The sequence below is a fragment of the Galendromus occidentalis genome, unplaced genomic scaffold (genome assembly GCF_000255335.2).
Source record: "Galendromus occidentalis unplaced genomic scaffold, Mocc_1.1 scf7180000077157, whole genome shotgun sequence".
Lineage (NCBI taxonomy): Eukaryota > Metazoa > Arthropoda > Arachnida > Mesostigmata > Phytoseiidae > Galendromus > Galendromus occidentalis.
In genome coordinates, this window is record NW_003805145.1 from 40241 (window position 1) to 100611 (window position 60371).

At 51.5% G+C, this 60371-nt stretch overlaps 9 protein-coding genes across 11 annotated transcripts; 4 read left to right on the plus strand and 5 right to left on the minus strand.

Moving 5' to 3' along the window:
- The first annotated feature begins 585 nt into the window (after window positions 1-585).
- LOC100906112 (CREB-regulated transcription coactivator) lies at window positions 586-14025 on the plus strand. Its single transcript, XM_029110907.1, has 8 exons — window positions 586-736; window positions 8673-8947; window positions 9214-9364; window positions 9541-9953; window positions 11428-11631; window positions 12462-12521; window positions 13049-13283; window positions 13631-14025. The coding sequence occupies exons 1-8, from the start codon at window positions 586-588 to the stop codon at window positions 13942-13944; spliced, it is 1803 nt and encodes a 600-aa protein (XP_028966740.1). The 3' UTR covers window positions 13945-14025.
- Window positions 14026-17636: 3611 nt separating this feature from the next.
- mRpL39 (mitochondrial ribosomal protein L39) lies at window positions 17637-19957 on the minus strand. The gene is made up of 6 exons (XM_003741313.1): window positions 19814-19957; window positions 19102-19296; window positions 18751-18930; window positions 18118-18578; window positions 17976-18023; window positions 17637-17870 (listed from the first exon to the last, which is right to left on the minus strand). The coding sequence occupies exons 1-6, from the start codon at window positions 19869-19871 to the stop codon at window positions 17736-17738; spliced, it is 1077 nt and encodes a 358-aa protein (XP_003741361.1). The 5' UTR covers window positions 19872-19957; the 3' UTR covers window positions 17637-17735.
- Window positions 19958-20197: 240 nt separating this feature from the next.
- Fkbp12 (peptidyl-prolyl cis-trans isomerase Fkbp12) lies at window positions 20198-21782 on the plus strand. 3 transcript variants are annotated; one of them, XM_018638729.1, is made up of 2 exons: window positions 20198-20267; window positions 21223-21782. In XM_018638729.1, the coding sequence occupies exon 2, from the start codon at window positions 21231-21233 to the stop codon at window positions 21555-21557; it is 327 nt and encodes a 108-aa protein (XP_018494245.1). In that variant the 5' UTR covers window positions 20198-20267; window positions 21223-21230; the 3' UTR covers window positions 21558-21782. The 3 variants fall into 3 exon arrangements, with proteins under 3 accessions (XP_018494245.1, XP_018494246.1, XP_018494244.1); XM_018638730.1 differs by having other exon boundaries at window positions 20215-20271; XM_018638728.1 differs by lacking the exon at window positions 20198-20267 and adding an exon at window positions 20497-21043.
- Window positions 21783-23375: 1593 nt separating this feature from the next.
- Window positions 23376-24438, minus strand: LOC100903071 (uncharacterized). The gene is made up of 3 exons (XM_003741314.1): window positions 24237-24438; window positions 23810-23909; window positions 23376-23707 (listed from the first exon to the last, which is right to left on the minus strand). The coding sequence occupies exons 1-3, from the start codon at window positions 24352-24354 to the stop codon at window positions 23593-23595; spliced, it is 333 nt and encodes a 110-aa protein (XP_003741362.1). The 5' UTR covers window positions 24355-24438; the 3' UTR covers window positions 23376-23592.
- Window positions 24439-26647: 2209 nt separating this feature from the next.
- Window positions 26648-27085, plus strand: LOC108863958 (uncharacterized). The gene has a single exon (XM_018638723.1). It carries the CDS (start codon window positions 26648-26650, stop codon window positions 27083-27085), a length of 438 nt encoding a protein of 145 aa, XP_018494239.1.
- Window positions 27086-28277: 1192 nt separating this feature from the next.
- LOC100903216 (methylthioribose-1-phosphate isomerase) lies at window positions 28278-30323 on the plus strand. Its single transcript, XM_003741315.2, has 8 exons — window positions 28278-28376; window positions 28502-28655; window positions 28760-28936; window positions 29042-29206; window positions 29285-29449; window positions 29577-29720; window positions 29919-30108; window positions 30218-30323. The coding sequence occupies exons 2-8, from the start codon at window positions 28509-28511 to the stop codon at window positions 30295-30297; spliced, it is 1068 nt and encodes a 355-aa protein (XP_003741363.1). The 5' UTR covers window positions 28278-28376; window positions 28502-28508; the 3' UTR covers window positions 30298-30323.
- A 737-nt stretch (window positions 30324-31060) lies between these two features.
- LOC100906403 (WD repeat-containing protein 86) lies at window positions 31061-34206 on the minus strand. Its single transcript, XM_029110905.1, has 9 exons — window positions 34013-34206; window positions 33775-33981; window positions 33201-33437; window positions 32976-33105; window positions 32688-32864; window positions 31933-32097; window positions 31646-31781; window positions 31370-31473; window positions 31061-31246 (listed from the first exon to the last, which is right to left on the minus strand). The coding sequence occupies exons 1-9, from the start codon at window positions 34204-34206 to the stop codon at window positions 31061-31063; spliced, it is 1536 nt and encodes a 511-aa protein (XP_028966738.1).
- Window positions 34207-37678: 3472 nt separating this feature from the next.
- LOC108863959 (acid-sensing ion channel 4-A) lies at window positions 37679-41349 on the minus strand. The gene is made up of 13 exons (XM_018638724.1): window positions 41234-41349; window positions 40998-41125; window positions 40639-40880; window positions 40378-40535; window positions 40156-40292; window positions 39873-40006; window positions 39688-39789; window positions 39477-39591; window positions 38790-38878; window positions 38396-38572; window positions 38193-38333; window positions 37931-38101; window positions 37679-37831 (listed from the first exon to the last, which is right to left on the minus strand). The coding sequence occupies exons 1-13, from the start codon at window positions 41347-41349 to the stop codon at window positions 37679-37681; spliced, it is 1863 nt and encodes a 620-aa protein (XP_018494240.1).
- Window positions 41350-44307: 2958 nt separating this feature from the next.
- LOC100903360 (homeobox protein abdominal-B) lies at window positions 44308-60076 on the minus strand. The gene is made up of 6 exons (XM_003741316.1): window positions 59917-60076; window positions 45608-45774; window positions 45344-45484; window positions 45097-45254; window positions 44778-44992; window positions 44308-44641 (listed from the first exon to the last, which is right to left on the minus strand). Exons 1-6 carry the CDS (start codon window positions 59920-59922, stop codon window positions 44396-44398), a joined length of 933 nt encoding a protein of 310 aa, XP_003741364.1. The 5' UTR covers window positions 59923-60076; the 3' UTR covers window positions 44308-44395.
- Window positions 60077-60371: the final 295 nt, after the last annotated feature.

The window sequence follows — 60371 nt, forward strand, 5'->3', positions numbered from 1 at the left end:
GTCGAGAGAGAAGAATACTCCGCGCGCCGCGCGCAGACGACGGCCCACACCAAATAAAGAACGGTCTGCCCGCCCGCCGATGCAGCGGGCCAACCGGCAGTCGGCCATCTTGCTTCGCATTAAAACGACGTAGAGGCAAAACTCCGCAGTCAATTTCAAATAGTCGCGGGCTCGCCGTTCGGAAATTTTATTTTCTCTCCGGACACATTCACAGAGCCACTCACGACCGATCACCGTGCCGGAAGATCTCGCTCAGAGACTTCGAGCCCTCGTCGAGAAGCGTGACCGAATCGGGATATTTTCCAACGAAAAAAATATCTCCACTGCGGTGAGATTGTGGCGAGTCCTCAGTGTGTGTCTAGTAGTAGCAGCAGCAGCAGTAGCAATGTCCGTGTGGTGAGCGCCGTAGTGAACTTGGTGAGCGGAATGCATTGAGCCGTGTGGTGGCGTTTCGAGTATGTGTCGTCGTAATCAGAGTCTCGCATTGAGCGTTTCTCAGCACTCGGATCGAGTTCCGTAGGACGCAAATCTGAAGGAGCAGCAGCTGCATAGGCAGCAGCAGCAGGAAGACAGTGGAGAGCGAAGATGGCGGCCAACCCGAGAAAATTCAGCGAAAAAATCGCTCTTCACACTCAGAAGCAGCTCGAGGAAACGGCCGCCTTTGAGCAGATCATGCGTGAAGTATGCGCTACGAGGGTAAGTCGAATATCGATAGCAGAAGGCGCGTCAGATCCAGGCTCGGATCAGCTGGTCGTCGTGTGCCGCCGCCACCGCTGCGACCACCGAGCAATAATACTACGAACAGCACTACACCAGCACGAGAAGCACCGTACATGAGACAGCAGTCGAAGCGGATAGAATCTAGCTCTAGATCTCGCGACAGTGACGGCCGTCGACAACAAGGGCGACGACAACCACGCGGGGCAAATGAGGAGCTAAAGTCCTCCTTTTGGGCGGACACGGACCACCTGTCCACCGAATCGATCGATCCTTTTGTCATATGGCTCGCTCGCTAGTTCGCTCGCTCGCTAACCGGCCTTCCTCCTTTTCTGCCAGCCTACCTGTCTTGCTTCCGCCCGTCCTGTGGCGGCCACTGGGGCGACTTGTTGTTGGCCAGCCCACTCGATGTTGGCCTGCGTGCGTGCCTGTTCGAGTGCCTTACTGCCAAGCAACTAAGAATCTCTACGCCTGCCAAGCTACTACGATCTCTGGGCCTCTTTGACCGCTTTCTAGTTAGGGAGTGAGTGAGTCTGGTGTCCCGACGATTGTGAGCAACCTGTTCATCTGTCGGAGTCTTTTTTCTTGTCTTTCATCACTCGGACAGAGCCGATCTCCGTGTCCGGACGTCCTTCGAGCGGCCCCTGATGCATTAGGTTTTCTCGGGGCAAAATTATTCTTCCGCCAACAGAAGCGCAGCGATCCCACCGCGGCGACGGAGCGTTCCGCGCCACGTTCTGACGGCACCTGTGAGCTTCGGTGTTCTTGGCTTGGATCGGACCAGGGAAAACAACATACACAATGAGCACCCGAGCCTTCTGGTGAAGTGTTGGCGCGGCGAACCGACTGACTGCGACTGACTGACTGACAGTTGCGGAAAATTGTGAAATAACGGTGCCATGACGCTTCTGGTCGCTCCAGGCTCTGATCCGCGGAATTCCGAGGACCGTCTCCGATCCCTACGCTAATTCGCCCGATCGTCGTCGAATCCGTCGTCCTGTCACTTAGGGAGATTAGTCGCATCAACATCCTCTCTGGGAATCTTATCTGTCCCTGTATAATCGAAGCTTTTACTGATGCGTCGTGCTCGTGTTTATGCCAATCGAAGATTCCAATCGAGTGAAAACGAGAGCGTGTGTGTTTCGTTGACCACAGGAGGTGGAGCGGACCTTTTTGATGGCCCCGAAGCAACAGACGGGTTTGCTTCCGAAGTAGAGTCAGTGGCACTAAGTGTTGACGCCAACACTTGCTTGCCTCCTTCCTTGCCCGTCTGTCTGTCCGCCTGTCTGCCGCCCAGCCAGCCAGCCAGTCAGTCAGCCATCCTGACGGACTGCTTGATTTCCGCACGGTGACCTTGAGAATCTTGTTTGACTTCCTCTCTGCCACCGAAATGGCCCGTCTTTCTGAATTGCTAGGCGCACCGAAAATGTTGTTCATCGACGGACATCATCGTGAGCAGCAAGCCACAAATCCATGATCTGACCGAGCGAGCGACGACGGTGGAATCTTAGCGTTCCCTGACTTATTCTGGTCCTTGTCGTCTTTGTCGTCCAAAGATATGTATTGAGACGTTCGAATCGATATGCTCTTGGTTGGCTCTAGGACTGAATGGAGCGTCTCGCTAGATAAATGGATAGATTGATAGATAAACAGATACCTACCGTGCTGCTCTAATTTTTATGCATTTATCTGACTTCCCGCCGTATTTCCCTAAGTCGTTCGTCCGCTCACTCCCTGCTTCGGTCGGTCGGTCGCTCGCTCGCTGGTTCGTTCGCGCCTTTGCGCCGTCTCGCTCGCCTGTCTGACCCCTAACGCGCGCTTCTGGCGGATACGGAAAATAAATTATTCTTCAACTAGATGGGCGGGTGTCGGACCATCCGCGCTGCTCAAAGAATAGGTGACAGGGAACCATCTTGGAGAGCGGCTCGAATGTCTCTCCCTGCACGGTCCGCGCCACGCCACATTCTCCTCGGTGGCTATGTTTAGGTAATTGGATGCGAGTGAGAGAGCTGAGATTGAGAACCCGTGGAAAATTTAATGAACTCAATAACGATCGCTATCGGAACGATAAAATACTCGAGCAATCCAAAGAGCGAGAAGTCGCTGGTCCGGAAGCTTCCGGGCAGTAGTCACGACCGTGCGGCGTAGAGTTTTTCGGCGGCGGCTCCTCGGAGTTCGTCCGAAGCCAACGCATACCGGAGGATTTATACCGTTCGGCTATGGGAGCTCTTCACTCACTCACGACGCCGCGATCGAAATCCCTCAGTTGACTCCTGAGTTATATGTTTATGTAATATTTTCTGTCGGTGCGTTCACTCATCGGAACTGGACAATGATTCCATCTCTCCGAAGACGATTCGAGAAATGCAATGGTCGTGCGGCGAAATTATCGTAGAGGAGGAGAAAACTGGTGACTGCGCCAACAACGGTGGCGCGCCACCGACTGACCGACTCCCGCTGTCGCGCTTCGACGTAACAAACTGTCAACAGGCTCAAACGGACATTGACTTCGAGTCACTCTCATTGAGCAGAAATCTACGCCGACTCCGAAGATCGTCAGGAAACATGGCGAATGTCTGGCAGAAAACGCAACGAGCAGAAGGAAACTTCGGAGTCAGACGGAGCGAGCGGTAAGGCCGGCGTGGACCTGTGGCGTTGTAAACACGGCCATTTCCGAGCCGCCACGATCATTTACGGAAGCAATAGGTTTCCCAAATGCCACCGATTTCTCCGCGCCGGCTCACTGTTTCCAGTACATAATTGACGAGAGCGTTTCCCTCACCGATGTCTGGCGACGGAGACCATCCCGCTCACCGTAATCACTGGCCTTGCGGTTCTTTTTACGGATATGGTTTTTCTTTCCCGGAGATAAAGGCGTCGTGAAGCTTTCTCCTGCTGACTGAGATAAGGACTGCTCCCAGGGAAGTGGAAAATTCCGAAAACCCGGTGCTCAAACAGCGGTGGCGATCGAGAGAGTTTTTCGGAGGATCGATACCTGGGAGTTGGGAACTATCGATCCGCTTCGATTGGTTTATGACGGGGGGACCTTGGAGCCGACACTCCGAGCTCCCGGAGAATCACCATCTGCCACGTGCCACCATCCTTTCCTTTTATTCACGTGCAGCCCTTCCCCTGGAAACTGTTGAGTTTCTCTCCTTACGGGCGCTACCGATGTAGTTTGCTCGCCATATTCCACGTAGTGCTCGTCCGAACGGAGCGGAGGGCTTCTCCGAAGACTCCGTGTGAACAGCGCCACCTGCATTGCGCTTTTCCCCAGTATGCATGAGCCATCGCTCTCTGTTCGGAGGGCTCCGGCTTGAATTCCGCTGGTGGGACCGACATTCACGGACTGCGAACCGGAGATGGGATTGATCTGCTCACTCAGTATCCAATCGAATGAGCGCACGGAATACTGAATCTTCGATGAGCGGACATCGTAATCGAGTCAGAGGATCCGAAACTTTTTGAGAGAAGGGCAGGCCGGCATTGATAACCTGCAACCTTGTATCCGAGACGGGAGCTTGTTTCATTGCGTCGGTCCAGCTCGGAAGGTCTCTCGCATGTAAAGCTCTTGCGAGTGCTGCTTGCCTCAATCGAGAGCAATGCAGTCACATTTCATTGCGTAACTTTGATTCGAAGCGATCACGAAAACCTCTGCGCCGGCTCCAACCCGCGAAGTGGAAAACATGGCCAATGCGCAGGAGAATGCTTTCTCTCCTGAATCACGACGAAGTTCGTGCGTGCAAAACGTACGGTACAGCAACTCTGAGGGGCTTGCGTCGGAGTTCGCGGAAAATACTATTATGTGATGGAGCTTCCTGGGAGCACATCTGAATTACAATCCACGTAGCGCTTTATATAATCAACATGGTCCCCAACTTGCCTCGTAGCGGAGCCCGTCTGTGAGAGGTATGCACGAGCTGTGTAATTTTTTTCTCGGTGTCAGCCGTACAGCTGAACCGCGAATTCGGCGAATCAACTTGGAATATACAACTATATCTTGTTGTACACGTACGCAACGTGACAGGATCCGACGGATCGTAACCGCAGCCATCATAAATCGCAACGTCTGTTGTAGGCGGAGAGCGGTCGCAGGACATAGGTAATGCCGTTGTCGGTAAATCGGTCGACCGATTAGAAAAATTCTGAGCCCTCGAAGAGCCCTGACTATCGAGCGGCGAAGAGTTTGGAATCGATATTGAGCCCCGACCGGCGCTAAGCGGGCGAGATGACTCTCTTCTCGGAATCCTGTTGCCATTGTCGGACTTATAGTAGCCGTGGGCTGCGGTCTCCGCGCAACCTCTGTCCGGATCGCTGCGACATTCACTGTTGCCCTTCGTGTAGTAGGGACAGTTTTTTCCCCGACGATGACAACATCAGGATTAGTTCCTAGGCCGGGAATGCTTTGCCCTGATTCCTCTTAATAATTTCGATTTATTTGCCTCGCCTTTCAAGTTGCAGAGGTTTTGTAATTCGCAAACAAAGGCATTCTGGTTTCCGTACAAAACCGGAGAAACGGGCTAACCCAGTCAAGGGACATAACATAACGTCATTATTTCCAAGGAGAACCCCGCTGCCCCTCCCGGACTCCGAGAATCGCTGGTCGGGGTCCGAGAACAAATAGCAGGACTTGCGGAGCCAAGAGGCTTGGGCGTGGACACATGACCTGGAATCGTCTCTCGTGTTGCCGTCCTACCGACAGGTATGACGGAGAAATAGAAAGCTCCGCCGTCATTCATACGACGCTTGTTCTTCGTCCCCCGCCGAGCAACAAAGTATCCTGCTCTTGCTCCTGTCCATACCTCGATTATTATTTATCGGTCTCCACCGGGAACGGACGCGGCTGCCGCTCGCGCGTTCGGTGCGAAGTTCCGAGTATGGGGTTAGGCGATTCAGCTTTGAGTTTCGCTCGAAGCCGCTTATGGAAGAGTGCAGGGATTGTGAGCTTTGTGTATTCATGTTTATGCGTGTGTCTGACCACAATGACCGAGTGCCACCGGGGAACCCGCGCGCCACTCGGCTCCCGCAGTCTACTCTCGAAGGCATGAATTCTAAACGACGCAGATTCGTTGCATGTGATCCATGAATGCGTCGCAGACTGCTTCCGTGTCGTCGACGCGCTTGTTGATCAGACTCGGTCTCGGGAGTAACCTGTGCCCCCTCGCTCCGGTCCCCTCGGAAAATAGCCGAGGAAATAGACACAGCATCCCATCCTTATGTCAAGCTATCGACCGTCGGCAACGGCTGGCTGCCTGGCCCGACCCGTCGACCCTCGTAGTGCGAAACACTCAAGAGTCGTTTAATAATAGCTCCATCTCGGTGGCAATTACTTGATGGCAGTCCGGAAATAGTCCCCTCGGGTTTATTTACATTCGTCTTGGATCCGGCAAATAGCCTGGCTTCCATTCAGGGGCTCCCCTGCCGGGGAAGAGTTCATGATATAATCTCGCGAATCCCTCGAGGATCTGCCGATCTTGACCGATCACAGCCGGTGCGCGGTAGGAGCGCGCGATCGATGCAGATTCTCGGAAAGAGCGGGAAACACCGTTCAGAGCGGAGGGCGAGGGTTCTCCGGAGGGAAACGTTTCGAACGGTTTCTCGGAAAGTTTTCGAGTTTTGGAGTTCGTTCGAGGAACAGAGAATGTCAGAGCACTCCGAAGGTAGCTGGCACGCCGTTTGTATGCGTGCCTGCGAGGACTGGGTGGCGTGATTCCAGGCGTGTGACACCCAGCCGACGACGATGAGCAAGCTTAGGAACCGGAGCTCAGACTGGCGAGAGCAGGATGGGAGTGAAACGCTCCGGATCTAGCGGGTTCGGCTGCCCTTACAAGGAGGAGCTCGTTGCCCCCTCGGAGCTAGAGGGGAGCTACGGCGTCTCCCCGAGTCTTATTCTGCTCCCAAAGATTTCCCATCGATGAGGTTGCAGCAAATTCCCTATGAAATAGATCCTCCATAGAGGAAGCCACCCGGGAGAGGAACTGCTTCAGTTCTCCAGGGTTGCGGCTGATTGCTCCTGATAATCGCTCGAGTGACTCCTCTCCTACATTGTACACATATGTAAGACTCTGATCTGACCGAGTCCAGAAACCGGGGTGGGGTAGCATGATCTCGTAAGCGCAGCGTTTTTCGCGCGATGATTTTTTATGCACCGTCTTGCGGCCCTTATGGAACGTCCTCCGCTTATCATCATCATTATAGGATAATTCCCCATCGCCGAATAAGCGGAGCAATACGGTTTTGCGCTTCATGTCGCGCACTCCTCCAAGGCAGGGAGCCTTTATTTTCGTTTCTCATATCTCCGATAATCCTCAGCTGGTTCGAGAGCTGCCGGCCTTGGTTAGATAATTACCGCTTGCTCGCTTGTTGCATCGTTCCGACGAGAGACCGTGGGAGCGAATAGGAGTCCAGCCCGATCCGAGGGGACTCTCAGCGTCGGATCCACCGGTTCAATAGAGTTGAAATATCACGGTGTCATTCAGGGTAACCGAAGCTGGGTTCATCACTCCGGTCGGTCACTCGACGATGGTCTCTTCACCGCAAAGTTCAGTTTCGCCGATATGATTATGTCTCTGAACGTCCAGGATAAATCTTCCGTGCGATATCCATTACGTCCGAATCGCATGAATGCTCTTCGGAGGGATTTTTGAATTCTCGGAAGGCTGTCAAGTGTGTGTGTGGAAAAGCCCGCCGTGATTCGGCGAGCCAGCCGCTTTCCGGACCGACTGGCAGCTTAGCGTCGCTCGGCAGCGGAAACGACTGCCAAGTTATATCTGCCTCGACCGCAACGGGCATGGCAGCTCTTCCAGAAAATTATATAAGAACTGTCGCTAGACGGCGTGGATCGAACGAAAACGTATCGATCAAAAACTGATTTTCTCCTAGTATAGTATTCAACTTCGCTCACGCCTTCCGGTGTTCGCGGTCCCTGATCTGGAAAATCTCGACGAGCTCTCAACTCCCATACAAAGGTCGTTTAGTTAATCGTCCGGGTTTTCGGTTAGGAATTCGGAACGATATCCACTGGATCGAGAAAAATTGGAGGAGGGAGCGGATGAGTGAGGGCGAGAGAGAGATAGGGGTTTGACTGAGGGGTAGAGCCATCCGACGGAGGAGAGCGGTCGCCAGGGGACCATCGAGGACGAGAAACATTCCAGTTTTCGACCGCTGGATACTCGATCGAACGGGAGGAGAAGACGGAGGCTTCCGCGCAGCGTCCATAGGAAGTACAGAAAATGCTTCGTGGAGGATGTTGCACTTGTTCCTTGTGCCGCTAGAGTTATGCTTCGGGCAGGCAGTATCTTCGAAAACCGATTGGATACTTCCGTTCCGATCCATTTCCGTTCACTTACTCATGTGTATGGCTCCACCGCGTTCTATCCGTATGACTGGGATTAACAGAATCTCTTGAGGAATGTTTCTGGAGAAACGGCACTGAAACCCACGATGTGGATCCTTTCGTCTTTCCATTTCGTAGCAGATTTCTTCCCCCGAAGCATCCTTCATCAGAGGCTGAGGTCAGAGAATCGGGGGCAAACAAAACCCTAAATAATTGACTTAAGAAGCTCCAGGGATGAGAGCCAGTGACGGCGGCATTCGATACCGACTTGCATAAGTTTGATGCAACATTGATCCCATCCGACGTCGTCGTCAATAATCGATCACACTATCAATTACCATAAACACTTCTCTATTTCTGCGGTTGTCAATTCTACCAAGTTGAGCTTCGTTGCACCTCATCCTACGCTGGTTAGACACTCCCACAGAGACACGCAGCCGCGGTCAAAGACTGATTCCATGCCGACACCTTACACGTCGCTTGATTCGTCGAAGGATCAGTCAGTCGGTCGGCCGCCCTCCGTAGTCGATCGATTGTACGACTCGAGTCAGCTTGTCACTTTGTTCATGGAATTCAGCTCTGAGAGCGGTATTATCGTTTTCATTTCAGGAAGGTAAAGCTGGAGTTTCGAAACCAGCTGCGGCAGCCGATGGAGGTCACCTCAACATTCCGGATCGGGCGCTGGGTGCTTTCCGAGGAGGCTCGTTGCCTAACGTCAACCAAACAACGGCCAGCGCGGGAGCCGGCCAGGCCAACTCATCGCAGAAGGATTCCCAGATCGACCTACAGGGAGCTCTTAGCCACTTGGAGAGCATGAAACGAGGAGATGTGAGCCCGTCTCGAGGTAGAAGCCATCACCGGCAGAGAGCGGCTACGGCCGGCTCTCACCATAGGGTGCGTATTTTCCGGACGCGATTCGTCTCCGGCTTCCGAGGAATCTGTTTGCCGTCGGCCTAATCCGCTTACCTGTTTAGCCAGCTTTCATGAGCTTAAACAGTGCCCGGAAAGAAAAAAATATTGTAGAGAGGTGCCCTATTCCTACGGCGAATGCTGTGCCCGGGCACCTGTGCGGGAGCAGAGCTAGTACTCCAGACGTCGATTAAAGCGTCGACGGCCTCTTAATCCTCTTCTAATTTTTTCCCTCTGTTTCCCAATCGCAGTATGAAGTGTCCCCCTACTCGTCGTCCAACTATCTGTCACCGCCCCACGAGTCCAACTGGCGAAGGACGAACTCGGACTCAGCGATAAATCAGAGTCCATCGAGAGAGAACTTCCAACAGGCCGGCTCACCGTCGCACCGGAGAAGTACAGGTTTGTTCGGGCAATTAATCCCAATCCTCGAGATGGTCGTTGGAGCTCGAGCTCTCAATATTCACTTCGCTGTCTTAGTTGTGTGTCGGAACTGCGGAGGGATGATTATTTCAGGAAGTCTCTCGGCTGGACAACTCGATCTCATCTCGTTTTTTTCTCTCTCTCTCATTTTGCAGTGAACTCGTGTTCGCAATCCGAAGTCATGCAGCAGCTGGGCATGTACGAATTCGACCAAGCGCCGTGTCGGCCCCGTTCCGCCGAAGTGGGTCCTCGTGGTCCGATGGGATTTGCGCAAGCGCCAAGTCCCGTTCACCTGTCCCCACCGCTCGGATTGAACGGTCACTCCCCTCACTCGGGCTCCCTGCCCGATTTGACCAATTTGCATTTTTCAAATACAAACTCGGCTTTGTCAAACCACGTGTCTGGTGTGGCCAGCCTCGACGGCTCTCCTGAGAGCATCTACAGTGACTATCACGACTCCCACGATTATCCGCAGGGCTCTCCAGTCCGGTCGGTCCACGACACCAGCAATGGGTCCGGATCGCGACTGGTGAACCCTCAAGTCTCACCGCCCAGGATTACCGTCGAGGTACGTTCAGGTTCCGATGTACAAACCTTTCAGTTCAGAATTATTTCTCAGTATTTTCGAAACTCGCCCCCCCCTCCGGCTTCGATAGCTCGGGCAGTGTTCTGCCCGATAGCTTGGACGGGCGGCTTGGGGAGGGCGTCAACGAGGAAGTGTCGAAAAACCACTCCAAAGTCTGAGTTTCTCACCGGAGTCCAAACCTCCCCAGAGAGAGAGGCCGTGTTCCCCGTTCTGTATAACTATCGAGAGTCCAAGCCGCGCTAGAACATGGATCTCCAATGGAGCCCCGCTAATTTGCTTCTTACTGTCGCTTATGCTTCCTTCGTTGAGACTGGAGACTTATCGCTTCACTCTGACTCAGTTACTCCTCGAGGAATCGACATGGGCGTGTATTAGCTTCGGGAGTTTCTCGTGGTGTGGAGCCGCCGCTACTGGTGGCTGAAATGTTTGCTCCGGCGTCGGTCGCCACCTTCGCATCACTTACTGCTGTCACGAGTGGCATAGCGTGGCGCCGGTACCCACTCTACCGACCGAACGTCGGCACTAACAGTAGCAGGAGTGGAATCATTTTGATCGGACCGAATGCGACGCGTGCCTGCCTGCCTCGGCCGGCCGGCAGTCAACCCTCCGTTCGTCCAACTCATGGAACCTATCTGGCTGGTCGACAAGCCGACTGACGCCGTCCATCCATCGACTGCTTGGAACTTCGTATTCCAGCTGGTGGTCCTCTCATTCGTAGCCCCGTCTGCTCCACCGTCCGACGATAACCAGCGAGCGCTCAAAGTTGGTCCTGAGCCGTTGATCAAAGATACATTCCTGCTGGAGAGCACTCGAAGGCCTTTGGTAGTTAAGGGGAAACAGTGTCCCTCCTCTTGAGGATCGAAATCCACATTTTTCGAATCGAACAATGTCAAGGGGATATCAGTCGAATCTAGCGGAGATGACAATCAAAGTGGCCGTAGACCCCTTGTACCGAAGGGAGACGATCCTTTTTGTAGTCGTCGGACCCTCCGTAAATGACAACAAGTGTCATTTGTTTTTCGAGATCTCTCCTTGGAAATCCCTGTCTTATCTCTAGTCTCTTTCGTCCGCTGTTCGGAATGGTCCATGATGTAGAAGTCTGTCACTTTCTTTGGTTCTCTCTCGCTCCGCATTCGAGGGCTTGGACAGCTCTCCGCTCATTTTTAGAAGCTGCAAAAAACAACAATCCGGAGGGACCCTCATAGAATAATTCATACGCCTGGTCGCTGGCTAACGGGGTATGGAACCGCGCAATGAGCATGGAAACGGCTAGCTGTTAACGCTCTCGGTACTTCTTCCTCCGGATTCCGGTCCCAAGACCCCAAGAGAACATGAACTGAGGGAATCGTGGCTCGCGGATCGCAAGGGCGTCGCGTGCATGTTGTTCTCTCGACAGTGCGTCCTTGCTCATGAAAAGCTGACCACCAGGAAATCATGAGCAATGTCTTCATTGCAGGGCTTAACGCTAGACACAATAGCGCTGTCGTTGGAAAATAGCTACCAGGGCGGAGTTGGTTCCCCTTACTCCGAAGCTGGTCCGTGCTCTCCTTTAGCGTCAACGCCGCCGTCGCCGCTCAATAATCCTCCAGGACCAACGCAGCAGGCTGTTTCCTCATCTCAGGGATCAAACCCACCCGGAATCAGTCAGCACAACAATCAGGTTTGTCATCGTCAATTTCGGCGACCGAGGAGACCCTCGTTTCTGTCAGAGATCCATCGTAGGAAATGTTCTGGATTGGAACGGATGGCATGCTTGGCATTCTGGAGTTCACTATTCTCCTGTGATTCCGTGTTTCGAGATTTTCGCGATTGTTTCGCTTGGGATTTTCCCCCGTTCGTTGCCTCCTTCCCGAAAACGAGAAATTCCAAAACGGGGACCTGGTCAACTTGCCCAACCGTTCACTCAGCCTCATCGACCATGGTCGAATTCTGTGACGTCCCAAGCGGCTTGCGTGCATCCCAATCAATGGAGAACGCGGATCCTAGCCGTCTCCGCGCTCTGTCCTTGATCTCTATTGCTTTTTATCCCAATTATTCATGATTCCTTAGTCTTCCTATCACGCTAGACAGATTTCGCGAGGAGCTTTCCGCTGTCCCGACGACGGCGGAGTCTATGAGGGGAGCTCGTAAATGAGAGAGGAGGAAGATTAGTTTCATTATAAATTAAGCCCAATAAGCCTCCGGCTGGTATGGCTCTCAGCGTTCCTTTGGGAAGAATTCCCTTCCGAAGGAGTAATTCGCATGATGCCGCTCAGGATTCGCTGCGTCGCTGTACATTGCTTCTCCCTCCCACTCCCTCGGCCTCCTCTATTCCCAATGGAAATTTAATTCCGAAAGTGCAAACTCGCTACGGCAGCTATCCTTGGGAGGCAGAATGGAGTGAAGCTTCAGATTGACATCCAGATTCCGGACTGGGACTCTCCGGCGTCGCGCTGCGCCGGATATTCGTGGAATAGGCTCCGCGGGCTAATCTCAGCGTTCATTCTACAGGTCCCCCAGATGACTCCAACCTATCAACAGCAACCGTCACCTCAAGCCCATTTCGACATGGTGAGTTGGTGACTTCTGAGATTTTTCCTGCACCCGCAGTGTCGGAGGGACCTGACGCGCTCAGAGCCTCGAGACTCTGTTAGACCAGAGGCCGACGAAACACGATATCGGAGCGGATAATAGTTTCCCTCTGCAATGGACTTGTCCATGTGTTGAAAGGATCTCGCGTTCATACGGGCTGTTGCCGCGGTCTGACCTCAATGGTATTCCATTTGCTCCGCGGATGGAATGCACGTTATCCGCTTGATGCCCACCGCAAATTATTCAAGTGTGCGCACTCGATCGCGATCGCACTCCATTGGGCGAGCCTTCGGAGCCCACCATCGGGCTTCCGAAATCCAGCGGGCCCTGAGGAGGGAAATACCGTGAACCTTCTTTGAAGTTCCATGAACAGTGCTGGCCACCGTGTTCGCATCCCCAGAGGGGTCCATAGAGTATTTTCGCTTTTCCCATACCACCTGTCTTCATGGATTATCGCCGTCCCGGACAGACGAAGTGATGTAACTGATTTTTCTCTTCCCTTCCAGATGTCGGGTAACTGTAGCTCCCCTATGGTGGGCGGAGGTAACGGCAACTATAGAATGAGCAATGGAGCGGCTGTCCAAAACGCGATGTACGATTTGTACTACAACAACTTGGCCGACTTAGATAAGCTGAACCAAGCATCCCCCGACCTAGGACACTCCCCAGCCCTTCAGAGTTATTACGACAGCAATCTCCAGAGTCCAGGCTCTACTGGAATCCCTGATATCATTCTTACTGGTGAGTGTGGATGTCTGAGAAACCGGCTCGACGCTATTCGGCGAAACCTTCGAACTGCAACAAGACTTTGAACGACGTCGACGGTCACGCAACAAACAAGTTGTTCGCACATCGTTAAGTGTGGCCAGCCGTTCATTCATAGTTGTCGATTGTTATTCATGTTGCTCTTCCACTCGGGCCGCCAGCGCTGCGCGATCGTCGACGTCGCTTATCAGAGTTTGTTATTCAAATTCTTCGGCGATACGCTCTCTCGCGTATGCCACATTGCCATTTAGGACAGAGAGATTACTCTGCCGGAAATAGATAGATCTGAACCATTATCTAACTCGGCGTGCGCTTGCTTGCAGAGCCCGGAGCTTGCTTGGACGAGTGCAGTAATAACTCGGCGAAGGTACTGTCGTCTTCAGTCGGTAGCGGAGGACAGTATTTCACGCCATCACCTTCCCCTACCGGGTCACCTTTGCCCCATTCACCGAACCCCCCGGATCTCCAGTCAATGAATCAGCTCAATAATTCGGCGCCAAGTTTAGATTCGATGATCAATTTCGACTCGGAGTTTTTCCAAGGCGACCAGATCGACCTCGAAGGATTGCAGTTGCTGCCCGAGCAAGAAGCCGCGATTCTGGCGGCTGTGGGCGGAGCGCAAGGATTCACCTCATAATCGAAGCGATATCACCGCAGAGATATCACCGCTCGCCCCCGATAGTGCATCCATCGATTGCGACAGCAACAGAGACGACATCAGTGAAATATCTCACAAGAGAGAGAGAAAGAGAGATCGACATCGAATTTCGCATCGCGTTCCTGGCAAATCATTCTATGGTTGAAACCGGAGTTGACTTATCGACGAGCTCGCTCGCCGGCGACTAGGATCATCCCGCGATCACGAACTTCTCATCCGGAACGATCCCGAGATATCCTGATAACCCGGGATGTTCGAGCACTCCAATCGAAATATGGGAAAGCCGAAGAGGAGGAGCACGGTCGCAATCACTGAGCCCGAGTTCGGGAGACAAGGCTAGGAGACATCAATCCATGACGAGAAGATGGCGGCCTACTCAAGCGACGGCCGAGGCAGAATGAACTATGCACACCAGGCTGCGAGAAAATGCGGCACCGAACCAAACAAGAAGGAAAAAATCAATCGGCTGCGAGACGAACGGAAGAAGCGAGAATAATCGAGCTGAATGTGTCGGTCTGTCGGGAAGGTTGAAGAACCTATGCCGGGCATGAATTTCTCACCAATGCCGCGGAGGCCCATGTGAAGTTGCATGAAGGACTGCTACGGCAGAGTACGACGCCCCTGGAGGGCGTCGCTTCGCCTCCATTTAACTCCTTGTTCACGATGGCTGTGAGAGCGAGAGACTGATCGGAGGAACAGGTCTGTCGACTGTACGAATTAGTTTGAGTTTTTCTACGTATTCTATACATATGTCGTGTGCAATTTTTTTCTCTATTGTTACGAAGTACCGATTCGGACTGGAAGCGGTCCCGGATACGGTTCAGGTTTGAGTAATGTATTCTTTCGACAAATGGTTCTCGATAGCGGTGTTACGACAAAGTTCGAGAGTTTATCACGCTTACCATGCAAGGTACATCGAGGGAGCAAATTTGAGTGCACGAGCATTTCCTCGTTGATGTCACATCGGAAAGGCTGAAGGCATTCACGCCTTCCAAGTTCTGTGGCGTGACTTACATTGAAACGGCCGATCTCGGGGGCATGTCGGTTCGCGGATGCGCAGCGACTAGGACCCGATGATGAGTTTGGACGGACGCGTGGATCTTATCTCAGAAGGTTTTGATCAGACAGATTTTCTCTCGAGGAATCGTTCGATGCCGTGAGAAAGGCTCCCTCCAGGGCTTGTTCGTGGCTTTGAGTGGAGTCCTGGTCAAGATTCGTGCGAATAAGTCCGCTTTTCACGAAGCGCACTGACCCCACGTCTGCGAGCCGTTTGCCTCCTGTTGCGTCTCTTTGATGAATATGACATCTTCGTCTTGCCACAACGGGAATTTTCCGATCATCAGAATCCCGATTCACCTGTTCCCAGAGCATTGCGGGAATAGTCAAAACCTGTCGATTCACTTCGGCAACCGCTGTTTATAGTTGTCGGAAAAGGCGGAGCGCTACGGCTCTCTGCTGTCCTCCGATTTTGATTTCGCCCCAGGATTTCGATGTTCTCAGACCGAATGAGATTTGGCACTTGCACGAGTGCATGCTTAGTGTACAGGGGTTCCTGAAGACAATCTTCGGTAAGCTTGTGAGGGAGATCATTAGTGAGGACTGGATGTCGTGGGAGATTAGGAATCGCTTTGGACCGTCCGGAACGAGAACCGACGGAAAGAGCGGGGCCGGTCTCGCGTCGGAAACTTATCACTTTTCCTACCGTTGTTCTTCGAAGACCAAACGTTTATTGATTCGTATTTTGAAAGCAGACATGACTATACAGTCAATATCTCAGAAATCTGAACCTGGAGAGGCTCTCCACTCTCCATAGAGAATCGGTGGCTTATATCAGAAAGTGAGCACCTCGCCCGCATCCCCCCTCTGACTGACGAGTCGAGTTGTCCGCAAGAGGAGAGCGCTGATACCTGAGAGCAGCGTTCGATGGCGGGGATTTTTGAGGTAAACACTCGAACCGCAGCGGCTTCTCAGCTTCGGTAAATCAGGAAGTGCCCAATATCGTTGGCGGCGTTCCTTTGCAATGATAGTCTATATTTCTACTGAATCATCCTTTTAAATCTCTACACGATATAAACAGCGACATCGTACTCGCGGGATTGCTCTCCTCGGGGAAGAAGCGAGAGAACCCGCAGCGAAAAGGAAGACGGTCGCTGCTGACCTGCTGCGGCGCTGATTTCTCGCTATCTTCCCCGGATGCTCTATCCCCGCTCAGGAGGCGGACTCAAGCGAAGGGTCCGCAGAACACCAAAGTCCCTCCGTCAGCTCCATTAGCCGTTTCGCTCCAAAAATTTATGTACCTACAGTCCTTTGCTGGTTTTCGTGGCTCAAAAAAATGTACTTATCAGGTAGGCGGGGATACTCACACGAAGGGTAGCGTTTTAAGCTTGCGAAGCATCCCGTCGGCTCCATAATTTGAGAGGTGCATAGATCGATCGATTGGCCGCACGCCCGATTGATGAACCTTCCGAGCAAACATCGGGCTGACGCTTTGTGGGGAGAGATCGCTGCTGGGCGGCATTAAATCGACGAAAACGCTGGCGAATCCCAATTGAAGTGGTCTAGTGATTGAGTCTAGTCTGACGTGGAACGAACACTTCGCTATCGAGCTGAACGGCTCAAAACGCCTCTCTTGTTGCCTATAACGGGGGGCGTCTCTGAGTGTGAGGAGTCCTGAATTTTTCCCGAGGTTGTTCTATAAATCGGTGATAGCGTTCCCGACTTCTTGGTGTTGACTCAAAGTTAAGTTTCGGGAGGCGATTCGGGAGCGAGGATTCGAATCGAGAAGAGGTTCGATGTCTGCTCTCTACGGTGATATGTTTCCGAGCTCCCTATGAATGCAGCTTTATGAGGATTTCACTTGTCTCATCGACAGCCCCGAATCCCTACGTATATCCTCCAAGTTTGACCTTGCGGCAAAAGTCTCGCTCTATCTCTCTCTCTGAAGATGATCATTATAACTTCTATCGTCGCTGATGATGAAATGATTGATAATACCACGATTATTATATAATAATAATTATTACTGATGCTGTTATCTTCGTCGCGATTCTATCTACAAGGATGATATACATATATATATATATATATATACACATATGTACTGGGGAAGAGCGCGTGGCGAGCGTCGCTACCATCGGGAAAAATTGCGTCAATCAATATCTCCATCGTCTTATTCAATCGACTCCCAAAAAGCCAGCAGTAACCAGGTGGGGATCAGCAAATAGTTGGAACTCCGATCAAATGAAACTGAGAGAGCGAAGAACCTATCGCTTTGCTCATCCGATGGATTTACCGTCTCACCATGTTTGCCTAATCCGAGAGTATGAAGGAAATCCCGCATTGTGTAATGATTCGAAGCATAGAGACGGACGCGATAAATTCGCTTGATTTGTTACTGATCTATAGTTTCTGTAAAATGACCAATCATGACTGATCCTCGACCACTATTGCTGATGCTGTCTATATAATTGGATCATCATGTAAATATTTTGTCTACTTTGTATATACGTGAACGAGAGTAGTGTTTCAACAAATGGATATAAAATTCTCTGTTATTCTAAGTCCCTGTTACACGCTGTGTCTTCATTGCCCTATGAGAGTCCGTACTGCTCGTGAGGCGAAGAATTACACTCCACAGGTTTACTGAACTTCTCTTCATTTTTCATTAGAACAAGTATATGCAAAGCTTCCGTGACGTACCTAGTGCATCTCCGTTGACATTCTATCATCATTCGCAAACTATTGACAGCACCAGTCTAGAATTCGCCGACTCATTGAGCGGCTTTATGAGCTTGTGTCGTCTGTTCGTTTTCGTCATCGGTATCGGGAACTTCAGCTTCCGTTGTTGACTCAGATTTCGAATCGCCCGGAGCACGGTTCAACTCGTTTGGTAGACCAGTTGTGTTCTGAGAGGGAAAATGTTCTGTGGTAGGCAGATTTCCTCTAGGTTTCTCCGCTTTGCTGATCATTGTTCATGCGGTCTCAGAGTTATCGAATATAGAAGGTCTTACCATGATTTTCGCTCTATCTCTCAAGACACCTAGGGCGAAAGGACTCATCTGCGGGAGAGGAAAGTTGGAGATTATCCTCGAGTTATTCACAAGACGGTACCTATCGAGATACATTCTCAAAAAGCGAAGATATCGAAGTTACCGTGAAGGCGCTGGGGTAGGCAATGCCTTGGAATCGGTACACGAGCCCAATTCCCGTCTCGAAGGCATGAACCGAAGCGACACCGAAGTCTCGGATGAATCCCGTATTGCCGATCATAGGCCCCCGACTTATGTCGACGTGATCTTTACACCGGTATAGAATCACTTTTTTGTTTTCTGTAGATTCCGCGAAACTGTCGACCACTGAGTGCTTGTAAGGGTTGTCCTCAAAAATCTCCTTCGCAAGCGCAGGCTCGACCTCAAGCCTTTCGAAGCTCGCTTTTTCCGGTTGCAGTTTACGCACTGGGTTCCCGAGGGCGCGTAACTCTCTATCATTCGGTTCCCAGTTCTCCAAGGGCAGTACGGCATCGTACACGAATGATCCACTCTTGATCTGCGGAGCTGGCCAAGAATGGAGCAAGACTCTGTGATCTTCTTTGAAGGAACGTTCGATAGCGAAACCTGCATCGAAGCGAAAAGAATTAGAAAGCCTCGAGTCAGGAGTCGCGCCGATAGTGGCGGTTCTCTGGCAGCCTCCCGTAGATGGTGCTGCATGCCGGTCCCATCTCACAGTCGGCTATCCCTCTCATCAATGAGCTTGAGATGGGAAGATCGAATGGTTCCCGGATCTCACCCAACAAGTAACTGCAAGATCTCCAAAAGGCTTTGTTCACGGTCAGCAACTTCCTTGGGTCGAAGTCCTTGAAGTGAGCGAAATTCAATTCGCAATCCTCTTCGAGCGGCTTCGACATATCCCACGGTTCGCCGTTGACGTACGCGAGGACCGAGAGCTGTAGCATCCGTTCGGGCAGATCTGTTTTGGCGGAAGAAGTTGAACACTACCAGAACTCTGGATTACTTGGATTAGGTGATTCCTCCTGGTTAGGCGTCCCTGATCTTGGAACTCTACCCGACTCGTCACTCCCTGGAGACATCAAACTACCTATGCAAGCCAACCACGCAGTCATATTTTCGTCTTACTCACGTCTCAAGCAATCTGCGGGCGTTGAGATTGATTTGTTCATCACCATTGTACATTCCTTCGGGATTCCTGTGTATTTGACGCGAATCTTCTCGACACGACGCACCAAGGCGGCTTGTCTCTCCTGTTCCTCACTGAATAGAGCATTTCGTTTGGCGATGACTTCTCTATTTGTGAGCGTAATCCGATTCACGCAGTCTGCAACATACAAGAGACATACAAGAGATTCAGAGCATGAATCTATTGCGAGGAGGGTCGGGACTCCGTTTAGCTTATATGCGGAGCATCAGCATCGATCCCCCCCCTCCGCGGCAAACTCAAGGATGGCCCAGAAAGGATCAGACTCGGTATCTTTCTGCTGCGATCCGGGAGGAGAATGAAAAACAGGACGATGATCGACTCAGAAATGTCTCATCAATTCCTGTCTTTCGCGTACTTTTAGCGCAGCAAGATACTGAGTGAGACCTAGCGAGGGGATGGAATGCCCGAGTGATAGCGACTGGCGTTCTTCGTCATTCCTCGAGACCCGGCCAGAGTTCCTCGCCGGAATGATTCTATAATCAATCCAACAAAGAAGCCTCCACGCACGATCCGTCAAACTTCCGCGGTCAGAAAGAGGCATCCGACTTCGGTGGAGTGAAACTCGGGAAGCGAATCGAACCAGGCCCGAATGCCACAGGAGGGTCGCCTTCTGAGAACATCTGCTTCCACTTACAGCCTCTTGAAACTTGTCCATTCACGAACTTCATGAAAATCGTCGCCTTCTTAACCATGGTGCTGACGAAGGTATAATTCCGACGGTTTCCAGTTCGCGCACCGACGAGTTCCAACCTCGTGCCTTCCGCGGCTTTCTCTTTGTTTATGTGGGTCCAGCATGCGCGTCTTCCGTCGAATAGCAATATTTCAGTCATCGGAGACTACCAAGTCCCGACCTTCGACTTCATTTGTGTTTTCAAGCATGCAGGTTAGGGTCCCCGCTCCGGAATGAGGGAACGGGAATATTGGGGCATCGGAGTTCGAGCGTGACTAGACAGCTCCGAGCTCCTGATCGGAAATTCAAAATTCGGCGCCGTTCGCAGCTTAGGCCTATTTCACCCGGAGAGGCATCACAGACTCCATCATCACCACCAGCGCTACTCGTCGTTTTGGTGCCGCTTGCTTCCGCGAAAGTAAGTTTTTGCTGGACCGGTTTTCTCTCTCGGGCGCTAATTATCGCAGGTATCCCGCTATCCTGTGCGAGTCCGACCACGAAGTCAAATATATTTCCCCCCGCCGGCAAATTGCCCAAATGCCAGCTAGGGTTCCACTCGAGCGTGAAGCGGGAGTCGCCGGCTCGCGTAAGCGGCGTCGACGACTAACCCGGTGGAGGCGTGTCGTTGAACCTGACCACGAGTTGGGCTCTTCGAGACCGGGAAAACGCGGCTCCGACAGTAGTGGGTACCTGCTCGAGATTGAACTCGTGCCTCGAGACGGGTGCCTATCGCGGATCCTGATCGGATTCGATCCGGCGTGTGGAGCTAAGACCGCGGCGATGTGCTGCAAAGCCAACTGTTGGAGTCAGATGCATGCGTCATGATTTCTGACGCTTATCTCTCACGAACCCGCTCTCTACGCAGATCACGATTTTCTCTCGTTCGGTTGTCGTTATGGGAGGCCTCGTTTATCATGCTTTCCCCGTTCTTACATCGTTTCGCCCTCGGAGTCGGCAAGATTGAGGCTGTATCCATGTACCTGTCAGCAGTGTCCGAGTTGGGGTTATTTCCTCTGGGCCCAACTTGCTGGAAGAGTAGAGTGGATCTCCCTTATCGGTCTCATCTGACTGCCCCGAGACACACACTTGTTGATGACCTCAGGTGTTTTTGTGTACAAATGTACAATCGCCTCGTGGATATCCACGAGAAAGGCCTTCTAGCGATGCGCAGTAAGCTCGCGAACTCCTTACAAGGTCGGGCTCCGGGCGCGGGAGAGCGCCTCTAAATATAGCGCGGGAGATCCACTTCGTTAGCGGCCTCGCTGCGAGTTATTCTCGAATCCTCAGTCTCCACACAGCAGTGGTCCGTTGCTCGACCGACTTGCGAAACGCACTATGCAGCCGATAACAATGACTCTCTCTTTTCCGATCAGGCTTCATCATGGGAGTTGACGTGAAAACCACTCGCGAAGGCGACTGCTGCACCTATCCGAGGGCTGGACAAACCGTGGTCGTGCACTACACCGGCACTCTGACTGACGGCAAGAAGTTCGACTCGTCCCGAGACCGCGAGAAGCCTTTCAAGTTCAAGATTGGACGTGGAGAGGTCATCAAGGGCTGGGATGAGGGCGTCGCGAAGATGTCCGTCGGCGAGCGCGCTACTCTAACTTGCAGTCCCGACTACGCCTACGGATCCAGAGGACACCCCGGCATCATTCCGCCGAACTCGACCTTGATTTTCGACGTCGAGCTCTTGAAGCTCGAGTGAAAATGAACTTCTTCTGCCATTATTCATGTCTTCTCCCTATCAAATAACTCTTTTCACCACCGTCATTCATCACTGAGAGGTAACAGAAACTGAAGGGAAAAAGAAATGAGGAACCAGATCTATTTAATACCAATCCCGTAGACTCACTCGATGCGATTTACCTGAAGAATCCGGACTCAATCGAATCGAGCACTCTTAGGGAATAAAGCTCAATCTCAACTCATACCCATAACTGTTTCCTCCGTTGCCCTATACTTCGTTCCGGAGGTATGTCACAGATGATTATAAGTGTGCATCCTCGAAATCCAATTTTCGACCTTAAACTGATCGTGCCGACTGTCTAGGGATAAAGAGAATAAGGAGCGTTCCGGACGAGAACACGAGAAAACCTAAACCGTCCGCTACATCCTGAAAAACCTTCAATCAAGATCCATCCGAGAAGTCGAGAAGAGCTCGGACATTCCGCCACCGGGTTTCAATAATTCGGAACATTTTATTCGAATGGCTTTTCCCTCAACTCATCGCCTGCCTGTTTGGATCCGGGTACAAATTCTGGAGCGTTCGGGTTCAACTTGGGATATTGCGTCTCGCAGTTCAGGGGTATGGCTATGGTGGAGTCGAGCTGATTCGGATATCGAAAAGAAAAGACACAGTCACGGGATGTTCGCTTCTGATAGGATTCTCGGCGGAACTGAACTCACTCCTTCCAAGGACAGCAATTGGTTGACACAGGAACTACGACGGCACAAGAATATGCCCGCAGCGTCGGGATGGGCTCTGAGGAGACTTTTGGAACACGGACACATCGGTCGGGCTCGGTCGGTCCAATCTACATGCAATGCGGAGTGAAAGACGATTTCTTATCGATAATTAGCGATTTAGGGATGATGAGAAACGGGAAGAGAGCTTCTCGGCTTGAATATTCACGGAAAGAGTCAGCAACTTGGTCGAGCTCGAGAAGTCGCGATAATCCCGGGCGGGAAGATTCGAAGACTATTCCCAAATAGACTGTACTCCCTGTGCATGGGCGCCAAGTAGTCGCGGAGATTCAAAAGATATTTACCGTCACCGACGTCCCACTGAGTCCTCCCAGCCATATAGCACAGGTTCCTTGTAGAAAGAGCAGAAAGCATTTCCCGTATACTTCGCTACGGCGACTTCGATCGATGAGCTGGCACACTGGAGGAAGTGACGTCACTTTTACTATCGTCGCTTCACGCCCGTTCAGGATTGAGTTCAGTCCAGAAACTAGCGCTTGGATATTCTGTGTAGGATCCGATCCTAGTTTACAAGCGAGCTGCGCGTTTCCACATTGTGAAATCTTCCCCCTGCGGAATATCGCTTGAAATTACAGTCTTCTGAGGCCTGCGTCCGAAGTATGTGGGATGAATATGGATAGATGAAAACAAAGTTCATCTTCCAACCACCTGGGGGCAGCTGAGGTCATTACGGAAGTCGGTGAATGCTGCGCATCCAACCAAGTGCTCACAACATTGTGCCTCCCGGGCAAATATTCTTCATTCTGCTGGGAAACGTTCACGTACCCCATGTTCCCCGAACTCGTGACAAGTTCACGCAGGGGTAACGCGCAATCTTAGCCAGCGTTCGGGGTTATGCCCTTCCAGGAGAGCTCAGTAGGAGAAGCTCACGATCCCTCTTCTGGGAAACCGAATCCGTCGTGCTTCTCATCAGGCCTTCGGTTTGAAGCACTGAATCAACTTGTTGAGTTCCAAGCCGATCGTAAGTCGGCGTCATAACACGCCCAGCTCGCGACCTGGGGAAATCTCACGATGAGACCAGGGAACAGAAACCGATACGTAATCGAAAATACAAGCATTCGAAACTTTATTATTCTGACTCCTAGCTAATTGTAAATTCATTTATACACAGCTTTGGTCTAGCGAGATTTCTCGCGTTGAGAAATCGCGAATGATAACGTCCATCGCACATCTTCGTACCAGGGAGACGTATTGAAATTGTTCCGAATACAAGCAGAACTATCACGGGGGCAACCTCGACCTAGATTTGGCACGATTCACGGACACACGATCTTGGGCATGCAGCAGTTGGGGTATTTCTTGGTGGGGTCGGTAACTGCTTGGCATCCGGGGGCCGTCATCACCACACCGCAACCGTAGATTGTAATGGTCCTTAAAAGAGAGTTAAGAGCTCAGTCGCAAATTCTGATGGAGGACATGTCGTCTTCGGGGCGGCAGAAAACCCAGAATCGTATCCCGTAATCCGTATCTTACTTCCGGGCGTAGTCGCACGTATGTCTCTCGCAAACATCTTTCGGGTAGTAGGACTCGTCGGCTGGTATCTTCCTACCGAACATTGGGTGGATACAGTTTCCTGCAAGGAATTCACGCCTTCAGGAAATGTCGCTTGCGACTTCTCCCGAAAATTCCGAGTGAGTCCGCTGCGTCCGGTGCACCCCTGATTCCTCTTTGAATGAACGGCTATTTTAATGAGTCCTCGAACGTAAGAGGCCGACTCCGATTATTCAAGACCTAGTCCTTGAGCTCCACAAACTATCGGGCCGATCCTTCTCACGATTCTCCTGGCAAGGAAACCGGTGATCTCGGAGCACTCGAGGTAGAATGGTCCATCGGGATATGGGACATCAATGGACCGACATCAGGACGTGGGTGGTCGGCAAAATCTAGGAATCAGGCTCACCATTGATCGTCTTCACTCTTGGGATCTGAGCCATGTACGCTTCACATGAGGGGACGGTGAGAACTAGGAAGAGAGCCACGGAGATGAGCACTCGGTATTTTCTAAATCCGCTGAACATTTTCGGAGGTTCTCGGTTCTAATATCAAACTCGAAAGTCTCTGGTCCGACTAGCGGTTTGTTGTCGGACTGATTGTTGATTGTCAGGCTCTCGCTGGCTCACGACTCTTTAAATGCTTCTCCTCTCCAGCGAAAGGAACTCACACTTTCGGGGATTCCCTTCTGGGGTCAGCGGCTGACTCTTTGGCTGGTTGATTGCTTGGCTGAACAAATCGCATGCTGGCTACCTGGCACTTCATCGTACGCGCTTGGTCTTCCTGAGACTCCGTTGTCAACAAGCGCTTCGCTCGTTGCATTGTCTGGGCCGCCGATTTTCTATTTCTTTCTTCCTTCATCGAACTCATGCTCTCTCATGCTTCGGATCGCCTGATACACTCCTTCCGTCACAGCGAGAACCGTTGGACGTGTTGTTCGTGCTCCCTGAGCGAACGTCACAGCTCGCAAGCCACTGCGCCAAGCGAAACAATGATTTTCCCCGCGGTACCTGAACGCCGGCGCACCATGACGTAAAGTGACTCACTAATTGGGCTCGCTGGCGCCATCGAGGTTCCATTTCTGCGTTTTGTCCTCTCGCTCCGGTCTTCTGGCGTGGCAGCGATTGAAGAGCTCGCATGGCAAAACACCTGTTTACTTTCTTTTCGAACATTCTCCAGATGATCGAGAATCAAAGCATGCTCGTGGGTGAACGAGATATTTTCCAGGAGCAGTCGAGCGGAGGGTTCAAAGGAGGGCAGCGACACCACAGAATTTGCGGTGGATGAGTGGTTTTTCCATTTTGTTGGAGCGTCGTGGAAGTCGTCGCGGGAATCACTTCCCTGTGACCGGTCCCGGTTCTATTCTCGATCCGATAATATGGATCGGGAAGCTACGCAGAATCGTGGCAAGTATTCGCCCTCGTTTGAGATATAAGTATGCCTCTCTTCATCATTTGGGGCGCAAAACGAAACTACGATTATGGCCGACACAGGAAGGAAAAACCAGCTATCCGACTGCTGATAATGAGAGATGGTAGTTGAAAGAAATGAGAGGAATTTCTATGGACAACCGGTACGACCCTTCATCATCTACCCGGATCCACCTCTTCCTGTAGACGAATATCTGTCAGACGCTGAGGAGGGTTCCGAACGATAACGGCTCATCTGTTTTTCCGCGTAAATGATGATATCAGGCGCATACTAGACTTCGAGTGGCACTTCTGCGCCTCCTATTCCTGAGTTGTGTTCGGTACTCGGAATCCGATCGATTCATCAAGGTGCGTTCAGACATCGCCGATCAAATGGAGCTGGAGTCTCGCCACAGGAGTCTCGCAGAAACGTAAGCCGCCTTTCGTTTTCAAAAGTTGCATCTGGAATGTCTGTTCCAGTTCGTTCACGGTCTACGTGGAAATTCAGCTCCCGAGAATGCTATATCTGCGCGGGGCACCTACAGGAGTTCTGCCCGCAGCTCTTCGGACGCCGACCCTGAGGCCGACGTCTTCACTCGCGAACTTCGTCCGAGTGTCCGGCAGCGTGCCTATCCATCGCTGTAAGAAGGCGACGGAATCGTCAGGATTTCCGGCGAAAGCCGAGAGCACAACACCGATGATCCCTCTCGCGTTCTGATGTTGGACCCGTATTGAGATAGATGAGGTCGATAGTCTACGCACAAAAAACCTTTGGACAAATCGACGCACGATCCGGTCCAGGAGAGTTGTTTTGCGCTTCAGATGGGGGCGATTAGCGGCGCTGTACGAGACAAAGAATTTTTCTGGAATTCGTTCCTACGTTCCGTGGAAACTCCAGAGTCATCTTTTGTTTCAGAAACGTCATTTGATGCGAGCGTCGTCACAGTGTAGCGATGATAGAAATCTTGTTCCGAGTTTGGAAGGGAGAAGGATCGCTTCCGCACCGTGGCTCAGTCCCGAAAAACGCACGTCGATAGTGAACCATCGATATGAAGGACGCTTCGCGTCCTTTTTTCTCTCTGCACCCGTTCCTCCCACTTTCGCAACTGGACGAATACACGGCTCGTGCTGTGATGTTCTGGTCGGACCACGGGTGATCAATCTTCGAGAATTTTCGTCATCCGAGTCTCCTCCATATATTGAATTAATTAGCGATATACCGTGTTTCCCCGAATATAAACCCTACCCCGAAAATAAGCCCCACACGAATTTTCGGGCTCATCGCTGGAATAAGCCCTACCCCGAAAGTAAGCCAGCCCCAGCCCAAAAGTAAGCAATTCGGTCTGCGAGTCCACATTGTAGGTATTCAACCTCAGAAATAGCGATAAGTACCATATAATTGTCCCGAGGCATGAAGAAATTTCTCGCGAGTAGGGGCGTTGATCAGATCATGATTCCCGCTGGCAAGACAGGTTATCTTCAGACGCTGGACTTGGCCATAAATAAACCATTCAAAGATTATCTGCGCTCGAACGTCAACGATTTCATCGAGCACCGTCTGCAGAGGAACATGCGGGGTTTCGTGAAACCCCCTCTGAGTGAAGTTGTCTCGTGGGTCAGGAAATCTCGGGGAACGATTTCGAATGAGTGTGTCGCGAATGCTCTCCGCGCAGGCTATCTCGATAAAAGTCATGCCTTTGAGGACAGTTACATCGGGAAACACGAGCGTCTCGGCCCAAGGGATCGCTCTGCGATCGAAAGTCAGAGGCTTGAGGGGGTTCTTCAGGCTTTAGATTTAGATTGTGAACAAGACGTGACAGAAGAGGATGAGATTGTCGTATTCGATTGACGATCATCGTGGTAATTTGTCGAATTCGGATTTTTGTTGTCATTCTGATTTGTCTCATAAGTTGAAACAAACCCTGCCCCGAAAGTAAGCCCTCCTGCTTTTTTCCGGGTAGTTGGCGAATATAAGCCCCGGCTTATATTCGGGGAAACACGGTAGAAGAGTTCCAGTGTATCCACGACTTTTGCTGAGGACTACTCCCTCCTCGGGACTCAGGGTGGAGGTCTGAGATCGAAACCTGAAGTCGCTTAGGGGGAAACGCACAACAAAGCCCTGAACCCGAAGGAGGAGCCCTGAACCTCTTTGGTGACGGGATGACGATCTTCAACATCTACAAACGAGTTAGCGATTCATTGCAGCCCCGAATGCTACTCCTCCCGGCTGTTGCCAGAGAGAAATTCGATAGAGAGCCTCTGGCATATAACGGAGTCCAGCTCGATACGTAGCCGTCGGGTTTACAACGATAAGGAGAATTTCGATGAATTTCAGATTGTGCGAGGGAATATGCTACTTTCCAGAAGGTCCGGCTGTGGATCAACGGATAGCGTAAGTCCTCAAACGAGAGATTGTGGCTCCATCACATGGGACTGAAATTCCACCCAACTATACAATTATTATGTGTACATGGGAGGGCCAATCGTGGCAGTCCGGCGGAAAATGATACGTGATATTTACGGTTTCGTGATTCTTTGTCGGATACGCGATCATCGGTTTCCGGGGCCGTGACCTGCCAAAACTTTTCCCCGCTGGAAACGGATGTCGCCTAGGAGGCATGACGTTGATTTGACATTAGTTACTAACTCACTCACAGGGTGCTCTCGCTGGAATCAGATCTGTGCCATTTCGCCTCCGGTGACCTCGGAGCAGTTTCAGTACACCGGGAAAAATGAATGATTCGCTCAGCCATGCAAGAGATAATACCAGCGGCAGCAGCTCGGGAGTTCTGACAGAGGCTCCGCACAGGCATGAACTCTCGAGGAGGTTTCGTTCCACGGGGGGTTCGAGGAATCGGACCTTCTTCCCCGAAAGCCTCGCGTTGAGGATACACTGATCGAACCCTCGATCTGTGCGCGAAATCATGCGGAGCTCAATGGCCTCTCTGAAATTTCGAGCTTGGACTCGCGGAGCTGCTCGCGATCTCCAGAAGCGACTCTGTTGTTGGAACTTGTCCCCTCTCCCCTGGCGCAAACAGCCCGTAGCAGACAGACCGGTGTCTCGCGAGAGACCGCATACCGTGAGAATCCTTGTGCTAGTCGTGGGAAGAGACGAGCAAATCAGGCGGAAATCACATCAGGTAAGATGAACCATAGAAGGCCCCGGAGAATATGAAGCATACGCCTTCCGCTGTCTATCTTGGACTTGATGGAGTGATATCAGAGTCAGACTAATCCTGTTCCTCTCTGTCTCTCCGTATGACAGCTCTACTATGGCAGATCAGGGAGCGAAATGTTCGGCTATCTTCTATGAGCGAGGATCCCTGCGTATTCTTGATCAGCTCTCACTGCCTGAGAAGACCGAAATGATCCAGATCAGGACAATCGACGATGCGTGGAATGCCATCAACAAGATGCAGGTCCGGGACTCGCCCCTGGCATATATGTAGCAATCATCACGACCCGAATCAGAATCTTTAGTAACTGTGATCGTGAGTAAGACCGTGAATTTATTGGGCTCTAGGTCCGTGGAGCACCAGCTATCGCCATCGTTGGTGTTCTGAGCGTTGCCGTCCTGTTGGAGCGCATGGAAACGGAGGAAAAAGCTGAGATCCATCGAGAGATAGTCCGCGCACTCGACCATCTGGTCACCAGTAGACCAACAGCTGTGAACATGAAGAACGCCGCTGAGGAATTCAAGGTGAAAGATCGATATGCTGGGAATACTCTCAGCCCATCTAGAGACGGGACGAAACGGCTGAAAAACCCCAGGATCCTACACGACTCTGTTGAATATTCTCTCTAGGCCCTCAGCTCGAGTCTCTTGAACGATGTAGACACGAACGGCACGAGCCATAGGCAGAAAATAATTGAGGCAGCTGAAGACATGTACCGACGAGACGTCGAAACCAACAAATCTCTCGCGAGGTTTGGTGCAGAATATATACTCCGCGCAATCCCAGCGGGGAAGGTGGGTTCCTCTGGTAATATGTCCGAGTCTCATTCGTGCTCGTCCGTGTCTCCTTGATTCCCTCCGAGCCATTGGCAGGTCAATGTCTTGACGGTGTGCAATACTGGAAGCTTGGCGACAGCAGGATACGGCACCGCGCTAGGAGTCATCCGCAAACTGCACGAAGAAAACCGATTGGAGACCGCCTATTTCACAGAAACCAGGCCCTACAATCAGGGTGAAAGACTCACTGCTTATGAACTGGTTCGCATCTCTGAAATCACTGTTCTTACTTGGGAGCAAGCTACCGCTGTGACCCCCTTTAAGGTTTTCGAGCGAGGCGGCGGATGAGAGATTCGACATCTGAGTGTTTGCTGTACCGCAATTCTAGGCGACCGAGGGAATCCCCTCAATGATGATCTGCGATAATATGGTATCATTCCTGATGAAGAAAAAGCAAATTCATGCTGTGGTCGTGGGAGCGGATCGTGTCACTTCGAACGGAGACACTGCGAATAAAATCGGCACATATCAGGTACGACCTCATCTGGGGGCGTACAGACGTGCTGCGATTCGCGATGGGATTGTACAGCCGTGTAGATTCCCCCTTGCAGTCGGACCCCAGTCGAGGGCGGGTTTACACCCGCTCCTCACGGTCTCGTCGGCCTGAGTTTTCAATGGGATTCCCCGGAAATGTCAGATCAGGCTCTGTCTCACCCATCCGAAATTCCAGGCTGCCATCGCCGCGAAGTATCACAAGGTACCGTTTTTGGTTGCCTGTCCCTCCACGACAATAGATGTGCGCAAGTCTTCGGGCGACGAGATTCCCATAGAAGAAAGAGCTGCAAGCGAAGTTTCGAAGCGGATCAGAACTCCTTGCTGGAATCCGGCTTTCGATGTTACTCCGAACGAACTCGTCACAGGTGATTAAACTGATTCGAGCGGTCCCGGGCTGGGAACCAATTCTCGTAGAGTCCTGAAGCATAAAATCATATGGTGCGCGCCGATGTCTCAAGATTATTCTCTCCGCAGCTATCGTTACTGAACGAGGAGCCTTCGAGTTTAAATCGAACGAATGGAAGCAGTTCGTCGCGACTTGTGAAGGGAAGTGATTCAATAAAACTGTGAGCTGTAGTCATAATGAGAGTTTTGAGGCACGGCTCGGCTTTCGAGACTCCGGTTATTGATCATATCGGACGGCCGGAGAATCATTCTCTCGCTAAGATCATATCCTACCACGAATACTCTCTCATCCGAAATATTCGGAAGAGTGCTCGGCGGAGAACCGCCTTGTCGGGGCTGATTTGATCCTCGGAGGAGGAGATCACACAGAGAGGGCGACGAGCCGTCTCTAGATGCAATGCGATGCTTAACGAGCATGAAACTAGGGGTAGAGACTAGAAGCGTGATGTAGTGAGCCGACGGAGAGTAATTCAGATTCGAGCGCTATATCGGGGGAAAGAAGCACAGATTCTGGCGCCTCCCTTGTGAGATCGGAGCTCAAAGTGTCTCTGATAACCTCACTGCAAACAGCAGCGAGACCGGGACTGTCCGATAGAGCTTTTCAGAACGGTTTCGTCTCCTCCGAAGGATGCCGTCCCGGGCACGCGTCCGGTGAGGACGTGACTCCTTGCCCTGCCAATCTTGGGTCCGTCGCTACGAGCTACCTCTGGGGCTTCGTCGACTCAGGATGCGTACGGAAGAAGGACGAGCTTTTCTTGGAGATAATTTTCGATATTTTCCATCATTCGACAGGTCCCACATTCGATGGTGGGAAACTCGATGAATTAAAACAGATTGAGCTCTACATTCTTATCATACATCAAATATACAGTAATCAACAAGAAGAATGTCGTTGTAAGGAAGGATCAGTCGCTACGTTCCGTGAACGAAGCCATCCAGTATCCGCATCGCTTTCTGGACGTTCTCATCGTCCTCTTCTATATCACTGTCCTCGGGCTCTTCTTCGACATTGAACACCGTTTCATCCACGACACCCGTCGTATCCCAAACGAAGAGAGTTCCGTCGTATGATCCCGTGAAGAGACGGCCCCGAGTCACCTTTGGAACGATCAGTAACATTTAGGGAACGCGAATTCAAAAAGCATTTTAGGGATCGACGCGATTGCGGAGTCATAGTATCCGTAGTTCGTGGAGCTTTGGAAATGTCGAAAATTCGCTCACCTCTAGACATGTAATGCTGTTTTCGTGGCCATGGAATGACCGCTTATGGCTTCCCGACTTGGCTTCATACATCCGTGCCGAAGTGTCGCTCGACCCAGCGAAGACTGCGAAAGCCAAATGTTAATGAAATAAGACCAATGACAGATCGATGGCGAGACTCTCAATCTCCGGAGCTGGCGCAGCGCCTGCTTCATATCGGGACGACCTAGATTCCGAAGCCCCTGAAGTGAGACCTGACGATTTCTAGCGAAAATACATAAGACCATATACACTCACGCATTCTGTCGTAATACCGCAAACACTCCACTGTTTTGGCGGCTCCGCGGTAAACTCTGGTCGACTCCCCGAACTCCATGACCCAAGATCGCGCGGTTCCATCCGCACTCCCCGAGTACAGCATTTTCGCGTGTGTCTGGAAGCGATCGCCGACTCAATAAAACTTTCGCTCGGTCACCGATTGGCCTCGGAGAATGAACCCCTCGGTGATTAGGAGGTAGCTTTCGGGCTGAGAATCGATGTAGTCAACGGAGTGCGACCAAATGACTGGCTCTCTCGGAACTCACGATCAGACAGACCACGGGTCCTTGATGTCCGACGAGGACTCGCTTGCATTCCCCCGTTCGAAGGACCCATTGCCTTATGGATCCGTCTCCACCGCCCGTGAATAGGTACTCGGCCTCGGGGTCCACCGCCAAATCGTTCACGGCCTGCGTGTGTCCTTTGAATGTCTGGAAAACGATCCGGGGCTTCCATTACGACGAATAAATCAAGGCGGAGCATTCGAGTCGATTGCTCTCCGAAAGTATCGGGAGCTAGCGTCGCAAGAGGAACAGGTGCAACAAAAATGTAGCGTATCGTTCAGGAGCTCCCGCGATGTTTCAGTCTCTCAGAACGTCGGAGAGTCCAACACAGCATTCATCGTTGATTCATCAAGAATGTAAATTATAAAGCTACTCAGAATAAACATGATAGTGTCACGCGGAATCCTCCGTGGTACTGCTATGTAATTCTGAGCCGTAGCACTGACTTCCGCGTAGCCTCTGAGTCACGCTGTTGAAGCCTCTGAACCGAAACCTCTGACCTCGCAGCTCCAATTAAGCCTACGTGAACCCCATTCAAGCAAGCTCTCGGTTCTGTTGCATTTGATAGCGAAAGGGATGTTCCTGCGTAAACGATAGGCTTTGACAGCAATGAAGAGGCTTTCATTGAGGTGTGAGATATAATCCCGGGAGCTCAGCCTTCCGCAGCGCTTCGCAGGAGAAGAAAGCGGTTAGGATATCGTCGGTTCGATCACTGAGAATTTCCGCGCGAGACTCACTTTCAAGCATTTGCCCGTGTACAGATCCCAGCTCCGTGCCGACCAATCGAAGCTCCCGGAAATGATGATATCGCCTTTTGGTCCCGTACTCCCCTCGAGGCCATCTTCATTCTCATCAGATTGAGCGTCCCCCACGAACGGAATGAACAGAATCGGGAAGACACCCTTGTGGTGACCCTTAAGAGGAAAGGATTAGTTTGAGAAGCTCGACTTTTCGTGGCTGCGATTCAAACTTTCGGTGGATCGGCGCTCATTCCCAGCAGGATTTCCAGGTTCATCATACGATACCTTAAAAACTTGTATGCAGTCTTTATGCTTGTTCTTCTTCCGCTGATTGTATATTTCTTCAAAGGATTTCTGCGATACTCCATCGAAGGTCGCTTGGGTTCCGAGATCCGAGACAATCGAATCGCGGGGCCTGATGAGATTTAGAAGACCGATTTTAGGAATGAGAAATCTCCGCATTCTCTTATCATTGAGATCTACGAATGGGAGAGCAGGAACCTCACTGACTTTATCAGAATCTTGTCGTCCCTAGCGGAGATGATGCTGAATTTCCTGGCCAATAAGGCAGCTTCTATGAGATCAAGATCCTGCTCCTCGGTAATTCCAGGCGCAGCTTCTGCCAATTCCTCGTCCGGTATGTCTTCTAGAATGTTTTGAGGTGCCAACATTTCTGCATGAAAATGCCATGCTCTGATCGTCTTGTCCATTGATGAGGAGATGATGAAGTTTCCATTGCAAACGATTCTGGAAAAAAACTACAAGCATAGTATCGCCGAGCTGGCTCCTCCTCAAAAAACGTCTTGAGATTTCTGCGGAGAGCCTCAATGACTCTTGCGACCGACCGTTCGATACCCTCACAAAAGAGCACGGGTTAGTAATCAGAGCGCTCTGTTCGATAATAATCTGCTTCGAACGCTGCCTCGTTCAGTGAATCAGGTCCCTCTCATTCGAGTCTCGTCGCTAGCATCGATCGAGCGCGGCAGACCACGGCCAAGACCACAGGGGGGTAATAATTCCGAGTTTCTTCGATCCATCGAGAATCCTCGGAGAACGCGACGGTAGGCCTGAACCTTCCACTGACCTGTTTACACGTGCTGTGTGACCGTGGAACGTGAAGATGCACGATGCGTCGGCGATATTCCATTTTTTCATGGTGCCATCGGCGGATGCCGTTATTATGTAGCTGCCATGAATTGTACAATAAGTGATATAACTCGAATGTCCAATGAGCGTTCCTGGAACGAAACAAGCGGTTCCTTTCAGGTTCTCCAGGTTCGCCATGGAGATTCTCCAGTCCGGGATCCCCGTCAAAGCTGCGCTTACCCAGCATTTCGACGGGCTCGCTCTGCGTTGACCACATCTTGACCGTTCCGTCCTCACTGCCTGTCACTAGAAGACTCTCATCGTCGCTCAGAGCGGAGCAATTGATGGGTCCTTTGTGTTCTCGGAAAGATTGTAGTATCCAGCCCCTTGAAGCCGAGGATGCGGAGTTCTGCGAGGCTCCACAGCCCATACTCCTTGGTGCCGTAGAGGTGCCGGATGCCGGTGCGCGCCGCATTCGAGCCCACCGCGCCAACACCTCGCTGGCTCAATGGCCGAGTTCCAGCCGGCCGCTGCTATCAGTGAACAACCTACGAGCGATGCCCATCAGGGCCCGATCCGACGTGGGCTCGTTTGATTTTGAACGGGCCATGAGGTGACAGAAACTCTGGACGTTGCGGGAGCGAGATCACATCGGGCCAAGTTGTATGAATACCTCGTTTGCTGGTTCGGGGTGAAGCCCGTTGAGGGAGGAAGCAGCGATGTTATATCGAACGTTCTCTCTGGAGGAACGAGTGTCAAAATGTCTACGTTCCGAGTGACCCCCCTCGTTGCTAATGGTCGGATGAGCCGCCTTTGTGCGTAGGACAACTTTGGCGGATGCGCCAAGCCCTCCCTGAAATTCGGAAAAAGAGTGAATCTCCCACCACGACAGGCTTATCCCTTCCATATGGGAAATCCCGATGAGGATTCGAGCGCGGAGGGAATGGAGAGGAGTGCCGGCTAACTGTCTCGGGGAAGCATTCCGGGAAAACGAATAGAAAAAAAATGAAAAGATTCGAAAGTTCCCACTTTTAAGTATCTATCAGGGATACTATGTACTATGTACGCCGGCTTCTGACTGGCTCGCGACTCATAAATTGACAATCTGCTTTCAAAACGCCTACCGCCAAGGGTTCGTAACGTCGGGCTGCATCCGACCTGAATAATCGAAACGGATTGACACATGGAAATATTCGATCCTGCTCAGTCTCGAACATTGTTCCCTCTCCACCCTAATGGGATCCTCAGGAGGGGAGACCTCCTTCTGAATGAAGAGCCCAGGCCCAGACCTTATGAATCATGTTTCAATGAACGATGACAATTTCCTCGACGGCAAGGTCGATCGATCAGATTGCGTGGTCACATACCGTGAAAGCGATCCGTGACCGGGGTTCAATCGGGCACTCCGCGATGCCCCGTTGGTACGAAATTCTGAACAGTGTTCAACAGCAGAGTCCGGTACACTTGTTCTGCGAGAGCACGAGGGAGAAACATTGTCTTCGGTGGGCTGATCCGAACTCTCAAAAGATGAATCATTCATGAACCTTGTTTCGCGGATCGAAACCTTCCCTAGTCGAGCATCGGATGAACGTCATCGAGCACGAAAGTCAATTGAGGCCCTTGAAGGACCGATGTTACGAGTGACGGTTTCAGTTCAAAATTATCATTGTGGGTCCTCACTCTAGGGGAGGGTCTAATGTTGCAAGGGACAGGCGAGGATGAGGCAAGCCGGCCAGCCTAAGGTTCTAGATTGCTGTCGCCCGAATGATGACTCAACGTCTTCAGAACGATAATTTCTCCGAACCAGGACTGCTCTGCTCCTGTTCGTCTCATGTCTCATGCTTGGAGGTCCCTCCAATCACTGGCGTCCGCCACGAGATTTCCTCACTTCGCGGATCCAATAATTTTGCGACGATCATTCGTGTCAGACAGCCGGCACTCGAATGTTCCCCATTTCCTGTCGCTCTGTCTTAATCAAGCCCCAATTCGGGAGACTCTGCTTTAAATCGTGATTCCGAATGGCAAGAGCGTCGATATGTGTTCGCCATGCCGGTCCTGGGAGATATATGCATCCGTCAGTTCAAGGGGGTCAGACGTAATTCGACGAAAGCTAGAGATACTGATTGTACCGGAGTTCTCTCCAACGGCTCTCGACTACCTACAATAACTCTAGCGACGATGCGTGCGCGCTGCACGCGTTGGCTGTTGGACGAAATTGAGTCCAGAATCGAGCGAAGAACTCCTTTGATCGACAAATCGTCGCAACCGAAAATAACTCCGAGCATGATCAGTACGAAGTCCGATAGTCTGATTGCTCCGCCATCGGCATTCGGCCACACCGGCAGCGCATCGAAGTTTCCCGGGAGGTGCATCCCATTGAGAAGAGGGGTTTTGACTCACCTTCGGAACCGGTGGCCCCACAGAGATCGGTGCGCCCAAACCTAGCGTTCAAGAGTACGTATCCAGTGCTTTGCGGGTCCGGAAATGTACGGAACAGAGCGAGCGGCAGACTACTGTGGAACGAATACCCACGAAAAACACGCTTCGATATACCTCTGAGCTCTGAGATCCCCAACCGTATGCTCTCAATCCAAGGAACTATCCGGTGGCACTGAATCTCATCGAGCGGTATTCATGGAACTTGACACTACACATGACTTGCTCTCAAATATCAATATTTTTGTTGAGAGTTGGCGGGCAACTGGTTGGCTCCTCGGACTGCCATGACCCCGTAGCAGATACCGCCCGTTAATCGGAGAGGGTGTGGCGAACCCCTGCCTCCGACTTTGCTATGCCGTGAAATGAGTAGACCGATGCGATTCTTCGTGTGATTAATTCGCGAGTCGTGTCAATTCTTGACGAATGAAGCATCGAGCACTGCGCGTCGCGCTTTGTCATCCATCGGAATTGCTCAGTGAGGCTTGCAAGTTCTACCCATGCATACCTACGAAATTGATCGACTCTCTGTCCGATAGAAAGCGGTGAATTCATTCTCGGTAGAGCCAAGAGGATAACGCCCCAGCTCAGTCGTTGCACCCGGATTTGGAGTATCGACGAGCTCCACGATACAAACGAAAAATCCCAATCTACGGAACCCATTATGGTCCATTTCGGCCGAAATGAGAGTGTCACAATCTCTGAAACCAGCTTCCGGGTCCGAGTGTTGTCCATCGGTGTGTAAAATAGAGCGTTGGGTCCCTCTCGCTGCCGGTGACGCAGCCGCTATGACCACCGCCATCCTCCTCCGTAATCAGACCATGACACACTCTCCATGAAATCCTTCCCAGCCTTATTATGAAGTGGCAGTGAGTCTCGACGCGGGGCAAGCCGCCAGGAGCTTCCGTTGTAGCCTTTGAACGAAGTCAATGAGAAAGGATGCATGAGTTCCGACTATATCTGTCCACGGTTATCGCGGAGGAAATCCAGTCACCTGTTATACGCATTCGAGGATTCCGTGGATGTCGAGGACCTCAGGAGTTCATGCAGCGAATAGCGTCAGCCATTCTGAGTCATCTCGGCAATTTCTAGAGAGAGTGTACTTTATCTTCTCCATTCGGCCAGCCAGCCAGCCAGCCAGCCCGTCCGTTCCTAGCGTCCAGGCAACACATGGGGGAGACTCCGTCCGTGAATAGACCTAGGCAGTTCTTGATTGGCTATGGGTATCGTCACCAATTTATTCTTTAGAATCGGATCTCTATTCGATGAAGCTATCTCCCGCCTTGAAGGCACCTATCAGATGATGAGGTACTCCTACATTGGTGTCTATGTGAAAGACGTTTTCTTTCAGCACGGGACCGAAGGGAGAAAGAAGGTCTTCCACGGTCCCGCACAGGAAAAAGCGACGTTTCGTTTCCCATTTAGACTCCCGAAGTCGGGTGCACATGTCTTAACAGAGGGGGGATTCAGAAGTCACCACCTGTGTGATTGCTCACATCGAGGCTTCTCATATGTTCTTTCATTTGAATGTACTTCCTCACATCAACCCTGAACTCCGGAGCTCTGTGAACCGGCACGAGTTCCGCTCGGTCTTGCCGCCGGCTAGGGTAATCCCAGACCTGCGAACGGAAATTTGAGGTCGATAACTCTCCGGATCAATATAGAGCCTACTTTCCGGAGATGTGGGGGATGATGGGAAAGCGCTGGTGTCTGCTCACGCGTAATCTTGGTGGACCCGAGACATGTCGCTCGATGTTGAAATATTTTGGTTCCACTTCGATATCTCGAAGACGGTTCTGGAAGCCCATTTTTCGCTTCATTTCCCTGGCACCTTGCATCGTAATATTGTGATACTCGCTAGATTTCTTCCTGATCCGTCGGCTGAGTGCCTGAGGGGATTGGAGTCATCATGAAATGCCTTGGAAAAACAATTTCCCTCTCCTTCTCACATAGCTCGGATACTCTGATGATGAGACTCACTTTGAAGTCGACGGCTACATACGACGCCCTGAAGAGGATCTCGAGGATTTCGTAAACGACCAGGAATCCGAAAGATAAGTAGACTCCGACGATTCCGCCCATATTGGAAATCAGTCCGGCAGGCTGCGATATCGGCGCTTGCTATCATGGAGAGCTCAGGTCTGTCTTATCCGGCTTGATATGTGAGGGAATTTTCAACTCACGTTATACTGAGGCACTTGTCTGATTGTCTCGATGATGAGACTTTGGAAATATACAATCATTTTGACTCTGGTTTCTTTGAAGGCAGATCTCGGCGCTGGTCTCACCGGGGCCGGTGTGTTGAAAATCGACGTGTCTCCCCTCATTGTCGCGAGCTGAATTGAGGGCGTGGTGAAGACCTGAAGAGACGCGTCCCGTCATTCGTGAAGTTCTATATATATATATATATATATGGGAACATGTTGCGCTGGTGAATATGAGATCCGTTACCTGGTCTTTCGCCCAACTCGCCGTGGATGTTTTTTCTCGTATAGTTGCTCGCTTCGCACAAAAAAAACTTCATTAGGTGGAAAGTGATCATAGTGTACCGAGGCCAATCTCCCCTTCGCCATTTACCCACACGCAAGCCTGGGGACAGAGGCAGAGATCATCGATGTTTCCCTGTTCCTGTGAGGCACGGACGTTCTCCAAGCACATCGCGGTCTCTGGAAGGAAACTCCTCATCCACAGACAGCTCGCTGATACTCTTGGCTAACAAAGTCGGACTATAGTTTGAGCTCCACCCAGGCTGGATCGCAGCCTCAAGCCGATGTCAGGTGCGTCGGCCCTGAACAAGGATCTTCAATGAGCCGTCCTCCTGAGCCAGCGACTTCCCGCCCATAGACCGGTGCTCAGTGTCCACCGCTCGAAGGAGCATCAACAGAAACAGCGGCACTGCAGGACTGCACCGGACCATTGATATGGAGCCAGGTAGCGCCAAGAGGCTGCTTCCATGGCTTGACTGGGGGATGGCCGAGAGAGACACAGCGCCGCGCGCCGCCAGGGGCAGATCCCTACTGTCCTAGCCCGAAGATTTTGCGAGCTTTCTCTCAATCGTGGAGGTGGCGCCCGTCCCGAATAATGCTTTCCGGCAATCCGTGATCTCCATGAACCGTATAGCGGGGGGAAAGTCACTGCGAAAATTCGCGGGGAATCCCCAAGTCGAGAAAATTCGAGAGACTCTTAAAGGTCGATCTGGTCCACCTTCGATGTCCTCGTAGAGTAGCCTTGTGTTTCACATACTGAGCATCTCACCGGGCTTACCATTATACTGGATAATATCACAGATGTTCCGAGCGTTGCTGAGAGTGGGCAGAGCAACACTTTCACATCCGCATTTCGTGAAGATCGCTTCTTGCAAGCAGTATTTCAGACAGTTCTGAGGGCACAATATGTAAGGGTTGATCATGGGGGAGTATCGGAATAATTCCCGAAGGCTAAATATGGAGACGTCGAGTCGATTGGGATACTTTACCGCACGGTTGTACGAATTATCCTCCTCGGGTTTCAACGAATCTTTCGGCCATTTGAACACACAATGTGAAGGATACGGATTCTCAAGTCGCTCAATCTTCCTCTGGAAACCATAGAGCTAGCCGCTTTTCCTCGTTGTTCTAAGTCAAAAAGCATACGACTTTTTTGTCTTTGCGGATCGCCTACCACATTTACTCCGATGTAAGTTGTCCCGTCTGGGGAGATGAATATACCGTCGGTAGCTTCGTCTGCTTCAAGGTCATGCTGATGAATCATCACAATGTAGCCGGCTTCAGATGTCGTCGGCAGATATTCGTTAACTGCAGGATTTGTCATGAAAGACCAAGCGATGCCGATACCAGATATGTTAATATTTATGTGCGCGTTCACGAAAACTCTCCGTATCTTTCGGTCGATGTATGCCTGCTTCGATATATCGATATCAGCAGAGCAATCGGGGGAAACTCACTCTCCACATTAAGGATCAATTCGAGACCCTGTTCAGGCCTCCCGAGACGATAAAATACGAAGTCACCGCTCTCGCGTTTCTGTTTATTGATCGTTAAGCAGTTTCCATAAGTCGAGCTGAAAGTGTCGGTGAAAAACCTAGAGAATTCGACGGAGGTTACTCGAGACGTCCGATCCTTGTTCGGTTGTCATTTCTGATGGACGATCATCCTTTCTAGACTACCCTGGATTCAGATTGCATTTGCTTCCCTGAAGAGTGCAACTGCGAACGTTTCGCCGGATGTTATGCCCGAGAGCCTTCACGGCGTCACGATCCAAGCGTTGACTGCTGGCGAGCCAGAAGGTGAAGTCGTTCACCATGTTCGCACCGTCATCGGATATCTACAAGACTCAAATATAACTCAAAATCACGAAACCAGAAGTATCGGTCGTTCAGAGACTGGAGTATGCCCGCTCTCTTCGCTTGCGCGCACTCGACTCTTACCATGTGTCGGTAGGTTTCGTTGCACAGATAATCCTTTATGTCGTCGGGAATTGCCAAGGTGAATGTGTTCTCACCGCAGATCAGAGTTCGGCGAACCGGATTCAGATTACAGATCGTGATGGCCGGGAGCAAGAGACCGGCGGTATCCTCCAGCCGAATCGAAACCGATATCGGATAGGAGAAGTAGTCGTCAAACAGCACTCGCAGAAAATGAAGCGCAACCACGGTCATCACTATATAGACTGGATAGAGGGATGCAAGGATATCCGTCCAGTCATCGAATTTAAGTACTTTAGTGTTAGAGAGCGCATGGGGCGATCGATTCAATTCCAAAAATCGGATAACTCGTGAAAACTCACAGAAGGCCCACGTATACACTCTTACTCTTGAACGACCTCGGAGCATTGAGCTCAGACCAGGAACTTGAGACTCGGCCATCATCACTCGCAGGTTGCTGCAACAGCTTTCCACAAGAATGGGTTCCACGCTGGAATGAATCAGCGTCTGGCTAATCGTCGATTTTCAAGCCCATTCCTGCGGGGAAAATGTATTCGGCTCGATCTTCTGAATTGACGCTCCCGGTTTAGTAACTCACAGAGGAGAATCCTCTCCCACACGCTCGATTTTTTTGCGTTCCTTCTTCTTGAATAAGCGCTTTGGCCCCCGCAGAGCGAACCAATTGGCTAAACTCATTTTGAGTTTCCCAATCATGTCGATTCACAGGGGCTGATACTACGGAATAAATCAAGCACTGGCTGTTATTCACAATCACGAGAACAAATTCGAGGACGACCCTCCCGAACTCATAGCTGAGCTGCCGTGGAATGAAGAGCACGAGGAACAGTCTCTACTGAGAGTGCGGTAGAGCACACAACGGAAATTAAAATTCTGACCTTGACATACATGAAGATCGAAGAATGCCCAGAGTAAACCTCAGCGCTCAGCTTGCTAGTTTGGTCCAGTGCACGAATTTGCCTCCATTTACGGTCACGTGAGTATGGCATGTCGTTCTCATCGGTGTGCAGACATCATCATGCAGCGATCGTGTATCGTCTGGAGGGCTCGAAAGGAGGACTCGCCGAGCCAGCAATGTTTGAAACGATACCGGATGAAAGGGTCGAAGGCAGCCTCTATCGGGGACTCTGAATCTTGGGGGGGCGGAGTTTCGGGAGCAGTTAGGCATTCCCGAAAATCCAACGCGGCGACACTTTGCCTATTTGCGTCCTTCGGTCATTCATCCCTTCATTCAGATGCGGAGTGGTATCGAAAGTCAGCCACACTGCACGTATGGTTCCCAATTTACCTCATGATTGGCATCCATTCGTGAAAATCGCTCTCAAGAGTGCAGTTTGATTTGATTTATTACATAGCGATGAGTTGGGTGGATACCCGCAAGCCCGGTTAGGCTGCACTTTGACTAGATAGTACATGAGTACGCAGTTTACGTTTGAATTCACGGTAGTGGGTAACGCCTCGAAGATCAGCAGGGAGGTTATTCCAAACATCCGAGAGTTGGTACAGAGGTGTGGCCCTAGAGGACGACTGAACAACCCGTGGTACGCGCAGACGATGGTTTCTCAACGATCTCAGGGAGGTGACAAACTCTGAAATGCATGACTTAGGGAGAAGAGCAGGAGAGTAGATCGACAGAAACGCCAGGCAAGCGATGCGGTAGGTACAGAGTTGGCGAACATTGAAGAAGGAGAGCGAGCGGAGAAGAGGAGAGACCGACGAGCGGGGCGGAAGTCCATAGATAGCTCTAGTCGCATTATTCTGGGCGATCTGAACCGACCGGAGGACGGCGGAGGACGGGGACAGGCCCCAGACTGAGCAGCAATAGGAGATGGAGCTACCTATAATAGCCCTATGGACAGAGATAAGAATGTTGCGAGGGAGTCCCAGACGTCTGAGCCTATGGAGGCAAAAAGCGTATGATGCAAGCCTTCGACGTAACTGAACGGAGTACTTCAGCCACGAAAGATTGGCCTCTAGGACCAAACCGAGGCAAGTGACCGACTGAGACAGAGGGAGCGTCACACCATTGAGGACAATCAAACCGTCTACAGGTGATGGAGTATAGGGACGCTGACGAAAGTGTAGAAGCTTAGTTTATCAGCATTGATTGAGAGGCGAAGAGAACAGAAGGAGTCAAAGACAGCCGCAAGACAAGTATTTACCAATGCCATATCCTCGGCCAAGTTCTTGGGATCAACCCGAACGAGCACAGTAGTGTCATCTGCAAACGCTATGGTTCTGACCCTCTCAGACGAGTTGGCTCTGAGGAGAATAACATTGACATAAAGAATGAAGAGAAAGGGACCCAAGACGGAACCCTGCGGAACCCCACAGTTTACGACAAAGGGATCAGACAGGGCGCCATTGAGCGAGACCACGATTTTTCGATCAGTAAGATCTGACCTAAACCAGTCAATGGAGGAATTGACGAACCCAAGGTCAGCAAGCGTATTGAGGAGTATAGCGTGATTTCGGACTCGCAAGAAAAACTCCGGAGCTTCTGATTCGGATCATGTATTTTTATTGTTCCGTTTTCCAACCTTTCTATCGTCGATTTCACATTGACGCGCGCACACAATCTAAGACAGCATTAATGAACCCGGGTAGAAGCTCAGGACCGGAAGTTCCTCTTAAGAAATAATAATTGTCTTCCGAACCCTCGTCTGAGGGATAAGGATGGGAGCTCAGTTGAGTGTCCCTCATTTACTAGCTAGCCTATATGTACAAAGTATAAAGCAAAATGACTTTCGTTTCCACAAACTATCGTGCTTCAATTATGTGTGTTTTCCATTGCTCGACCACTGAGTTGATGGTTTTCCATCCATCATTCGTTCCACGCGGCCGTCCTCCGCTCAATGCAACAGATCTCTGGCCCAATGGCTCGTCACGGACGAATGGCGAGCTGGCTCATGTGCTCTAAAATCCTTTCCAGCCAGGCCCACGGCCGCGGGGATCTTCCAAATCCTAATGCTCAATCCTCCCGGGACGAAGGAAAGCATAGGAATCATCCGCCGTATCTAGAGAAGAGTCAAATTTTTTGGCACTCGATGTCATGCGAAGATTATTTCGGTCCCCCGTTTCAGTCTACTGAGCTTCCCCCGGACTCGATGTCGTTTCCATTCTTCGAAGGATGATACAATGAATCAACTTGGAAATACTTGCCGTCGCGCTTGCTCCCATGTTTACAAGTGTCGCAACGAGTCCAATGATATTATTCGCACGTTCATCTGAATCCATCGAATAGGATCGCGCGAGACCGCAATCAGACAGGTAAGCTGTGGTCTCGTCGCAATGATGAATCGTTTTTTTCGTTCGCGTCTCTTTTCTTTATTTCTGCTCGTATTCACAGTGTCAATATTTTCCAGAGCTCTGTAAATGTTTGTTTTTTCGTGGATCTAATCCATCTGGCTACAGTTCGTTAAAATGAATACGCAACACCTTCATACTAGAACTAGCAGAGCCTCTCGCGCTTCGATTGGCCCTCCGGAGGTTTTCTCTTCTTCTTGTGTTTTTGTCGCTCGCTCGAAATTCATAAGCCCCCGTTTGGATATTATGCATTCACTCGCTCAAGTCTCGTTGGTTTCGTCTGCTTTATTGGTTTATTGATTGATTGATGATAATATGTAATATCCGCAATTAAAGTATTGGGTTTCGCGTTATGACTTCTCTCCCTGTTTGCAGTGATAATTCTATCGTAATTATAATCATCATTATTATCATCATCATCATCTTCTATTCGGATCTATAGGTAACTGCTAGAGAGTACTGGATACACAGAGGACTGGGCATGGGGATCAGGGGGTGGGGGATATCCGCATTGTAAACCCATTGGTTGCAAGGGTCCAGGAGGCGTGGCCCCCAGGGAATGAGCGGGTCCCCCTGAAATAGGTGTATTTGCTAGCGCGATCTGACTCGATCGGTTCTGTGTCTGCTGCCGTTGGCTGTTCCGCTTGCTTTTCATGCGTCGGTTTTGGAACCAGATTTTCACCTGTGGAAAATGAATAATTGAAATATATGAAATCAATCCGAATAATCTCGTTTGCACTGCCGTTCCCGCCCCCACCGAAGAAATTCGAATTTCATTCTTCAGTCTGCGGGGGCGACCACTGCGAGAGGGAGCTCACCTGACGTTCCGTTAGGTTTAAGTTCCGTGCCAGCTCCCATCGCTTTTGTTTGGACACGTACGCGTTGTAGAGGAATTCCTTCTCTAATTCCAACGTTTGGAATTTCGAGTAAGGCTTGCGCTTCTTGCGTACGTGCACTGTACCCTGCGCTCCGGGCTCACGTTCCCCTCTTTCTACGCCCACAGACGGCGACCACTCCGATTCGTCGGGTGAACCTGAACGAAACAAGGGAACGTTCCATGAACACTGTCTCGATTTCGCGGAAACGATCGAGCCTCAGGAATGATTCCCAATGATTTCTATGTAGTCCTATGCTTACCGCTCCTGTCGTTGACGTCATCCTCGCTTGCGTCAGCGGTGGTTTGAGAGTTCGGGAGCGCCGGAGAGCTACCCGAACCTGTGTGAGTAGGTGTCGTGGACAAACTCGCCGGGTGCGGCGAAGGATAAGGGGAGAAGCCCGACGAGGTGGACTCGACTCTGGAGAACAGAAGCAGCGATTCAATCACCGAGTCTTCAAGACCCGTATAGAACCCTGCAGATGAGGCTCTGGAACGCAATGAACTCACCGCGACGGGTGCTGGTCCTGGTATTCTTGATAACTTGTGTACCACCCTTCCGATCTATTCCATATGTATTTTTTGCTGTCGGTGAAATGTATATCCGGCTTCGTGTCCGGGTATGCATACGAGTCGAAGTCGGCAGTGTACCTGCAAGCGTTCGTGGGCTCAAATTTGTTCCCTCGCCATTACCTGCTCAGCATGGCTCGGGAAACCCCAGGCTGTTCCCTCTACGACTTGTTCGCCGGGATGAATAGGTAAACTTCGACTCACCAGTTGGGGTGTCCGAACTGCACATTCATCGCATATGGAATTGGACCGGTGGGTGCGCACTCGAGACGATGCCGGTTCGTGACACTACTCGGCAATGGAAGTGGCAGCATGCCTCCATGGGCAGCTGCGTCCACTGCTGATTGTGTGTGGCCAAACGTTTGGTTCATCTGCAGAAGGAAAAATTACATGAATATTTTCACTGTCCGACTCCGGAATGAAAAAAAACGCCCTGACGACTTCACCCCGCTGACTACGCGCAGGACATCATTGTCTCCCGAAAACCGTGCAGGATCGATCAGCTCGCGTTGGAGATGCTGGCTCAATCCTCACGAGCCGCATCGTCTCGGGTCTCGCCTCCGGAATTCGAAAATTGCTCTTGCTTTGAAATTTTGCTGATTCTGGGAGATATCGTCGGAATCTTCGATAAGCTGCTCCGCCCTTGTATGGGATCTTATGGTGAAAATCCGAAGAGCTGTGGCTAGTAACTGAAAGCGTCGAAGTCGGCCCTTCCTGCGCATCCGTCAAGGGCATTCAGTAGGCTCAAGGAATTAGCGTTTTTCCGCTCGTGAATTCGACCACAGACCATCGCCATCGACTGTCGGAAGTTCGAATCTGGGAATCTCGCTCCTTCTTGCCCATTTTTATAAATTGATGCCCATTTCGTGAGAATTTTCGAGCCGTTTAATCGGTTTCCGAGAGGAATTCCTCGAAGGGTATGAGGATCTCATGTCAGATTCGTCACTGACGAATGATTGTCGAGTTTAAAGCGAGACTCGTGACCCCCTTCGCGAGCAAACCAAGTCTAAACAAGCGTGAACCTAGGTGTCTTGTCAATTTGTATGCTTAGGTGCGCCGTCCGTCGGTTTCCCCGCTTCGGCGCGGCGTTGAAGCCTCCGCGAACATATCCGCGCGGGTTCCCGCAGGGCTCGTCGCGAGGAGTCGATCGACTGCTGGCAATACATCGAGAATGCAAGTCCTGGTCGTGGACATGCCTGATTCTCTGCCTCAATTCTTTCCGAGTGACATCAGATTTCGGCGTCGATCGCAAAGCCTCGGAAAATACTACCGAGTGGCTTGGGAGGAGCAGATCCTCTCGACCGCAATTGTCTTCCGAGCGCCAGAGAGATCTGGCCTCGCTCGGATGCCTGCTGGCAATGAGTTATGCGCAAAGCCAGCGTTCGCGTGCGCAGTCTATCCTTCCGCATCGGGCTATGTTTGTAGAGGCGCACCAGACGTGACAGGGTTCGGAATGAACGTGATAGAGCACGCCGTCAGTAGCACCTATCAGCGCAGTGGGGCACTATCCATACACTGAGAGGTTCCGTGTTTTTCAGCCGAAGGCGTTCCCTTTACGCCTATTCCCGAGATCTCCCCATCCCCGCATCGTCGAGAAGGCATCTCCTTGTGCTAATGACCCGACCCTCGAGGGCATCGTCGCTTCGCGGTCGGACTTTCTCAAATGAGGAAGACGGAAATATGGAATAGTTGCCCAACGACGCGACGGCTAGTCATGAATAAATGCCGTAAATAAGCACACATGGCTGCGTTGTCGGTATTCCTCGGAGCTCCAGAGAATGCCAAGAAGTCAGCGAACTAAAGAATTGCCTATACGATTATACGACTCGGCTCCACAGACGCAAGTCAATTATATCTATCCCCCCGATGCTTGCGGGATGCGTTGCACGCATTGAAAGTTCCAGAAACCTCTTCAAGTGCTGCGGGACTACGTTGATTAGCCACGGGAGCTCAAAACGCTCGTATGTATTGTTATGTGACGCTCAGATGATTGTTCTCGTGAAGGTTATCCAGAAGATCATAATCACTCAGATGCCTAATGATAATATTCGCAGGGCTCTGCAAACTTCGTAATTATGTTCGACATAATGTTAATATTATGAACGTCGACGGAGCAGACGGGGGGATGCGTGCAAGATGAGAATCTAACACGCAGCTCGCGATTTCCCATCGGTCCTAAGAACCAGGTAGGACCCGTGACCACTCAGAGCGGGCTCAACTTTCGGCTTCCGTCTCTCTCGCCTCTTGCAGAAGATGATGCTCGCGATGGGGAACATTTCCCCCAACAAGGGTTCCCACGTATATTCCGACACGAGTTGGATGCGTTTCGCTCGTGGAGATCTTCTTGCCGCCTCCAAATCTACGTTCTGGTAACGGAACATTTTTATACCTTCATTTGGAATGTTTCCGAGCAAGTTTACAACTCAACATCATTCGGTCAAGAATCACGCGACGAACATGTGAGATAGCATCATTTATGACTACGATTCAGAGTGAAACTCGTATCTACTTTCTAGAGATAGGCAAATCTCGCCAGTTTCCGTGCGTGAGTGGCTCAGATGACGGAGCGAACTAAGGATTACAAGTCGCTCCCGCCTGGGAGAAAGCTTGCGACGGTGCTGACTTCCGAAATGTCGCTCTTGAATCTGCCACAGAAATTCTAGCAGAGCTCCTCGCAAGCCATTATAGCGGCGATCAGCACCTGCTGCCCGGCTGCCTACAGGGTCGGCAGAAAACTCCGCCGCATGAGCTTCGTCGACACCAAGGTTTGCAACTCATAAAAAAACGACGAAAGCCGACGATGATCGTCCGTCTGGAAGGATTCCCGACTTTGAAGCTTCGACTCGAATCTGGACCGATCCTTGAGTCCTCGCAAGGAAGCGATTTATTGATTGGCGGTCTTCGATCGTTTCAAATAAAAGGGTTTTGGTTTTATTTCCGCATCTGCCACTACCGTGGCTGCCGCGGCGGCGGGAATGAGACGGCGACGAGACGGAGGGCTTCCCCAACGATTCATAGACGTGGATGTTACATCTTATTTTATGGTTACGACTATTCTATAGAAGGCCGTTTATTGACCCTCCAAGGTCGCTCGTTCACCTCAGAATCGATGTGAAACGATTCAGGCGTTTCGAGCCGTATCGCGTATTGGGAAACGTGTCCTGATTGCTGGGGGACTCTCCTCCACGGTAAGAATCAGTCGCCCGATGAACGTCGGAGCTTATGCGTATGAGCTCCAATCGCACGGTAGCCGGAGTCCGTGGAGAAATACCCGGGCTCGTCAAGGGGACCAAGCGAGTCCCGCTGCCGATTAGAATGTCCGACGTCGTCTACGACAGATCTGAATTGATTTTCTCCGAAAGCGTCGTTCCTCGCCGCCCTTTGTGAGCCAATCGGAATCTTGTAGCGGTGCATCATAGATTCCGGAGACTCGCTGCTTCTCCTCTCGTGTCCCCATCACTCTTCTGTTTCTCAGAAACGAGGCGCGTCGACGAAAATTGACGAAGACCGTATTTTCAGAACGATCGGGTTTGCATGCCTCCGCGATGACCGTGAAACGACTTCTGCGAAATTTCCTCGAGTCTGAATTATTTTTTGTGCATTCCCTTTGTTTTCCAGGGACAGGAAACCTTGTCGCACATTGTGCAGAGAGGCGGGTATGACGGCACGCGATCTTACGTGTGACCTTCGTCGTCTGAGCATTTACCATTTTGCGCAGAATATGTATGAATATCGCTCCCCGCAACAGTGAAAAACGTGGTGCATCTTCTTCTGTGCTCAGAAGTTCTCTCCCATTGTTCAACTCCGAATTTGCGAATCGACTGCGGTCTTCACGCTCCGGGGGAGAGTTCTCCTTCTTGTTCCCCCGGTCTTCCATTTATTCACCCGGTTCTTCTGAGCGGAATGGTTTCTCGGAACGGCGAATCGGACGAGACCAATGAGCATCTTCTGGAAAAGTCGCGACTCGCGACAACCCAGGTTTGTTCTCTCCCGAATACGCGAGCTCTCCCGCCGCAGTTCCTTTCGTATGTGTCGAGCTTTCGAAGTCTTGATGTCTCGAAGTTCGTTCATCGTACAAGTAAGCGGCCTCAGCAGAACGGGAGAAGCGAGCAAAGGGGCTCTAGCTTGCTCACAGACGGCTGAGTTCTTCAATAGGCTGCCTGCCGTCCAGGCATTCTGCAGGCTCATCCTGCCCGGCATCAGCAGCGTCAGCCTGGCCGACCGACCGACCGGCCGGCAAGCAGGCGGGCAGGCAGCGAGCCATCCAGCAAAGAGAGGGACGCTCGTAAAGTTTTACAACCCAGAGGGACCAGGCGAGTGAGCGAGCTAGAGAGTGAGCCAGCGAGCGAGCGAGGTCTGGCTTGCTCGTTGCTTCGTTCATCCGTTTGTTCGCTTGCCTGCCTGCCAGTCCGCCGAGCAGCAAGCCTGACGAACTGACGGACTGTTCGGAAGAAGAAGACCAAAACGGGTCGAAAGCCAACTTGAAGATGAAGAACAGACGAACGAAGATCGAGCTAGCTAGCCACCCGGCGACCGTCTCTCTTCTCGCTCTATCCTTCCGTCTCGTTTCCGAATCACCCGGAGCGAGGGACATCTCCGCGCAGAACGATACTAGGCAGTAGAATCGACTTCATGTATGTATATCCGTCTGTCGCAGTGAAGCCTCTTACGAGAGCTCCTTGTGCCGACCCGATAGCGGCAGCCTGTGTACTCCTCATACTCGCGGGACTCTGAGACTCCGTTCGAGCACTTCCTCCGAGAGGGTCGGCGCTGGCTGTTTTCCTCCTATTTGCCTTGTTTATGGAAACTTATGATCGGTCATTCGCATTTAAGGATGACCCATGCCCGCTCCGGATCCGAATCGGACTTAACTCAGATTCCCTGCAGAGTCTTCGGTGAAAATCCCACAAGTTCGCGCTTCGCCTTTGAATCCAGCGATGCGCGATCGCATAGTATGAGCCCGCATAAAATTAATATTATTTCGCGCCGCATAGGCTTTGCTTGCCGAGCAAAGGAATTCGTCCGCCATGTTCCTAAAAGGAATACCGCGGATGATGCACAGCCATCCTCGAAGTCGTCTCATATTGTCCCGAGACCATATAAAAACGAACCAGCTATTAGATCCCACCGACTGCGGTCAGAGTTATGCAGTTCCTGCTTTCTCATATCTACTCTTCGGTCCCAATAAGCGCCCGAAACGGCTCGCTTGCATGTACTGGCTGCATTCCTTCGGCCTGCGGGTCGATAAGTAACATTGCTCACTGGAGCTCACCGAGGACACACCCCTCATTCCATCGGCGGCGACTCGAGCGGATCGGGCGACGACTTAGAAGCTCGGCCAAGAAACTCCTCCCACTGAGTCACAGCGAAGAGTCTCGCGCTCATTTTTCTCTTTTTCCCCGATGCTAACCTTGGAAGCGCTTATATGGAGAAGATCCCGTATAACGATGACCTCACGATGGCAACGTCACCGATGAAGAAGGCGGAATCGGAGGCGTTGATGCACGCGGAGCTCCTAGGACAGTCGAGTCGACGATGGCTTCCTCGCTTAACTTGCTCGGTTAGCATCGTGCAACATCGACCGGCAGCTTACAGAGACGCCACCTAGAAATTAATTTGAAAGTTTTCTTATATCCGGAGCGTGTTCTGCATCTCTCCCCCATACGTATCCTCCGGATCTCGTTTCTGTTCCCAGTCGCCGACACCGATTCCGCACGGGGAGCGCGAAAGGTTCTGTTTCATTTCGAACCGCGAAAGCTCTGATCCCTCGAACTCGCTGGCTTCGATACCGCTCTTGGTCACGCATCTCTAACCACGCATAGAAAGCGAATAGCGTCGGAGAGAAAATGTGCGGTCGGTTTGAAGTACCGTCTGAAAATCACGGTCAGTCAGGTATGTCATTTAGGGTTGTTACATTTGATTGTGCTTGCCAAACACGCTCTTGTGATGACAATCGCTCTTATCAGACGCCACACACCGCACGGGGAGTTCCTTTCTTTTGTCGCGTTCATTCTCATTTTCACACGGACGAACAAACAGACGGATACCGATGCCGAAAAACAATGCCTTCCAGCTTCTTCGGTCACTTCAAAAAGGAGACGACTGCCAATCAAGCTGCCATCAGAGGTGGGTCCATGAGGAACTCTTCGAATGCTCGTCTTCATTAAGGTCCTGATAAGGATCTCACTCAAAGTTCGGGAGGAACCCTCGTCCGGCGTTCATGAAAGCTAATTTCTCGATGAACTCGAGAACTTCGATTAGTAAGAAGTATCGAGGACCAGTACAGCTTTGTGCCATCCGAGGTTCTATCGTTCTTCTTTCCATAGACTACAATTATTGTTGAAACTCTCTCATCCCTCCGCGCGACACCTAGGCCCTTCGAGCCTGGAGAGAGACCGACTGAGCCGAGACTGAAGCCGAGTTTCCGACCTCGCCCGGATCATTCAGAGGCCAGAGGTGTTGGTCGAGTTGCCGAGCCGTCTTACTCGAACACGAACAGACTGCCCGAGCGACAGCGAAGAGGCTTCGTTCCCTCTGATCCAACTGGTTCTGGTTTCCCTCTCGACCCATTAGAACTTTTAGCTAAACGTTCACCTTTTACTCTTTTTCTCTCAGCTCGTCTGTCTGCTCGCCTGCCTGCCTGTATGCATGCTTGCCTGTCTGTCTACTCCCGAGGACTGGAGAAAGTCAGCTCTTTACTTACACGCAGCTTCCGAGCTCTATGATATGTTATTGCAGCGGTTGCAGACCGCCCCACATCCCCCTTCCCGCGTTCACTCCATAGTCCATGGTTCTCTCGCGTTCCGGCTAAATTCCCTCCGACTCTCCTTGCTGCGATCTGAAGAGCCGACTAAGCATTTTGGTTTCCCTTCGCACTCCAATTCCCAGGACGGTCCCTTTGCCCACGATGCCCCGTCCCCTCCCTCTGCGGCGCAAGTTTCTCCCCATCGACGGCGAAGCCAGCGATGGCCGCCTTCTTCCTCCTGCTGTCGCCGTCCGAGGCGCCCGACATTCGGGGGAGAAGAAGATGATTCAGCTCCGTTTTCCCGATCGACTATTCCCATTCGCAGAGAGTGCGACGCCAGCACCGCTGCAGAGGAAGCGACTACGGTGGTGGCGGCCGATGGCGCTGCTGCTTACACCCCAGCAGGGTGGCAGCAATCCTTCGTCTTTCTCGCTCCCCATCTCGGCCGCTTCCCGCAGCATTCCCGCATCAATCCCGCATCCCATTCCAACTCGATGGGCGGAGCTTCGTATCCCGGAGCTCCTCTGTTGATTGGTGGCGCAGACGACATTAACATAATGAGCAGCGGCATCAACAACCAAAAAAGAGAAGCGCCTGCCTGCTCGCCGGCTCGTTCCTTCGCTCACATGCTTTGGTGGCGGTGCTGCTTGTTCGACGTCGACGCCACCACTGGCTCAGCCGCCTTCACCGGCGTCGTCAACAACAACAACGTCGACGACAACAACAGCAACATGAGAGCTTCGGTGGACGCTACTGCTGGAACGCCAATGAAAGAGTGAACAAGTCAGTCAGCCAACGAGAGCGGGGGATCGCAGACGATGACGACCACGAAAAATACGAAAGCAGCACCAGGCTTTATGGACCACGAAATGACGCAGTCGACATATCATCAAAACTCCTTCCGGACGCAGTTCACGACTTTGGCTCGACGGCGGCCGCTCTACTCGTCTGGGGCCGACTACTCAATCGACCACAGTCGACAATCCAACTCTTGGTTCCACTTGCCTCGAACCGGGAGCGGCATCGGCAGAGTTGAGGGAAGCATATCGGACTTAAGACATGTAATTTTGCTGCGGCTTTATCTGATGAATCTGAGTCATGTGCGATTGAGCTTTGTCGTTTTCGATGAGCGTCGGAATTTACTATTGCAAGCTGCAGCCCCAGTTGCCGGCACGCCTGTGTCGCTGTCGCCATCCGTCACGAGTCCCAACTATGAGTGATATCACCGACGCAACGGCAGACTCGACTTGAACGGTACGCGTGTCACTTCTTCAGCAATGGTGGCGACTGTAATCAGGAGCTGCGATTTTGACAGGGCTCCCAGGGTGCTCTATTCGCTCGTTTTGTCCTGCTCAGGACCGGCCTTAGCGTCATTCCGATCGGGTCAGATCTGACTTCTCCAAAATCAAAATATTAATTATTATGCTTCATGCCCCGCGAGAGGAACATCATCAAATTTTTAGGCATTGTCTTCACTCCCCGCATTTTTTTCTCGCTCAGCGAAAGCGTCCCCACCACCGACCAGGGTGCCGAATCTGATGAGAATCCGTGAATAATCAAGTCGAGAGCGGCTGAAATAGCGGAGTCCAAAAACGCGCCTCCTTCTGAACAAATTTTCAGATAGACAGCTTCCACGTTTTCGGGAAGAGCCTCGCTTCATCGAACTTCATTGGAGGAAGCACGCGATCTCGGGATGTCGACTGCGGAGGTAAAACGTGATATATCGGGAATAGGGGGAGCTCAGCGTCAGTTGGAGGCAACAACAAGGGAAGCTACAAACCACATTTTGATGGCCTTCCGAATATATTCATCGGAACTACCTGGATCCGGGGTGCGAAACTTCCGCTTCCTCTCGATTGGCTGATCAAGCATTTCCTCGAACAAGAAGATCAGTTCGATTTCAGGATTCGATATCTGTAATTCCTCTGTGTACCATTCATATTTCTGCTAAGAGACGAGCTCCTGAGAATTCTCCCTCCTTCCACATGGAGAGAACCAGCTGGAGACAGAGTCTGAGCTCCTTTCCATCGACTGCGTAAGATCGATGTCACTCCATTTCGACACCAGTGTCCCACAGCGTCGAATATAATTTTTTCGGGAACGACATAAGTGGTCCTCCCGAAAGTTGGAGCAAAATCGATCAAGCCGATGCGGAGTCGTAAAGTTCCAGTTCATTTTCCGATGCTCGAGACGTCCTCGCTCTGGAGCGCGCAGTAATAATATACTTTATTGCGTCCAATCGACTTGGTTTGAAGGTCCATCGGATCGACATTCGGGATCCGCATTCGGGAGCCATCATCTCAGTCAGTGATGATTGGCTTGTCATCTCAATGACTACGTAGGGGATGAACAAGTTTATAGCATTTAATTGAGCGAATGTGAGAGCGAGTGTGTGTATGTCTAATTAATATGACGCTTTTATTACCGTTAGAATTTATTGACGACTCGTTCCGGCAGCGAGTCTAATCTGAAAACGGGTAACTGCTGCGGTTCCAGCGACGCCTGTCGCTACGTGTGTGATGCATTTCTCGCTTGCTTTCGATGCGATGTCTCCACCGTCAGTCGAGGCGGATGGTAACTAAAGTAACTCTTTCTTTGAAGGGTGCGGCTTCCACAAGACATGCACAGCAGCGTTCCTCTGGAGAGCCGGGTCATTTTCACCTGAAGCTTTGAATTTCTGGCGATTCTCTGAGGGACGTCGTTCGAAGTCGATGTCGGCGCGAACATTGAATGAGGACGGAGTTCCAACCAACGAGAAATGGAGCTCGATAACGGCACGGGACTGAATCTTCAAATTCATGATTCACGATTATCGCTAGAAGCCATGTTCCGCTCAGAATTCCTGCGGCCGAAAAGTGTCGGCTCCAGAATACGATAAAGCCCGGCGTCTGCAGCTGATTCGACTCGCAAGTTCGAGGCGTCGTCTCTTTAGTTCTTAATCACTGAAGATGCTGCTGGACTTTTGTGGTTGCGGCCGCAGTAGCCGTCGTCTTCGCTTCCTCCCTCTGCATTCAGGTGGCCAACAGTTCTCCAAAGGTCATCTTCCCTCTGAGTGTGGTGTGAAAGAACATTCATCCATCCGTAGGTCCATTCTGCCGAGCGACCATCGCTTCGTTCGTTCGATACCTCCCACCCTGCTCCGGGATTCCCTCTCGAGGAACGCTTCGTTGACCAACTGTTATTCTAAAGGATGTTTCAAGTTTTCGTTCGCTTTCGGCTCCTTCGTTAGCTTTCGCCAGTCTTTTCTTCTTTCGTTCACCAGCTACAGCAGTCGTGGTTCCTTTTGCTGCGGAAGAATATTTGTGTGACGAGCTCGAAAGCGATTTGAGGTTTGTTGTTGTTGTAGTAGGAGCAGCGACAAGCGGTTGAGCTGCTGTTTGCTCGAACCCTACAGTTGTTTTTTTCGTTGGCTCTGGTTATAGTGCTGAAAGGACTCAACGCAGCGTCATCGCCCCTTTACAGCCCGAAGGAGTCGCTCGACGCCCTGTGATTCGAGTCGGTTTCAATCTCTTTCTGGGATGCCGACGTTACGTAGTAACACGCAACCGTTTCGATGAGGCCACGTCAGCAGCAGCGCTCGCCGACCGGCCGCTGCACACGGAGGGAATGAGGATTTCGTTTGACCACTTGGTAACTTGGAAAATTCCAGGATCAAGCGCTGGGTTGAAATCGCAGCACACCACGACCACAGGCGATGTCTCGAGATCTCCGCAAATAAAGCCACGTCCAGACATATTTGCGGAATAAGAAGGCTCTCGTTGTTGATCCCGTGTTCGGTGCTGATGGAGCGGCCGCGCATGACATTGCTGATATCACGAAGTTGTTATAGCGGCTTTGACTCGCGCACAGATTCAATTTCTCGGAACAGGCTCGCTCGTTTTCCGAAGCCTGGGGAACATAAAATTCCAGGTGACATCAGAGTCGTTCTGGATCCCCGGTTCTGCGGCTGAAACAATGTTTCGAAACCAGGCTGAAGTACGTTAATGCCGTTGTACATTCCTCTGTACGAGCGCTAATCCTCGCGAGAGGCGTCTTTCCGCGATACCGAGGCGAAGTCGATAAGCAACCAGTGCTTTCGTGAGAAAGAAGCAAGGGAGAATATGATTAAGCGTGAATTTTCTACTTCTTTCGAGACTCCGGAGGTCGCGGAGGACGCCCCTGAAGCGAAATATCTGGATTCGATGGAATGTTAGATTGACATTTGCGGGGAGCGAGCGCGAATTTTCGAGCGAGTTATGAGCCTCAAATGCGTTGGGAATTATGGGGACAAGCTGATCTCGCTGATAGCCCGTAGATTGCGGCATAATCCTTGTGGGAGTAGCAGGAGGAAGAAAAGATGAGCCGTCGTGCACAGCATGGCCGGCACTTGACTCTCTTGTTCAGAGATCGATGAGACAGCTGACAAGCAGGTCGTGTGCCAATCAATACACGACATCGTGAGACAGTCCGGAAGAGTGACAAACGTCTGCGTTGATCTTGAGCATGGAGAGATCGGGACCGAGCTCCCTTTTCTCGCTTTTCCGAACTCACGTTGGCTCAAGGCGCTCCTTCCGGAGGAAAATCCTAGACCACTCTGCGCTAGAGACCGCAATTTCGGAAGGCAACAAGGAAACGTCGGAACATGTACATGCACAGATCATTTGAAATTCGACAGCGATCCCCACTTCCCTGCGTACAAGGACTGTCCCGCAGTATGATCAGGGAACGCGATACTAATTTTTCTACAGCGGCTCGAGAACAGTACGGCAAGATGGTCTTCGACGGCGCTGAACTTATTGGTCTCAACGAGACTTGCTTTCTACAAACAACAGGACGAATTGTCGATGCGGGGAAATATTTAGAATTTCGCTTTCTGTGTTGTTACAGCCCGACTGGCCGTCAGGGGTTTGTAGTTGCCATAAAGTTTAATAGACGTCTTTATGAGCCCTGGGCCGCTGCTGCGGCGACGGCTACCACCACCGCGGCCATCATGACCACTACTCACCGTATCTAACCCCAGAGTCTGGTAAGTCAGCTGATTCCCTCCGTCCGCACGTGACTGCAACAACGTGGATTGTTTCAGGGGTTCGTAAACACTCTTTGCGCTAGATCCCACCGTCGCGTCGACTGTCCGGCGACTGACTGGCTGGCTGGCTCGTTCACGCGTCAAAGCCTTGTGAGGTTTCCGCAGCACTTACATCCTCCATGCATCTCGCGGAAGGAAGGATCGGAGGGTGTCTGAAGCATTTTCCCGCTCGCTTCCTGTGACGTGGAGTATAGGAGGTCCGCAGTGCAGCGAGTCGCCGAGCAGTCCGACCAGAAGGTCCGAGGGGCTTTGAGGAGGGAAGCCAGAAGGCGACAAAAACTACCTTGTTGAAAGAGCCTGTATTAAGACAACACGAGAATTCCCGCTGCCAGAATAACATATGATGCGTTTGTCGGTGGCTGCTGTCCCCCTTGCCATTAGTTGTGCGGGTACCTTCTACGAATGGAATGAGCGATAAATTTCTCTTTGAGCAAAAATATTCGCTTCCTCCGTCGCTGTTTCTGAAGAAATCTCACGGGTCGACTATCTAGGCGACCCGAGTGAGACATTACACGTAGACGTCAAAAGTGATCTCCAATCAGGTAATGTTCCCATGAATGATTCTCCTACGGGGGGAATGAGTCTCCAGCACGCCCCGTCTTCCATTCATGAGAGGAAAGAACGCCGTTGTGAGTCAGAATTTGACTTGCGAGCTCCGAATCGATTCTCTCTCGGGTCGAAGTCCACCAATAGAGAAAGCCGGCTTTGTTGACTGTGACATAAGGCGCTCGTTTCGGAGACTTATTCAAAGACATTCATCAGAGAATCCCCGCTGTTCTCGAACTGATCTCAGACCAGCTTCTCGGGGCCGTGGAGCCGACCAACGGACCAACCAGAATCGAGAGGATCGACAGGCGATCGCCCGACGGACCGACCGATCGACCGACCGGCAAGCCGTGAGACGAGCAGGCAGACAAGCAAGTTCGCCGGCAAACCCGCGAGCACGAACGAAGACCGCCTCTCGAATTCTTCCTTATGCGAAGGAAAGAAACGAAGAGCGGCCGCTCGCTGCTGCTGCTGCTGCCGCTGCTCTTCTTATGGTAAGCTAACCCGCTTGGTTCGTCGTCCAACCGACGACCGACCGTGGGACGAGTTTTCTCGACGGGGATTTGTCTGAAGACTTTGCTGTTCGCTGACTAACTGGACGACGAGCAAACGGAGCGAGCAAGCCACCGACCGACCGACCGACCGACCGACCGACCAACACTAGCCATCGAGCCGACCAAGCAGTCAGCAAGACGGACCGATTCGTAGACGGATGGACGAACGAACGTACGACTCGTAATAAAATGGGGCCCGTTTCGGAGCCTGCCTTGAGGCCTGATGCGCGACAGGCAGCCTCGAACAGGAGAAAGGAGCGACCGAGTGGCGGACCGACAGATATGCGAACCAAAACTAAGCAGCTAGTCACTGGTCGAGCCAACAAAGACAGCGTGGGACCGGTCGGTCTTCTTGTTCGCATAAACATCCATTAACGAAATTGCTCGCTGCCCGAATGAGAGACCAGCCTCCAGGAAAAAGAAGTCGGGAGGCCTTCTTATAATTTCATTAATCAATCGACCGCCTTCAATTTTGGCGATTGCGGGCTCATAACGCGAGGGAAACTGGCGACTGAGCGTCGACTGCACCGTGACCATCTCCGGGGGAATGTCGTTCCTCGGTGGACTTCCACTTTCGGCATGCGAAAAAGCCCACAGGACTGAACTAGTAGAAGATGGACGACCTGCGCAGCTGGAATTAAGTGAAAGCTCCTGAACCGGAAGGAGCTCCAACGCTAATCTTGGACAAGGGCAATGAATAATCGTTCAGCCGCGAGAGATAAACGTCGCGCTCGTTCAGCTCGAATCGCTAGAGAGAGCGATATGCCACAAGCCCCATTGCTTTCTTTCCCTCTAAGTATCCGGCCGTTACCCCTAACCTCCCTCTTCCCTCCCTTTAGACTCTCTGCTGTTCGAGACCGACTTCGCACGAACCGAAGAATCGCTACTTCGAAGAACATCTTCTTCATCTGTGCGGTACTATGGCAATGGCTTGTTTGGGAATGGGGAACGGGTTTTGGTGAGTCCGTGTCGTCCGGCTGAGAGCCGGAGATCCCGTGTCCGGAAAAATATAATAGCTACCACACTCGCCGCACGAATGTTGGATGCTCTGTAGAGGACGGAGTTCAACGCCGAAACTACGAGGAATATCCCGGGGATCGCTTCCGAAGAACCTGCTGCCCTTGGTTTTTGATTTGATGAATGAAAACCTTGGAGAGAAGGTGTCGCCGCGCACCAGGCTTTTTCTCCTTGATACTGGTAGAGCCCCGCGCTCCCACCGCGAGTTTCTCGGACCCGCCGTACTGAGGAAGCTTTCGAGGACATGCTCCCGACGGAAATCCCATCGCAGGGAATGCGAACCCTCTAAGTCCTCGGATTCGGCCTCGGAACTGGCCTGATGAACGATATCGGACATTGGGGTGGCTTGTTCACTGAGTGGCTTGGATTTTCGAGATTCGGAGTTACTCCCCCGAATCTCTGTCAGAAGCCAGGATCGACGTGGACTGCTCCGGACGGGGAAATCCGTGCCGGGAGATCATGGGGAACGCTAGGGGAGAGGAATACTCCAATGATCGATAAAGCAAGCCTCTGAAATCGGTAGGGATTTGCATGTCTCCCGCGGCAGAATCGCTGCGGATCAAAGCAATGACTTCGCTATACTCACATACATCCAGATGATGATTGGCCAGATGATTCCTTAAACCAGATGACACGAAAAGCAACGGCGGTATAGCCTGTACAAATCACTCGCTATCACGAGAACCGAGTCAACGAAACTAGTCGCGAATAATTCTTTCCCTGCTGTCGTCTTCCTTCGTGCTTCGATTCAGTCGAAATCGGTTTTCTTGGGATCCCTATGCACCTTTTTCGTTTCACTCTCCCTACTCCTCGAGTAACATTCGGAAGTTCTAGCAGAACACTCCTCTCAATGCCCAGTCCTCCTGATTCAGATAGAGTTGAAGACTTCTTTCGCCAAAAAGGCAGGAGAGCCAGCGAGCAGACGAATTCTCCGAGACTCAGAGCGCCGAACTACTCCAATTCCGATTACGGAAATTCTCCCAAGAGGAGGCGCAGGGGGCGAAGAGACACGCTGAGAGACACTCTCGTACGGCTGATTTG

Excerpts from the sequence above, each read along its gene's own strand:
- LOC100906112 (XM_029110907.1), top strand. The coding sequence starts at position 586 with ATGGCGGCCAACCCGAGAAAATTCAGCGAAAAAATCGCTCTTCACACT. Across the intron at positions 9,365-9,540 it reads GTCGCACCGGAGAAGTACAG|TGAACTCGTGTTCGCAATCC; the intron begins GTTTGTTCGGGC and ends CTCATTTTGCAG. Across the intron at positions 12,522-13,048 it reads CTCAAGCCCATTTCGACATG|ATGTCGGGTAACTGTAGCTC; the intron begins GTGAGTTGGTGA and ends CTTCCCTTCCAG.
- mRpL39 (XM_003741313.1), bottom strand. The coding sequence starts at position 19,871 with ATGGTTAAGAAGGCGACGATTTTCATGAAGTTCGTGAATGGACAAGTT. Across the intron at positions 18,579-18,750 it reads ATCTTGCAGTTACTTGTTGG|GTTTCGCTATCGAACGTTCC; the intron begins GTGAGATCCGGG and ends GCTTCGATGCAG. Across the intron at positions 17,871-17,975 it reads GAGATAGAGCGAAAATCATG|AACACAACTGGTCTACCAAA; the intron begins GTAAGACCTTCT and ends TTTCCCTCTCAG.
- Fkbp12 (XM_018638728.1), top strand. The coding sequence starts at position 20,671 with ATGATTTCTGACGCTTATCTCTCACGAACCCGCTCTCTACGCAGATCA. Across the intron at positions 21,044-21,222 it reads GCTCGCGAACTCCTTACAAG|GCTTCATCATGGGAGTTGAC; the intron begins GTCGGGCTCCGG and ends TTTTCCGATCAG.
- LOC100903071 (XM_003741314.1), bottom strand. The coding sequence starts at position 24,354 with ATGTTCAGCGGATTTAGAAAATACCGAGTGCTCATCTCCGTGGCTCTC. Across the intron at positions 23,910-24,236 it reads AAGAGTGAAGACGATCAATG|GAAACTGTATCCACCCAATG; the intron begins GTGAGCCTGATT and ends AATTCCTTGCAG. Across the intron at positions 23,708-23,809 it reads ACGTGCGACTACGCCCGGAA|GACCATTACAATCTACGGTT; the intron begins GTAAGATACGGA and ends CTCTCTTTTAAG.
- LOC108863958 (XM_018638723.1), top strand. The coding sequence starts at position 26,648 with ATGAAGAAATTTCTCGCGAGTAGGGGCGTTGATCAGATCATGATTCCC.
- LOC100903216 (XM_003741315.2), top strand. The coding sequence starts at position 28,509 with ATGGCAGATCAGGGAGCGAAATGTTCGGCTATCTTCTATGAGCGAGGA. Across the intron at positions 28,656-28,759 it reads ATGCCATCAACAAGATGCAG|GTCCGTGGAGCACCAGCTAT; the intron begins GTCCGGGACTCG and ends ATTGGGCTCTAG. Across the intron at positions 29,721-29,918 it reads ATAAAATCGGCACATATCAG|GCTGCCATCGCCGCGAAGTA; the intron begins GTACGACCTCAT and ends CCGAAATTCCAG.
- LOC100906403 (XM_029110905.1), bottom strand. The coding sequence starts at position 34,206 with ATGGGCTGTGGAGCCTCGCAGAACTCCGCATCCTCGGCTTCAAGGGGC. Across the intron at positions 33,106-33,200 it reads GACGACAAGATTCTGATAAA|GCCCCGCGATTCGATTGTCT; the intron begins GTCAGTGAGGTT and ends AAATCTCATCAG. Across the intron at positions 31,247-31,369 it reads ACAGCATTACATGTCTAGAG|GTGACTCGGGGCCGTCTCTT; the intron begins GTGAGCGAATTT and ends ATCGTTCCAAAG.
- LOC108863959 (XM_018638724.1), bottom strand. The coding sequence starts at position 41,349 with ATGATTGGGAAACTCAAAATGAGTTTAGCCAATTGGTTCGCTCTGCGG. Across the intron at positions 40,293-40,377 it reads AAATGCAATCTGAATCCAGG|GTTTTTCACCGACACTTTCA; the intron begins GTAGTCTAGAAA and ends CGAATTCTCTAG. Across the intron at positions 38,573-38,789 it reads GTCCCCAGGCTTGCGTGTGG|GTCTTCACCACGCCCTCAAT; the intron begins GTAAATGGCGAA and ends GCGTCTCTTCAG.
- LOC100903360 (XM_003741316.1), bottom strand. Across the intron at positions 45,485-45,607 it reads CAGTTCGGACACCCCAACTG|GTACACTGCCGACTTCGACT; the intron begins GTGAGTCGAAGT and ends GAACGCTTGCAG. Across the intron at positions 44,993-45,096 it reads TGACGTCAACGACAGGAGCG|GTTCACCCGACGAATCGGAG; the intron begins GTAAGCATAGGA and ends TGTTTCGTTCAG.